General features: G+C 45.5%; 3 protein-coding genes across 3 annotated transcripts; 2 read left to right on the forward strand and 1 right to left on the reverse strand.

Annotated features, from left to right (window-relative positions):
• Positions 1-3,851: 3,851 nt before the first annotated feature.
• On the forward strand, positions 3,852-45,353 carry GGCX (gamma-glutamyl carboxylase). Its single transcript, XM_077262857.1, has 15 exons — positions 3,852-4,004; positions 7,427-7,651; positions 16,826-16,984; positions 20,390-20,555; positions 21,019-21,097; positions 22,373-22,479; positions 25,284-25,447; positions 26,198-26,457; positions 29,434-29,565; positions 29,767-29,918; positions 30,002-30,171; positions 31,860-31,990; positions 33,018-33,165; positions 33,653-33,848; positions 45,050-45,353. The coding sequence occupies exons 1-15, from the start codon at positions 3,983-3,985 to the stop codon at positions 45,216-45,218; spliced, it is 2,280 nt and encodes a 759-aa protein (XP_077118972.1). The 5' UTR covers positions 3,852-3,982; the 3' UTR covers positions 45,219-45,353.
• LOC143775036 (lamina-associated polypeptide 2, isoforms alpha/zeta-like) lies at positions 11,445-12,490 on the forward strand. Its single transcript, XM_077262859.1, has 2 exons — positions 11,445-11,600; positions 11,676-12,490. The coding sequence occupies exons 1-2, from the start codon at positions 11,497-11,499 to the stop codon at positions 12,448-12,450; spliced, it is 879 nt and encodes a 292-aa protein (XP_077118974.1). The 5' UTR covers positions 11,445-11,496; the 3' UTR covers positions 12,451-12,490.
• A 488-nt stretch (positions 45,354-45,841) lies between the features above and the next one.
• MAT2A (methionine adenosyltransferase 2A) lies at positions 45,842-51,837 on the reverse strand. The gene is made up of 9 exons (XM_077262858.1): positions 51,591-51,837; positions 49,772-49,849; positions 49,568-49,690; positions 49,375-49,487; positions 49,156-49,299; positions 48,856-49,074; positions 48,427-48,609; positions 48,175-48,308; positions 45,842-47,858 (listed from the first exon to the last, which is right to left on the reverse strand). The coding sequence occupies exons 1-9, from the start codon at positions 51,682-51,684 to the stop codon at positions 47,756-47,758; spliced, it is 1,191 nt and encodes a 396-aa protein (XP_077118973.1). The 5' UTR covers positions 51,685-51,837; the 3' UTR covers positions 45,842-47,755.
• Between the last annotated feature and the right edge of the window lie 20,252 nt (positions 51,838-72,089).

Below are 72,089 nucleotides of genomic sequence, written 5' to 3' on the forward strand. Positions count from 1 at the left end.
TCTCATCCCATTCAAATAAATGGGGCAAAAGCAGCCGTGTGATGCGACACTGGATTATACACAAATTCTAGTAGAGTCAGATGCTACCAATCAACAAGTGATAGCAGTGGTCCGGCATGCGAGCCCTGAGGCAGCTGCTGGGGTCACTTGTAGCCACAGCACTTCATTGTAGTTAAGCAGGGGACTGACGGACCCCCGCCTCTAAAGTTAGCTTTGTAGTCTAAGCCCATGTACATTTTTTAAGTGTATTTGTAAAACCCATTCATGAAGTACATTATGCTAAGTGATATAATTCACATTTTGCCTCCCCCTCTTCATTGTCTAACACTAAAATAAAAGAACCTCAGGGTGGGTGATGCAAGTCACTCTATGTGACTGCAGAATTGTGAATTCTTCCAGCGTGCAGCATGAGCGCTAGAAAGATTCTCCGATGCCGGGTGCGTGACTGCGAGTATGCGATTTGCATACATGCGGTCACATGCCGACTAGACGTGCACAGCCTCTCTCTAATACAACTGTACTGAGCGAGGCCGGACAAGTCTAGTCGGAATGTGGACGGAAGTATGCAAATTGCATACTTGCGGTCACATGATCACCTGGCGCCAACAAATCCTGACAGTGTGCACTGTCAGGATTAAAAAGTCTGCAGTCACATAGACTGAATGCAGATTTGAGCTCCATGCCTGGACAACCCCTTTAAGAAGTACTCTTTGGTACTATAGGACTATGTGAACGCTATATGAAGTGGTCAAAAACTACAAGTTTTCTAATGGAAACTGCTTTAGGAAACTCCCCTATTTAGGAGATTTTGTAGAGAAGTTTCTTGTTTCCTGAAGCGCATTTGACGAGTTTTTAAGCATTTTTTGTGAGTTTTTATATTCCCTGAGGAAGCCTTTTGATTGGGATAGTGCCTAGTTTGGAGCTTTTTCCATCAGTGAAGTAACCTGCGCTCTCTTTTCTTTCACCATGCGTTTTTCAAAACCTAAAGCAGAAGAAAAACCCTCAAAAAGGTGGAACACAAGACCAATAAAGTGGTGCAACAGAATTTAATAGAAGGAGTCAAGCATTTTTTTGAGCGCTTTTTCATGTCTCTTTTTCAGCGGTCCCACTCCTATAGGCTCTTCAAAAAAGTACCCTTAAGTCCCTTTCCACATGCCACATCTGCTGTGGATCGTCTGCAGAAAAACCCACAATGGTAAATATTGCTGCGATTTTCATTTCAGAGAAGGTGGAAGAGCAAGAACACGAAATCAGCGCTATAAACTGACACTGCGAGTTACAAATCTGCAGAGCAGGGCACTTTACGGTGCAGATTTTCTCTGCAAAGAGTGAGATTCCTTAAAATCCCAATCAGATTATGTGCACCTGGAGGCTTTTCGCTTAGTTTTCGGAGCAGAAACTCCGAATTTTGGGAAGTTTTGAGATTTGGAGCAGGATTTGTGGCGTTTTTGCTCGGTAGCTATGCCCACACAATGTCTTTTTCATGCAAATTTTGCAGCAGGAAACTCCTGAAAAAAATAAAACAAATATTCAAAACAATAAACATAAGCATTCCTCTGTAAAAATGACTTACTGTGCAGATGTTCAGGCTTTTGAACATGGTTTAACCACTTAAAGTTTCTACAAACGCCAAACAGACAGAAGAAGTGACGTCCGTCCTCTCGGAACACGCACTGCACTTTACAATAAAAAAGATGCTTAATAAAAAATGCTAGTGGAAAGCGACAGTAAAAAAAAAGACGTTACAAAAACCATGGGAAATCCATGCATAAAAAAGCAGGATTGAAAAAAAAAAACATTCTAAAATCGCTCAGTAAACAACGGAAAAAAAAGACACAAAAGACGGCTTCTGGAAAATTTTTGGGAGTTTCTGACTCATTGATTTGAATAGACGATTTTATTCCGTGCCTTGGGTCAAAAATGGGCCTGTGAGCTGTCCTGTAGACTGTAAGCGCTACATTCAATCCATGAAAAACACAGAACTTGTAGGAGAAAAACGGACGTCTGAATGAGCGCGAAGGCTGTGTTCACACAGGCACGACAGACCGCACACAAACCAGTGCAAGTCAATGCTGCGATTTGGACGGTTTTCTCACAGTGACTCGATCTATGTGACGGAAATTTCAGCGTGGACTAATGACGTCCTATTTGTGGTCACAAAGTCCCGAATTTGCTGCAGCAGTTCCTAGTTTTGGGAAACAAATTCAGCTACTACGGCGCTGTCCCTGGCTGAGAAGGGGGAGAAGTCCCGCTCAGTATAGGGGTGTCACCGAGCAGTTTGGACCGTCCCCATGTATGACCCTAGCCCCTAGTCTGCCAGCACACTGCATTCAGGGCTCCCGTCTGTGCGGATCCGCAGCAATAATCCCAAAGATATCCTCTGATGTCAGCCAGGGATCCATGGGCAACGGGTCTGAAGGCTGGCAATATACCAGGCTGCTAGAGATTCCGTATGGCAACATAATACTAATAATACACTAATAGGCTGGTACTATGGGGGCAATCTGGTATTATCTGTGCAGGACACTCTGTCTGTTACCGTCTATGATGGGCACTTTTAGGCTGGTACTGACTATGGGGGCAATCTCTGTCTTGTACGGTCTATGAAGTGCACTTTCAGGTTGTTACTTTCTATGGGGCGCATTCAGGATGGTACTGTCTATAGGGAGCAATGTTTGGCTGCTACTGTCTATGGGGGGCAATCTCTACCTGGTACTGTCTATAGGGGGCAATCACTGGCTGGTACTGTCTATGGGGGCAATCTCTACCGGATACTGTCTATAGGGGGCAATCTCTGGCTTGTATGGTCTATGGGGGCAATCTCTGGCAGGTACTGTCTATAGGGGGCAATCTCTGGCAGGTACTGTCTATAGGGGGCAATCTCTGGCAGGTACTGTCTATAGGGGGCAATCTCTGGCAGGTACTGTCTATGGGGGCAATCTCTGGCTGGTACTGTCTATAGGGGCAATCTCTGGCTGGTACTGTGTATGGGGGCAATCACTGGCTGGTACTGTCTATGGGGGCAATCACTGGCCGGTACTGTCTATAGGGGCAATCACTATCTTGTACTGTCTATAGAGGCAGTTTCAGGCTGTTACTATCTATGGAGGGCAATCTCCGGGTGGTACTGTCTATGGATAGCAATCTGTCTGATACTATCTATGGGGGGCAATCTCTGGTTAGTAATGTCTATGGGGGGGGGCAATCTCTGGTCTGGCTAGTACTGTCTATAGTGGTAATCTCTGGCTAGTACTATCTATAGGGGCACTTTCAGGCTGTTACTGTCTATGGGGGGCTCTCAAGCTGGCACTGGCTATGAGGCAATCTTTGGCTGGTACTGTCTATAGGGGCAATCTCTGGCTGGTACTGTCTATAGGGGGCACACTGGCTGATACTGTCTATAGGGGCAATCTCTGGCTGGTACTGTCTATGGGGGGCAGTCTGGCTAGTACTGTCTATGGGGGGCCCACTGGCTCTTACTGTTTATAGGGGCAGTCTCTGGCTGGTACTGTCTGTGGGGCCATTTCTGGCTGTTACCGGCTATGGGGGTCAATATTTGGCAGCCACTCTTACTGGGGGTCAGAATGTCATCGTGAGGACAGTTGTGAGGTTGCAGACTAGTGCCTATATCTCTCTGGTATCAGTCCCCCCCTGTGTCGGGCTCACATCCCCCTCCTCCCTGCTCCCTCTCCTCCCTGCTCCCTCTCCTCCCTGCTGCACTGACTGACACTAGTTGTCAGGTAAACACGTGTTGCACAACCACATACTTGCTAAGTACCAGCCAGTGCTTCGTGTTGGTCACGCCCTTGTCAGATCACCAACCAATCAGAGAACTTGTAAATTCTAATCTCTAGCGAGGCTTGGAACGCTGCCGGAAAGATTCGGCCAGGATGCGCATGCGCGTCAAGTGGGACACGGTTGTGCCTTAGTGGCACTTTTTTTTTTTTTCTTGGAGGGGAAAAGAAGTTACAACCTGGCAGGAATGGAGCGAGGAAGAGGAGCAGGTAAGGGGGTCTGCACATGGTGAGGCGGGGGCGGCCCTGGCACTGGGCACCGGGATACAGGATGTGGCTGCAAGAGGTGGTGAGGGGGGAACATGACTTTCTCTGGGGTGCACTCATCTATGGAGGAGTCATCAGCAGCTGATAATAAGTGACATCCTTGCATTAGATTGCATCTGTGGAAACAGAATGATCGAGAATTGAATTTTTTTTGATTGTTGTAAAAATGTTCTTTTTTTAGATTTTCTAAATGTTCTTGATTGTAATAGAAATGAGATGTGAGGAGGATTCAGGGCACGGAACCGGGGGGTCTCAGGGCTAAGGGAGGATATCTATCTATCTATCTATCTATCTATCTATCTATCTATATATATATATATATATATATATATATATATCTCTACATATATATCTCTACCTGTGTGTGTGTGTGTGTGTGTGTGTGTATATATATATATATATATATATATATATATATATATATATATATATATATATATATATATATATATATATATATATATATATATATAACATCCCGAATTATCTACCTGGTGGTAAGATGAAGGCCGCGCCCAATGCTCCGCGTGCCGACTCCGCCTGAGGTTCACATATTCTTGATCCCAGTTTTCTGCATGGACACTACTGACCTCACATCACTCGGACCAATGTTAGTCAGTTGGGCTGTTCAGATGATGGTTTTTTCTTCTTGCACGTGGACCAAATCTGTACGTGAAAAAGAAAAAAAAATCCCAGCATGTGCCATTTTCTTCCATATGTCAGATGGGACTCGCCTATTTAAAGGGGTGGTCCAGATTTACCCTAATATCTGCTGTCACTGTGACTGCAGACTTGCGAATCCTAACATCACGTGCTGCACACTGTCAGGATTCTCCAGTGTTGGTAGCTGGCTGTCATGTGACCACAACTATGCGATGTGCACATTCCGACTAGACGTGCGCGACTTCACTCTGCAAGGCCGCGAACGTCTGTGGCCGAGCGTAAGCAAATCACATAGTTGCAGTCACCGGTCTCGCCGTCGGCAGCGGAGAATCCTAACCGCGCTGTGAGGATTCACAAGTCTGCAGTCACATAGAGGGGCCGCAGACTTTAGTGAAAACCCGGACAATCCCTTTAAGTTTATGGGTGCACTGAAAAAAAAAAAAATTGTGTCCCATATGGCTCATCCGTATAGCATCTGATTTGTACAAATACACACTGCAATTCTGTTCTTGCTCTTGTATAAATCTTATTTACTGCTGATGAAAACTGGACAATTTTTATTTTTTTATCCACTTGTGTGAACTTAATTGTGTAAGTGTTTATATCTAATTCTGGGACTAGCAAAGTGACAACCAATATGGCGTCATTACGCCTCCGGCAGCATGCCTTCCGCCCTGAACGGTAAGTTCTCATTCACACGTCCAATATTTGTGTATACAGTGCGCTCTGTGTTTTTCACGGACAGCACTAGTACCTTCGATAGTCTAGGGTTCTGTTCACATATCCGTGGAAAATCGTGGAGAAATGTCTGATTTTGATCTGAGGGTTGGATCAAAATCTGCAGTTCAAGTCAATGGGTGTGTGAAAAAAAACGGACTGCACTCAAATGACATTAGAGTGCAGTCCGATGTTCACGGATTGTCAGAAAAGAGATGAAAATTTTAATTTTTTTATATACTTTTTTTTTCTCATTTCTGCACATACAAGAAAATTGGATGACACTCTGATCTGAATAATTGGTCCGTTTTTCTCTGAATGAGGCTTAATAGAGAACTTGGGGGTCTATCCCTGTATAACGAGGCAGAGTGAGGAGTCCGGGAACACGGCGTGATGGCAATTATGGGAGTTATGGTGGTTAGATTCAGTGCCACATCATCACAGGGATTTTGCTTCTCGTCTCCGCTAGCGACCCTTCAAAATTGTGCATTTTTTGTGTGATTTTTTTCGTGTGCTCATGTATTTTTAGCAGTTTTAAAAGTGCGTTTTGTATTTTTTTTTTTTTTTTTTTTTTTTTTTTTTTTAAGCTCTTGGTCATTTTGCTTATTTTTACAGTTGACTTATGTATAAGTAAAAAAAAAAAAATGGCTGAAAATAGACGCCCCTTTGAGTGTGTGCGACTAATAGAATGCCCAAAAAAATTCTCGTAGATTTTAGTTTTTTTAATTAAATTTACGCCAAAAATAAGAACCACACGAAAAGTACGTAAAGGCAGCTGAAAAGAAACCTTTTTACAGCGATTTCCTTCTAATTCCTGAAATTCTGCTTCCTCCGCCCCCATGTAGCAGTGAGGTGGGTGCGGGGACACTGGGGGCATTATTGAGTCCATGTGTCAGGTTGTTACATGTGTTTGCTCAAGCATCAGGATTAATAAAGAGGCTTCTGTATCCGGACGATGCTGAACCATATCGGCCTCCGCAGGGAAAGTGCTACATCTGGCTCAAAAGTTAGGGTTTTATTTATATGTTCACTGAAATTCCTTAGATCTGCCATTTGATATCCAAAAACTTCTATAATCCAGAAATATGCGGAGCTTCATTTAATTAAAAAAAAAAAAAAAAAAGCTTGTTATTGGTGCTGCAACCCAACTTTTTTTTTTTTTTTAATTAAAAACTGACCAGCTGAAACCTTCTAAGCTCTATGTAGAAACAGGAGGTCAATTTTCCCTCCAGGAGTCATCAATCACTGCAAAAGTCTATGGCGGAAGGGAGCAACTGGGTCAGGAGTTGTAGAGGGGAATGATTTCTGCAGGGACAAGAGACTTTGTTTCCACATGGAGCAGAGAAAAGAGAAGAATTAACGGGGTAGAAAGGCAAAATTAGCAATTGTCCCATTTTTGTTGATCTCTTTAACACCTCTAGGTCCACACGTTGCATATTAGGTGCAAGTTTTAGGTGCAGATTTTCCTTAAAATTCACAGCTTTTTATAGTAAAATGGATGAGTTTTAACACAATCTCCACCACATTATGTGTTTTTTTGGGGGAGCGATGTGCACAGAAATTTGCTTTTGTTCTTTATTTTTTTTTCACTCTGTTGTGGAAATGTTCCCTTTTTTGGTGCAGATTTTACTTGTTCATTTTGATTGAGACCCCAAATCTGCAGCTTACACAGCTGGCCTGACTTTGGTTGCATTTTTAGTCAATCTCTGCATCAAAAAGCGTAAAAAAAACCCTGCATGAAAGAGCGCGGGAAATATGTTCAGATTTTTAATACCACAACGCTGCGGATTTCAGTTTAGAAATTTTGGAGGAAAATTGGCAACAAATCAGCTGTTATAATGCTGAGCCCCCACGTCGCTGCGTATCACCCAGCTTTCCCTGAGACTGACGTAGCTGATGGAGAAGACCGAGTCCTTTATGTGATGTATTTTGTGACCTTCTCGTCAATATTGAATTGTGAAATTTTTTCTTTTCTTGTCTTCCAGCCAGCTTGCGATCCGAGGCTTCTCAACTGAGACAACGTAAAAGTCACAATGCTCCCACCTCTGCAGCAGCGCAGCCCCGGCCACCAGCACGCCAGGAGAAGGGCGGTTTCATGCGACGAGTCTTTGGTTTTGATGGGTCAGATCTATCTAGCTGGCAGCGGTTTGTGAGTCTCATGAACCGCCCAACTGACCCTGCCGGCCTTGGGGTCTTCCGCTTCCTCTTTGGTGAGTTTGCGTGCAGTCCTGCACCACTCAGGAGTTTTCTCATTCCTGTGCATGTTTTCCACAGCACATCCTACAGAAATCCTCCTCCTGCCGTTCCTCTACTGCTTCCCGTCTCTACTGTCCACAGCACATCCTACAGAAATCCTCCTCCTGCCGTTCCTCTCCTGCTTCCCATCTCTACCCTCCACAGCACATCCTACAGAAATCCTCCTCCTGCCGTTCCTCTACTGCTTCCCATCTCTACCGTCTACAGCACATCCTACAGAAATCCTCCTCCTGCCGTTCCTGTCCTGCTTCCCATCTCTACCGTCCACAGCACATCCTACAGAAATCCTCCTCCTGCCGTTCCTGTCCTGCTTCCCATCTCTACCGTCTACAGCACATCCTACAGAAATCCTCCTCCTGCCGTTCCTCTGCTGCTTCCCCTCTCTACCATCTACCGCACATCCTATAGAAATCCTCCTCCTGCCGTTCCTCTGCTGCTTCCCGTCTCCACCCTCCAGAGCACATGAGCCATTTATCATGGTGAATCTACCTGGTTGTGCTGCAGACGTCCATGATGATCATACGCTGCATTGTTTGGCCCCCAGTAGTCCCCGGACTTGCTCTGGTTCTGCTGGCTTGGCCCATAGTTGCATACTCAGAAGTTTAATATTTTCAGATATCTGTCTAATAGAAAATGTTTTCATTTCTGGAAAATCTCTTTAAATATTCACATTTCTTAAACTTGTAGGTGAGCATTGGATCACTTTCCTAAATGTTTAATTCCAAGAATAGCAAAAAAAAATGGTGTTGTTTATTTCCAATCTGTATGTGAAGAACCATTGTAATGATTTCTTGTTGGTGCTTTTTCATCCTTTCTTTTTATTTTTGGGTGGGGGGAGGGTCATTGAAGGGATTGTCTAATTTGGCCAGTTATCACAGGATACATTTCTGGGGCCCACCACTGAGCCCCTACCGATCCTTAGAGTCGGCCTCTGACATTCAGCATTAGATTGGAGGAATAGTGGCCATACTTGAGTGTCGCAGGCCAATTCATTGCCTATGAGATTGCCGGAGATTGGTGAGTGCAACACTCCTATAGACAGTAGGTGCAGTGGTGGCATGCACACGTCTCAGAATTGGGATCGGTGCGGGTCCTGGTGGCTGAACTCCCCTGATATCCTTATTCCCTTTAAGGTTGCTTTGCGGTATTTCTGTGACTTTGTGGAGATAAGGACATTTTATTTTTTTTTACTGCTAATTTGTCCTCACGTTAAAGGGGTTACCTCTTTAGAAACTTTCGGCGAGCCTTGCAGCTATCTGCACCTTAACGGTGTGTATTGTTCACACCACTAGGATTCAGCTAAGGTTGCCTGTTCCAGTGGTCGCCACGTGCGGTCACATGCCGACTAGAGTCTCAGCCACTTTTCTCGAGAAGTGAATGAGACGCTAGCGTATGACGGCAACCCTGAACATTGCTTACTTGCTCTGACCGGCTGGTGGGTCAGAATCCTTGCGGTGCGTACATTACACACCGTTAGGATTCAGCAAGCTCCAGTGCTTGCTGAATATTTCCTTGTGTACAACCCCGTTAATCTGGATCAGCAGACTTCACCATATTTAGTATGCGGAGAATTGTTTCTGATATAATGTAAATCTCCTTTTGAGAGCCATAGTGTATATACGACAGACTAGACTTGAAGAATCCGGACCTTACACCCACGGCTAACTTTACTAAATATTTCCTGTGTGCAGTATGAGCTTTTATTAATTTGCCTGCACACAGTAGTACACTGTCTACACAGTTGATCAGGGGTCATCCTCCTCCTGCGCCCTGCGTGCGGTGGGGTCACTCGCTTGTTTACCTAGAGTGGGCAGCGATAACCCGACCTTCCATCCGTTTACACAGCATGACCTCATGTATGCGTTCTGCCAACCTCAGATGTCACTGATGAGAAATCACCCACTGTTTGCCCTCCGGTGTCTGGGCGACTTCTCTATGTCCTCACCAGTGGACCTGAACCCACAGCAGATTTATCATGAATACCTTTATTTCATGGTGTATAGAAGCACACAGTTCTGAGGTTTTATTATTTTATTTACTGTTCTATGACACAGCAATGCTACATATTTTTGTTTTTTAAAGATTATTATTTAAAGTGGAGACAAAGGGGTGTGATTCAAATTTTTATATATATATCGAATTTTTTTTAACTATATGTTTTAGTCCGCATTGGGGATTTGAAACTTATGGCAGCATTTAACAGGTCAGCAGCCGTGAGTGGAGCTCCACTCATTCACATTTGTTCGTGGCAGATGATGGCTGAATAACACAACAATCATCTGCCAGGAATTAAATGAGCTCAGCACAACTAGTGCTGTACTTGTACTGTGATCGTCATTGAGGGGCTAAGCCGTCTATAGACATGCGTGATTTATCTGCAAACTTATTTTTATAGAGTTTTTGGTCAATCCTAAAGTGGTTTTCTGGGTACAATCTGGTTAATAAGTCTTCAAACTCCCCTGTTATTTTTTTAACTTCATTATCTCCCCTTCAGGCCCCTGCAGCTATCCTCATTGTCTGTTATTATTTACATCTTATTCCTCCTGCCATCTCTACTTTTTTGCTTGATGACTATAATTCCCAATAGGCAGCGCTCTATCTGTCCCACAGCTAACTCCCTGCTACTCACAATGCCACCCATTCCACCTAAGCAGCACCATCCTGAGACTCCTATATAGTCTCAGGATACTGTAAAGGAGCAGAGTTATAATATGTTAATTTATTCTAATGTAACCTAGGATTTAGGAATCTCTAGCTTCACCCTTTCTGGTCAAAGTCACTAGGTGATAAGATTGCTCTTCTTCTCTGTGGGGCCTTCACTGTTACTGATGCTTTTCCTCTCCCTCCCTTCCTGTACACATCCTCAGTCACTCACAACTTGTGAGGATCTGTCGGTGATTTTTTTTTTTTGTTTTGTTTTTATGGTATCAGAGCTTGGTCCGTGTGTCTGTTTTTACCATCACTGTTTCATCAGTGATTTTCACGTATAATAAATTACGGTACTATCCTTTACAATGTTAATCACGGACAGTACGCCCACTGTGCACTGATACCATTTTTGATTTTCCTATAGACTTGCACAAGTGATTTTTCACCTGTGATGCCAATAAAAGACGGACTTGTCGAAGTGATTTTTTTTTTCCAGGTCACCACCTGACAGCACCATGGAGGACGTCCTTCTTATCCATAGTGGGACAGGAAACCACGAGAGTTTAAAAGGACCCTCCCCACTCCACCCTTCAGTGTTTTTCCTGTCCCACTGTGGATGGGAACGACGAGAGATTCGCTGTCCCAGACAGAGAGTGTGGATCGGGGGGGCTCGGCCTCTCCCTTCCCACTGCGTGTCCTCTGTATTGCTGACACCCAATTAATCGGGTCCCTCAGCAGCACCAGTGCAGCGCTGCTCCTGGTGGATGGGTCGCTTCCCCCTGGGGGGGGCTCTCGACCCGGGATGAAGCCCCCTGATGTACCTGCATATTCGTCCTGCAAGGACGCTCCCTCCGCAGGCGGATCTATCGGTATCAGGCATCTGAGAAAGCTGAAGCAGCCGGGGACGCCGGCGGCGACTCACTTCCGGTTCACTGCTGCGGCGCGCGTCACTTCCGGGTCGCGGCCAGCAGCAGGGGCGATCATCCTCTTCACTCCTTGGTGAGGAGATCCAGGACATGAAAGCATGGATAAAAGAGGTATGTGCACGTGCATTAGGGCAGCAGCAGCAGGAGAAACTCCTCATAAGGGGAAGAAGTACCTATTTTCTTCTACTGATACTGATGAGCTCCTGGGGGCAGTAAGACAGACTATGCAGGTGGAAGAGCCTTCAACCACCCAGTCTATCCAGGACGAGATGTTCGGGGGCCTACGATCTCAGACATCAATGGTCTTCCCGGTTAATGCTCACATTCGGTAAGCCTCAGCCTCCGGTCACTCACGGGGCTCTCAGTTGATAACCGTTAACCTCTCCTTCACCTCTTCCCACAGCTCAATGATATTGGAGGAATGGGAAGAGGCAGAGAGAAGGATTTCTATCCCAAGAGACTTTAGACTTCGCCTCCCTTTTGACCATGAGGAGGTCAAGGACTGGGAGGATATACCGAAGATCGACATCCCCTTAGCAAAGGTGTCCAAAAGAACTGCTATTCCGTTCGAGGACTCCTCAAATTTAAAGGAGCCTATGGACAGGAAAGCCGATGGTCTCCTAAAGAGAGCATGGGAAAGTTCGGCTGCAGTGATCCGCACAAATATAGCAGCAACTTCTGTGGCGAGATCTATGCATCTGTGGCTGGACGATCTAAAAGAACAATTGTTAGCCAAGACTCCTAGGGAATCTCTCGTAAATGCTATCCCTTTATTAAAACTAGCAACGGGGTTTCTGGCAGATGCTACTGCAGAGTCTGTAAGATTCACTGCTAGGGGTCAGTCATTGTCAAATGCAGCTCGAAGGGCCATATGGTTAAAAAGTTGGTCCGGGGATGTCCACTCAAAGAACAAGTTATGTTCCATTCCCTTCTCAGGAGGCAGAGTCTTTGGGCCTATATTAGATGACATTCTGGAAAAGGCTTCTGATGAAAAGAAGGGGTTTCCAGAAGAGAAAAAGAAAAAATTCCAGCCCTTTCGCAGGCCCTATTACAGTCAGAGATCTGACTATAGGGGCAAAGGTAAACAAGGTAGATGGAGCTACCAGAAAGGGGGTGATAGAAACAAAAGTAGAGATCAGGGTTCCTCAAATCCTAGATCAGAGTACCGTAAAAAATGACGCCACCAGGATAGGGGGGCGGTTACTGAACTACCTGAGGGAGTGGGAACAGATTACCAGAAGTCCATGGGTCCTGCAGGTTATATCTCAGGGATACAGGATAGAATTCGAATCCATTCCCCCAGAGAGATATTTCGTGTCCAACGTCCATCTCTCTTCAGTCTCCCCAATGTGGCTGGATGTTCAGGATCTCCTCCGGATGGGGGCGATATGTCCTGTTCCTCCTCATCAAATAGGGACGGGTCACTATTCGGGTCTTTTCTCTATAAAAAAACCATCAGGAGAATCCCGAACCATCATAAACCTCAAGCCTCTAAACAGATGGCTACAGTACAAGAGGTTCAAGATGGAATCCATCCGCTCCACAATTCCCCTACTAGGAAAGAACGTGGTAATGTGCACTTTAGACTTAAAAAGTGCATATTACCACGTTCCAATATTTCCACATCATCAAAGATATCTAAGGTTTGCGGTGGAAAAGGATGGGTCAATCTTCCACTATCAGTTCCGTTGCCTCCCATTTGGTTTAGCGTCGGCTCCAAGAGTTTTTACAAAACTCGTCATAGAAATCGTGGCTTATCTCAGACAACGGGATATCACGATAATCCCATATCTCGACGATTTCCTTTTAGTAGCAGACTCAGTGGCGCAACTCAATGTCGATTCCCAGTTGGTAATCTCCACACTGCAGAAACTAGGTTGGGTGTTGAACTGGGAAAAGTCACATCTAACTCCAAAATCAAGAAGACAGTTTCTGGGTGTAATACTAGATTCAAAGATCAGAAAGTCATTTCTTCCAGAGGGAAAGCAATCCGGCCTAATAGACAAGATTCGACGGTTCACAAGAAGTCTCGTGACAATAAGAGATGCAATGAAGATCCTTGGCATCATGACAGCCTGTATCCCATGTGTCAGCTGGAGTCAGTTCCATTCCCGTCAGTTACAAAAGTCGGTTCTGACATCATGGGACAGAAGACAGTCTTCGTTGGACAAGGAGTTCCTACTATCCCACCAGGTCAGACGGTCCCTACAGTGGTGGATGGTGTCGGAAAACCTCCAGCAGTCCAGACTCCAGCAGTCACGGTGACAACGGACGCAAGCCAACAAGGTTGGGGTGGCCAGGTACTCGGAAGATACTTCCAGGGACAATGGAGCCTAGAAGACAGCAACAATTCATCAAACCACAGAGAGCTTCATGCGGTTTGGAAGGTCTTACGTTCAGCCCAGACCTTGTTAAAAAACAGACACCTAAAGGTCTTTTCGGACAACGTTACAACGGTAGCTTTCCTTCGTCATCAGGGGGGTCCAAGGCATCCGAAACTACAGCTCCTGGCGGATCAGATTTTCGCCTGGGCAGAGAGATCGGTTCTCTCAATTTCAGCGGTCCACTTAGAAGGCTCAAGAAACCAGATCGCGGACTTCCTGAGCAGGAAAAAATTATCACCCACAGAATGGGAATTAAACAGCAGGGTTTTCGATACCCTGTGTCGACGCTGGGGAACGCCGGTTGTCGACCTATTCGCAACCAGAAGAAATGCAAAGGTAACAACATTTTATTCCCTGAATCCCCAGGAGAATCCGGCAGGGATAGATGCCCTCTCTCAGTCATGGAGCAGGGGTCTGTTGTATGCCTTTCCCCCTCTGGCCTTAGTACCAAGGGTCCTCAGGAAGATATGCGAGGACAGAGCTCAGGTGATCTTGGTGGTTCCCTTCTGGCCCGGAAGAAGCTGGTTTCCTCTCCTAAGGAAACTAGCAGTAGACGACCCGTACCATCTTCCAGAGTTAAGGGACCTACTCTCCCAGGGTCCAGTCCTCCATCAGAACCCAGAAAATCTTCAATTAACTGCATGGATCCTGAACGGCAGATCCTAAAGGCAAAGGGCTTATCAGAAGATGTAATTTCTATCCTACTAGCAAGTAGAAAACCAGTCACCTCAAGGATATACCTTAAAATCTGGAGGACATTCTGCAGCTTTTGTGGAGATACAACAATCGACATTGATTGTCCTAACATACCCAAAATCCTTGACTTCCTACAACAGGGATTTAGGAAGGGGCTTAGTCCAAGTACCCTAAGGGTTCAAATTTCAGCCCTTAGTGTATTTTATGATACCTCCCTGGCTGCTCACCCATGGATCGCTCGATTCTCTAAGGCAGTTATGAGGTTAAAACCCGTAATTAGGAAAGTTACCCCTCCCTGGGACCTTAACTTAGTCCTTAATGAATTATGTAAAGAGCACTTCGATATAAAAAAAGATATAAGCGTCACCAATCTTACCCTAAAGGCAGTTTTCTTGGTAGCCATCACTTCGGCCAAAAGGTTGGGGGAACTTCAGGCTCTGTCCATTCAGAACCCCTATCTACAGGTATTTGACGATAGGCTGGTATTAAGGCTTGACCCGGGATTCCTTCCCAAGGTAGCTTCAGTCTCTAATATAAACCAGGAAGTCATACTTCCATCCTTTTGCCAATTCCCTAGAAATCACAAAGAATCTTTTTTTCATAATTTAGATGTTAGGGAAACGGTACTAAAATATTTGGATATGACTAGCGCTTGGAGGCGAGATAGCAATCTCTTCGTCCTTTACGGGGGTCCTAATAGGGGGAAAAAAGCCTCTAAGTCCACCATTGCTAGATGGATTAGATCCACTATCGGCATAGCTTATCAAGCACAGGGAAAGGATCCTCCAGAAGGCCTTAAAGCTCACTCATCCAGGGCTATGTCCGCATCCTGGGCAGAGAAAGGGGGGGCCTCGGTAGACCAAATTTGCAGGGCAGCATCTTGGTCTAATATTAGCACCTTTTCAAAACATTACAAACTTGACGTAGTCTCTTCCCAAGTGGCTTTCGGCAGAAAGGTGCTTCAGGCAGTAGTCCCACCCTAGAACAGGAAGTTTCCTTTGGTACTTCTCCATGGTGCTGTCAGGTGGTGACCTGGAAAACGGTAATTAGTCTTACCGATAATTGTATTTCCAGGAATCCATCCTGACAGCACAGTTAGTTCCCTCCCTAATGTAAATATGTGATATACTTATGTGGAGTAACATTTGTATTTAACTTGTTATGTTCGGAATAAATTTTCTGTTTGCATCCATCCAGATGTGTTACTTTGGAAGATCACTGAAGGGTGGAGTGGGGAGGGTCCTTTTAAACTCTCGTGGTTTCCTGTCCCACTATGGATAAGAAGGACGTCCTCCATGGTGCTGTCAGGATGGATTCCTGGAAATACAATTATCGGTAAGACTAATTACCGTTTTTTTGCAGACACAATCTGTAAGGGGAAAAAAAATGACTGACATGTGAACAGAGCCTTAGATTATAATGAATGTGTGCCGTACTTGTAAACTAAATACAACAGGGACGTCTGAATGAGGCCACCTATGGGAAGAAGTAACTCAAGGTTGCCTATGTTGATTACACTTGTCTCCTCACCACCACCAAGTAATTGCCCGTTTTCCCCAGTTTACAGTCTCCAGTGTGCCTAGTCCTGGCTATTGGCAGGCAACAATCCATTGAGCTGATTTCTTGCCACAGAGAAGCAATGGGGAGAATTGCTATACTAGATTAACCTGAATTCTAGATCCGGTTGGCTACTCAAAAGCTTTGTTGTGTTTTTTTTTTTATTTCCTACTGTGGTTTCTATTGACATGAATACGATTTTTGCGAATCCTATTTCCACATTGCAGTAAATAATTATTCATTTCGGTGTGCTATCGATTATTAAGAAAATGATAAAAATTAGACTAAAGTTGTCCGAACCTGCCGATATGTTCATCGTCTGATCCAGCCTGAAGAGATTCCTTTGGTTCTCTCTGGAGATAAGTTCTTGGCAGGGGCTGTCTTGTAGAGGACACAGGAGCGTTCCTGTCAGAGAGTCAGGAGAGATGGATGTCAGCCGAACCTTCACCCAACTGACAGCCAATCTAATGTGTATGGGGGCCTTAAATCTATTTATTTCCAATTTTGACTGCTATAAGGGTATGTGCAGACGACCCGGAAGTGGCAGTGCTTTGGATGCGGCGTTTATTTTCTGTGCTGCCGTCTATTCAACGCAGGTGAATCCGCAAGTGTTCACTGAATCGTGCGGATTCAACGCGTCCAATACATTCTATGGGTGAAATTTCTCTTGTGGAAACTGGTGTTTCAGCAAGAGAAATTGACATGCTGCATTCTGGAGAGACGCACCGCATGTCCGTCTCCGCTGGGGGTTATCCGCGGGCGTCTCTGGACGCATAGTTTGGCATGGGATTTTTTTAAATCCCATCCCCTGTGCTGTAACATCTGGACGCTGCAGAAGTACGCAGCATCCATCCCACAGTGTTTACTGATCGTCTGCACGGACACTAAATGATTGACCTCTCCATGTCTCTCCTAGGGCTTCTCATGGTTTTGGACATCCCCCAGGAGCGTGGCCTCAGCTATCTGGACCACAAGTATCTGGATGGACTGGATGTTTGCAGATTCCCCCTCTTCAACTCCTTAAAACCTCTTCCTCTGGACTGGATGTATCTGACCTATGTGATCATGTTTCTGGGTGAGTGTCCAAATCTGGAATTAAAGCTGTCGGTTCATAGATTCTGATTTTGGCTTACAGATACTGAGGTAAAAAACTCACCAAATACTGAACGTGTGAACGTGGCCTTTGTCTTGCCATCACTCGGAGGTAGTTGTGCTGTATGGAGCAGTTTAACCCTTTAAGTGCCACTACTGTCAATTGGGACACAGTCTATGCTCCAGGAGCCTTCTGGAGACCACCGCGTCCACCATGTTTGTAAACCCATCGCCGGCCATCGTAGACCATTAATTTTACAACGCATTGCAATATAACACTATTATAGTGTATTGTACAAGAGATCACCAATAAAAAACAAAACCATGAAATATATATAAAAAAATATTATCTGTAGACTTATACAGTGGGGCAAAAAAGTATTTAGTCATTCAGCAATAGCGCAAGTTCCACCACTTAAAAAGATGAGAGGCGTCTGTAATTTACATCATAGGTAGACCTCAACTATGGGAGACAAACTGAGAACAAAAAATCCAGAAAATCACATTGTCTGTTTTTTTATCATTTTATTTGCATATTATGGTGGAAAATAAGTATTTGGTCAGAAACAAACAATCAAGATTTCTGGCTCTCACAGACCTGTAACTTCTTCTTTAAGAGTCTCCTCTTTTCTCCACTCATTACCTGTAGTAATGGCACCTGTTTAAACTTGTTATCAGTATAAAAAGACACCTGTGCACACCCTCAAACAGTCTGACTCCAAACTCCACTATGGTGAAGACCAAAGAGCTGTCAAAGGACACCAGAAACAAAATTGTAGCCCTGCACCAGGCTGGGAAGACTGAATCTGCAATAGCCAACCAGCTTGGAGTGAAGAAATCAACAGTGGGAGCAATAATTAGAAAATGGAAGACATTCAAGACCACTGATAATCTCCCTCGATCTGGGGCTCCACGCAAAATCCCACCCCGTGGGGTCAGAATGATCACAAGAACGGTGAGCAAAAATCCCAGAACCACGCGGGGGGACCTAGTGAATGAACTGCAGAGAGCTGGGACCAATGTAACAAGGCCTACCATAAGTAACACACTACGCCACCATGGACTCAGATCCTGCAGTGCCAGACGTGTCCCACTGCTTAAGCCAGTACATGTCCGGGCCCGTCTGAAGTTTGCTAGAGAGCATTTGGAAGATCCAGAGGAGTTTTGGGAGAATGTCCTATGGTCTGATGAAACCAAACTGGAACTGTTTGGTAGAAACACAACTTGTCGTGTTTGGAGGAAAAAGAATACTGAGTTGCATCCATCAAACACCATACCTACTGTAAAGCATGGTGGTGGAAACATCATGCTTTGGGGCTGTTTCTCTGCAAAGGGGCCAGGACGACTGATCCGGGTACATGAAAGAATGAATGGGGCCATGTATCGTGAGATTTTGAGTGCAAACCTCCTTCCATCAGCAAGGGCATTGAAGATGAAACGTGGCTGGGTCTTTCAACATGACAATGACCCAAAGCACACCGCCAGGGCAACGAAGGAGAAGCTTCGTAAGAAGCATTTCAGGTTCCTGGAGTGGCCTAGCCAGTCTCCAGATCTCAACCCTATAGAAAACCTTTGGAGGGAGTTGAAAGTCCGTGTTGCCAAGCGAAAAGCCAAAAACATCACTGCTCTAGAGGAGATCTGCATGGAGGAATGGGCCAACATACCAACAACAGTGTGTGGCAACCTTGTGAAGACTTACAGAAAACGTTTGACCTCTGTCATTGCCAACAAAGGATATATTACAAAGTATTGAGATGAAATTTTGTTTCTGACCAAATACTTATTTTCCACCATAATATGCAAATAAAATGATAAAAAAACAGACAATGTGATTTTCTGGATTTCTTTTTCTCAGTTTGTCTCCCATAGTTGAGGTCTACCTATGATGTAAATTACAGACGCCTCTCATCTTTTTAAGTGGTGGAACTTGCACTATTGCTGAATGACTAAATACTTTTTTGCCCCACTGTATGTGCGTGTGTAGATAAAATCTACAAAAATAAATATGGGGGTAAGTGTAAAATAATCCGCACTGTGGCTGTAAGGCTATGTGCATATGTATAATGGTCCTCTGCGGATTTTTCCGCAGCAGAATTGATAAATCTGCAGGGCAAAACTCTGCGTTTTTGCTACAGATTTATCGTGGATTTACCGCGGATTTCACTGCGTTTCCGCGCGTTATTTCCGCAGCATGGGCACAGCGTTTTCTGTTTCCCATAAGTTTACATTGTAATGTAAACTCATGGGAAACTGCTGCGGACCCGCAGCAAAATCCGCAGCGTGTGCACATACCCGAAAAATTTATTGTAATCAACTTTCAGAAAAGACAAGCACATCGTTTTTTGACGTAATACCCCCGATTTACAATACACTTTGTCCATCGGGCAACAAGATTTCGCATTTTGGGCTGAGCTGTGAACCACTTATGCACCGCTGTCATCACCTCTTCATCAGACGTTAATGTTCATCCTCGGAGGGCTGGTTTCAGGGGGGATAATCTACGGTCACTCATCTATCCAGCAAAATTGGTCTACGTCAAATGTTGACGGGCTTCATATAGTAAGAAGTACGGCACTCCTGAATACACGGGTACTCGGATAGGGTCCAATCCCAGAATATTTATCAAGAAGAATCCAAAACTGAAGGATATCAAGATTTATTGTGTACAGCCCAATAAAGTGCAAAAAAATTGACATTTTGGTCAAGGAAACCTTTCTTAAACCTACACTCCAAAAGTGACATAAGGTAAAAATATATATATACATACATAATCTTTCTTCATGGCTTGTGCCACCTTCTTTGAACGCCTCTATCCATTCATAGACATTTTCCCCATACTGTGCACAAAGTCTGCCCTAAATACCAGCACCAGACGCAGCCTCCGACCGCAAAACGAATCGCTGCCAATCACTAGCGGGGAACTGGAGTGCGGATTATTTTTGACTCGCCCTTATGTATTATATTTGGTATCACCATCTGCATACCTGTCCAAACTATAAGACATCTTAATATCGATCCCATACAGTAATTTCCAAAACTATGAAAAACAAAAAATGCCAGAATCGTTTCTCTTTTGTTCATTCCCAATACAAGATCATTTACGATCCGAGACAAGTGTGGACTCCAATATGGCAGTGATAAAAACTACAGCTCATAATAGTAATCATTAGAACTCTTGGTAGGTGAAAAAGGAAAAATCCAAAGTAAGGAGGGGCCCATAAACCCGGAGCCGGCCCTGATAGTCGTCGCTCTTCTGTGCCCCCACATTGGTAATCATTAGTTGGGATACTACAAGGTCTCACCACCAAAATTGCTGCGTGGACCTGGCCTGTATGGTGGTAACATTTTTGCATCCTGCCCCCTCTTACTGCCGCCATCTCTCCTCCAGGTGCTCTGGGTATAACTCTCGGGCTCTTTTACCGCCTCAGCTGTCTGTGCTTCCTCCTACCATATTGGTACGTCTTCTTCCTGGATAAGACCACCTGGAATAACCACTCTTATCTGTACGGACTGATCGGCTTCCAGCTCACCTTGATGAATGCCAATCGTTACTGGTAAGCACGAAGACTGGCCACGCTCTGGGCTGTATCTTATACTTCTGCCTGATTATTACTTATGGTTTAGTTGTAGGATTGTGATAAATATCTCTTAAAGGGGTTGGCCGGAACTAAACAGTTGATGGCCTATGGGGGCACGACACCCAGCATCTCCACCAGTCATCTGAAATCTGCAGCAATTTGTGGAGGAAAATGATAACTTCATACATTTCTTTGTGGCCGCTGCTAATTAGTGCAGATCGGCTCCTATTCATTTAACTGGGAGCTAAACTGCAGTACCAGCAGTGGCCACTAGGCAGTGTATGAGGCTGCTGTGTCCTCTATAAATTGGCTGCTGTAGCAGCTATCTGATGATCAGTGGAGGTGCGGGGTGTTGGACCCCCAACACCCTTTAAATGAAAAATGAATATGATATGATAAATATCTGTTGTTTTGTGTCTACTATGCATCCCAATCTCAGGTCTATTGATGGGCTATTTAGTCCTCGCAAGCGCAATGCACATGTCCCGCTTTGGAATTACACTCTTCTTCGATTTCAGGTAAGTTTTTGTATCGGTGAATCGCATTGCTATAGAAAGCATTGACCAACAATATATTGTAAGAAAGCAGGAGAGAAAGTCCTGCATGGCAGGTATGTGTCACCGACATGGTTGGCCTCGGTGATTTAAATCCCAGGAGAAAGTGCACCATTAACAATAGGTTACTGAGATGGTTTTATTTTTGACTAAATTTTGGGTCCAGGATTTAGGAGCGACCAAAAGAGCCTGGGTGGGAAAGGTCGCTCCCATACTCAAGTTTAGGTCTTAGAGATATGATAACAGGCAGCTGGGTTAACGTAGCAGAGTGGAGGGTGCTGTGGCTGGAGAAAGACAGAGCTGGCAAATACTGTGTTTATAGACAAGAGGCTCGTGTAACACCAAGTTTGGGAGACTGTTTGATTAATTGTGCGTTACCCAGAGAAAAGGACTGTGTTTTTTTTGTGCTGAAGAAAGGACTTTGTTATTCCTATGAGCTGAAGAAAGGAGTGTTTTTGTTTTGGAGCTGTGAAGTTTATGAAGGACAATCAACTTTATTCTGTTTTGATATAAAAACCCTGTGGAGGCAGACGATGTATGGATCCAACCAGCTGCAGTGCTGCACTCCTTCCCTAGGAAACCGGCCACCACTGATAGACTGCAGAGGTGGCCGCTAACGTAGGCAAAGAGCAGTAAACTGTAGAATTTTAAAAACAAATCCCTCTTAATAATGGAGGAATATTTTTGTTTTGCCAATGGGACAACTCAATGAGAAGCTGCTTGCTTTTACAGACACTTTGCAATTTTTACCATTTGTCATGTTGAGACGGCTCCTTTAAGTTCTTGTTAGAAGGGGGCTGGCCGGGGTACCAGGTACAGGGAAAATAGAAATTTAAAGTTAAACGGCATCTTATTAAAAAAACCTAACAAACAACCAACCTTTTGTCTGCTTATAGAGACATGTCAGAAGTTTTAATTGGTGGGGGCTCAGGTGCTAAGACACCCAACGATTGATTAGAGGAGAAAAAAAAATCATCTTAAATGGCAGAACCTTTAGCCCCACCGATTAAACCTGCAGGTATATGTTAGTCGTAGGTGATTTAAATACTATGCAGAATGGCTCTGAGAGAGACAACGGTCTCCCACGGGACGCCTGACCTGGAGGGAAGGACCTTCTCTATGAAGATTTCCGTCCGATATCTTGTAGTGCGTACTCCTTTAACGACCAGTAACCAGAACATGATGAAAAATAATCAAATGCTAATCATCTAACATTCAGACTTGTCATCAATCTCCCAGATCTTCATTGTGTATTTCATCGCTGGTATCAAGAAGCTGGACGCGGACTGGGTGGAGGGGTACTCCATGGGCTCGCTGTCTCGCCATTGGCTGTTTGATCCATTCAAGTAAGGATATGCTGTTTGACTATGGCTGGATTCACACCTCCGCGTCTTATGTATGGACTGGCCACCGGTCTCCTGACCTGAGATCCACCACCTCCTATATGCCTATAAGTTGTCAAGTTCGGGTCAGGAGACCTGCTTCCGGTCCGTGCATCACTGTCCGTATGCAAAACGCGGAGTTTTGAATCTGACCTCATCATATAGTCATGTATATAGTGTCTACAATTCCTGGCTGCTGTTAAATTTCCGCCACTTAGTTGTTGGGTCTTGCAAAATAACGTCACGAGATTAAAGCTTCTGCTCCAGCAATCTAGAAGGAGCAGGTTGGGTCTCCGGTGATCAGACTAAGTCGAGGACCTTGAGAAGACAGAATCTGTTTATTACCACATCTGTCTTCTCATTTGCTGGCACCATAGCGCTCAATGTGTACTGAATAGCAGCATAGGTGACCGCATGATCGCCAGGTGTCTGCCCAACATGGCAAATCTGCCGGATCCCGGCAGAACCAGATCAGCTCTGCCAGTGACTAGGGTGACTAGACTGTAGTGCACCGTTTTCCCCTGTAACTGGGGCCAACTAAGTGTTTTTGAATTCTTGTTTAAGGGATTTTTATCCATTCTTCCTTGGATAATTCTTCCGGCTCTGTGAGATTCCTGGGTCGTCTTGCATGCACTGCTATTTTGAGGTCTAACCACAGATTTTCAAGTCAGGGGGCTGTGAGGGCTATTGTAAAACCTTCAGTTTGTGCCTTTTTGAGGTCGTATTGTGGATTTTGTGTTTAGGATCATTATCCATTTGTAGAAGCCATCCTCCTTTCAACTTCTTTACAGATGGTCTTATGTTTGCATCAAGAATTTGTTTAAATTTCATTGAATCCATTCTTCCCTCTACTTGTGAAATGTTCCCTGTGCCATTGGCTGCAACACAACCCCAAAGCATGATTGATCCAACCTCATGCTTAATGGTTTGCCAGATGTTCTTTTCCTGAAATTCTGTTCCCTTTTTTCTCCACACGTACCTCTGATCATTGTGGCCAAAGAGTTCTATTTTCACCTCATCGGTCCACAGTACTTGTTTCCAAAATGCATCAGGCTTGTTTGGAAGGGTTTTTTTTTTTTGCATACTTCTGACACTGAATTTTATGGTGAGGACGCAGGAGAGGTTTTCTTCTGATGACTCTTCCATGAAGGTCATATTTGTGTAGGTGTCTCTGAACACTAGAACAATGTACCACAACTCCAGAGTCTGCTGAATCTTTCTGTAGGTCTTTTGCCGGCAAGCGGGGGTTCTGATTTGCCTCTCTAGCAATCCTACAAGCAGCTCTCACTGAAATGTTGCTTATTCTTCCAGTTAACTGCCTTCCTGTTAGCTGCCATTTCTTAATTACATTTCGAACTGAGGAAAGGGCAACTTGAAAACGCTTTGCCGTCTTCTTATAGCCTTCTCCTGCTTTGTGGGCCTCCACCATTTTCAGAGTGCTAGGCAGCTGCTTAGAATAACCCATGGCTGCTGTTTTTTGGCACAAGATTAGGGGAGGCTGAGTTTTTATAAAGCTGGGAAATTTTCATCACCTGGCCTTTCCTAACAATGATGGTGAACAAGCCATAACCCTACAGGCACGTGGAGGCCACACACACTACTGAGCATCATTTCCTTGTCATGAGGCATTTCCACTGAAGTTGGATCAGTCTGTAATTTGATTTTCCACTTTTGAGTATCATTCTAAATCCAGACCTCCATGAGATATTCATTTTGAGTTATATTGATCATTTTTATGTTTAATTGTTCTCAGTACATTATTTATTAGATTTTTTATTTTACATTGAATATATTTAATTTCATGGTAGTAATAGTAGGTATCAAAACAAATTGTAACCTGAATAATTCATTCAACTTTTTTTTGTTCAAGCTAAAACAGGAATAGTAAAAAAAATGTAAAAAAGGAACAAGTTGCATTTTTTTTCTATTGTTGTGTGTGTGTGTGTATAAGCAACTATATAAAAGAGAAAACACACACACACACACACACACACACACACACACACACACACACACACACACACACACACACACACACACACACACACTCTCTTACTTTACGATGTTCCCCCATGAGGTGTCTTATCACGTGATAGCATGTGTGCGATTCGTATAGTTGTGGTCACATGCAGACTAGACTGTTCTCTCCTATTGAGAGAAGTCGGGTGAGACTAGTCTGCAAGTCACATACATACGGTCACGTGACCGCTCACCTTCATGGGGGAACACCTGGAAATTGTGACATTGTGCCTATCACACGCTGTTACGATTTGGCAGTCAGATCTTTCTTCTGAGACCTGTCAACCCCTTTAAGGCCCCTTAAGGCCTGGTCATGAAAGGGATAGTCAAGGAACACAATACTCTATTTACCATTTCTTGTCATGCACTTGTTTGTCACTAGATGGTGCTATTTACTTGCCTTTTACTTGTGATAACCCCATTTTAAAGGGTTTGTCCACTAATGCAATACTTTCCTATCGGACAGGCGCTGATTTTCTGATGTGGGGGCTGTGTCCTCCGACACTCTCACACCGTTGTGTCACGTGACCGCTGTAGCCTTCACTATTCCGTCAGAGTGGACATCCACTGTAACCACACCGGCTGCAGCGGTCACGTCACAGGACACAGCGCCAGTGCAGGAAGGAAGTAGAAGGTGCAGTTGCGGACAACCCCTTTAATATATGAAAGTCCCCTTCTCCATCCGCCGCGCCCATGGCCCGCAGCAGAAGGTCTGCGACGTCACCGCTTATGTTCTGTTGTTCTTTCAGGCTCCTTCTGTCGGAGGAGATGACGAGTCTGATCGTTGTGCACTGGGGAGGACTGATCCTCGACCTGACGGCTGGATACCTTCTCTTCTTTGATGTCACACGACCCATCGCTATGTTTTTCGTCTCTTACTTCCATTGCATGAACTCTCAACTTTTTAGCATAGGTACAAAGGGGGATAAATGTTGGTTTCCCCCACATTGCTGGCTATTGAATGAGGTAACTGAGCATCCGTCAGCGAGCTTTTTCCAATGGGGAGTTTGTATCTGTTTTTCCTAACCATATGAGAGTTGAGCTGAACTTTGTGATCGTATATCAGCAGCTCAGGAAAAATCTAAGTGTTACACCTTCCCTATTGGAACCAGTTCACTGGCCGATTATTAGGTAACTCATTCAGCAGCCAGCATTGAACATGGACACAAAGACCGTAAAAGAGAAAAATGGTGCAAAAAAAAAAATGAAATCTTATTGCACACATGATTTGTTTATTATAATAAAATATAAAAGTTTAGTTCCTGTTTTTAAGCTTGGGTGGTCTCCCTATTAGTAGTCACCGGGGGCATAGAAAATGCAGCGGGCACCATCCAGTCTCCGCACAGGGGTGTGATAACATGCTGAGTGGGACGACTAGTCTGGGGAAACAAACGCCTCATCGACTAGTCAAAGGGGTATTTGCATATTAAAAACGGACTGTAAAATCCTGTTAGTGTGTCATCCAGGCGCAAGGGCTTGTTAGGGTGGGTATTTAGGAAGGAACATACAGATGTTGGGGGTTCGGAGGGCATGGGGGGCCTGCCATGTTCCCTTTAAGCAGTTGGTCTTGTTGTTACCCTCTCCTCCATCTTTTAGAACTTCTGCCCATTATTTGACATGATCTTGTTTCTTAAAAAACTAATGACTTGTGTCCTTCTCCCAGGCATGTTCTCCTACACTATGCTGGCCACCAGCCCGCTGTTCTGTTATCCTGATTGGCCCCGTCGGCTGGTGTCCAAGTTTCCCCGCTGTTTACACTGGGGTCTTCCTCACACCCAGCCCCCACAAAAGAACTCAGAATGTGTGTACCCCGGACAGAAGGGCAAGGCCTCTACGGGACTACGACACAAGCTGGGAGCCATCTTTACGGTTATCTACGTAGTCGAGCAGCTGTTCCTGCCCTACTCACATTTTATTACCCAGGTGAGAGCTCGCAGACGTGTTCCTGTGTCTCCGGTGGCGGAAGCTATCTCTGCTGACTCATACACAGGAGCAATCGGTCGGCCGAGCGCTTCTGTGTTGTGTAATAATAATAATAATAATAATCTTTTATTTTTATATAGCGCTAACATATTCCGCAGCGCTTTACAGTTTGCACACATTATCATCGCTGTCCCCAATGGGGCTCACAATCTAAATTCCCTATCAGTATGTCTTTGGAATGTGGGAGGAAACCGGAGTGCCCGGAGGAAACCCACGCAAACACGGAGAGAACATACAAACTCTTTGCAGATGTTGTCCAAGGTGGGATTAGAACCCAGGACTCCAGCGCTGCAAGGCTGCTGTGCTAACCACTGCGCCACCGTGCTGCTTGTGTACAAGAAAGCTGCTGACTGACACCGGCCGGCAGCTTATATTTGGGAGAACATTGTCCGAAGCCAATCACATCCGATCGACATCTCCCACGACCACCTGTCGGCCGGCGCCCCATACACGTTAGGCCGTGTTGCTATCAGCAAATCCAGCCGACTTAAGTCTAATGTGTATGGTGGCCTTTACTGTAGGTCATGGAAGAGTCTTCCTGTCAATATTATGGTTATCATTAGGGGTCCGGCCTCTGAGACCCCCACAGGGCAGGGAACCGCAATACAGGTGTGAGTGAGCGGAGTGGTGTTGCAGTGCCCTGCACAGCAGATGGGGGGCACCATTGCAATTGTGGTGGGTGAAAGGCAGCCTTATCCCCAACCATCAGGAAGGGATAGCGCATCCTACGTCATCGCTTACTATAGTGGGAAAACTCTCCTCAAAGAGGACCTGGCGCCACTCCGGAAGTTACTTCCAGAAAACCATCATTCTGGAGCTTGTTTTTTTTGCAGAAGTCTGCTGTTCCCTTCCATTGGTTATTCCTCCTGGAAATATAAGAATAAATTAACAACTAGGCATTATTATTCCCTATTATCAAGGGGGTGCATTCCTACCCCGCCAGCTCTGATCAGACAGTGTCTACATACCGTTCCTCACACCCCACACTTTCTTAATTTGTTCATGATGTACAATGAAAAAAAATTATATTGTGGTACCCAGAAAAATCATTGCCCCAAAATGACAAATGTATTCTGAGTGATACCTTTATTGGCTAGCCAGAAAAAATATATGTTTGTAAGCTTTCAGGCTCATGGACTCCTTCTTCAGGCTTATTTACAAATTACCGTAATTAATAAGATGAGCACAACAGCTAACAGATAATACAACAGGACATTTGTTCATGAGGTGGGTGGGGTGCTGCCTCCTAAAGATAAGCCAAGGAAATCAAGTTAGGGTTTTTAGTTACAAAAGGAATCCAAGGGGTAACGTTTCTCCTGGCAGAGAGTGACATGCCAAGGTGAGGAGACTTTTAGGCCTTGCAATGCTCCTTTGGGAAATTAAATATGCAAATTGTCAGTTCAGAGAGTAAGAGGACTAGAACTCTAGTGGCGGTGGGAACTTAAGGAATCAACTTGTCAGAAGTGTCCTCTCATCACCATCAGTAACGGGCACATTCCCATGTAACAATAAAAATTGATGGGCACAAAAGTATTGGCATGAATTTGTTCACAAATTTCTTTGAGGAACGGCACTCTGTAAAGCTGGAAGAAAAGCTTTTCTTTTAGGCTATGTTCACATGCAGCCGTTCTTTTCCTGCTTTTTATGCAAATTTAAAGCTGTATTTTACAGTAGCAGCAAAATCTGAGCTCTCAGAAATCTCATGCACTTGATTGTTGTTTTTTTTGTTTTTTTTTAATTTGAGCACTTTCAGCATTTTTTTTCACCCATAGAAAGCAATGGGAAGGTGAATCGGACTAACTTTCTTAAACATGCTATAATCCGCACCCAAATAACGCTGCACAAAAAGGCAGTCAAAAATACTGCAAAATGTGTTTTGAATGCAGTGGGGTTTTTTTACTGCTGCATGTGAACATAGCCTTCATAAGGCTAGGTTCACATTGCGTTAGGGCAATCCGTTTAGCGCTAGCGGATTGCGCTAACGCAATGTTTATTTAGGGGCCGCGTTCAGGGGTCGCGTTAACGTCCCCGCTCTCGCAGATCCCCGATCTGCGAGAGCGGGGAACGGACCTCGGGCGCGCCGCGGACGCTGCAAGCAGCGTCCGAAGCGCGTCACAGAAGAACGGCACATCACTAGCGCGAGCCGAAAAAGGCACGCGCTAGTGATGCGCTGCAGGCGAAATTTACATTGCTGTCAATGGGTGCGCTAACGGACCCGTTGCACAGCGTTAATTGCGACATTTTCGCCGTGCAACGCTGTCCGTTAGCGATCACCCACTAACGCAATGTGAACCTAGCCTAAGTATTAGATTTATAATTGGAGAATCACAAGGCTTTATTCTGACTTTATTTTTTTTTTTCATTTACAAGAAAAATGGATTGTCTTTCATCAGTTTGCCACTTCCAATTTTTCATCCCTTTGTGGTCCATTTGTGCCAGTTTTTACCATCATTGTGGCCTCTGTTTTTCTTGTCTGAGAACATTTTTAACCTTTTAAATATTAAAAAACGGACATACTTCTGTTGACAGATGGCACGGGTGTGCTAGTTCATTCTTCACTGTTCACCGAGCGACTTCGTCGTGCTCGATAAATATGGTCGAGTCCCCGCGGCTGCATGTCTCGCGGCTGTTCGACAGCAGCAACACATGCAGGGATGACATAACAAACAGGTAATCCCTGCACATGTTGTAGTTGTCAAACAGCCATGAGACATGCAGGCGCGGGGACTCAACCATATTTTTCGAACACGCCAAAGACACTGGGTTAGCACACAAGCATGCTCAGATAACACCTTATCCCAGCACGTTTGCTCATCACTAGTAATAAACTTACATCTGACTGAGGCCTAACTGTGATCTCAAGAGATTTGATAAATGGAGATTCCGTCCTAACCAAAGTCTTCATTCTGTCTGAAGGGCTACAATAACTGGACGAATGGCCTTTATGGCTACTCCTGGGATATGATGGTGCATTCACGCTCTCACCAGCATGTGAAAATTACCTACAGAGATGGGGTCACTGGTGATGTTGGATATCTGAACCCAGGGGTAAGTGTCAGATTTTAAGGAGTTGTCCAGATCTAAAATGTTTTGGGGAAAATTGGCTTAGAATCATATAAACTGATTGGTAAGATTAATCTCCTGGTGCTTTAGTCCGGTGCTTTCTCCTTCCTTGCCAGTTTCCCAACATATGGACATTTGGCGGAGTCAAAATTCTCAACATATAAGGCATAAGCTTCCCTTTCTTAGGTTTTCACACAGACCCGGCGCTGGAAAGATCACGCTGACATGCTGAAGCAATATGCCACCTGCCTACAAGGCCTCCTGGGGGCTTATAACATCTCTGAGCCAGAAATCTACTTTGATGTATGGGTGTCAATCAATGACCGCTTCCAGCAGAGGTATGTGCATTGCGTATTCTGCTGTCCTACGACAGTCCCGCTCGATCGCGGGGAACATGCACCTTGACTGTATTCTCTATCAGGTTATACGACCCAACAGTGAACATCGTAAAAGCCGACTGGTCTCCCTTCCATAAAACGCCCTGGGTTCAGCCCTTGTTGGTAGATCTCTCACCATGGAGAGCGAAATTCCAGGAGGTGGAGGACAGTTTGGATAATCAGACTGATGTGGTCTTCATTGCAGATTTCCCAGGTAATGTAGCAGAGAGTGGCACATTGTTATCGTCCATCCAGGAGATTGCGTCCTGGTATGATATGGGCATCTGATCGTAAAACTACATTTTTTTTTTTAGTTCTTCTCCATAATTCTTGCATATGGAGGTCTCCCAAGACGACAATCCCCAGGAACAACATTGCTAAATTATAGTAACTTGTATGGATTCGCATTGATGTCCTAAATTCTTGTATTCCTGATGAAATAATTCTGGAGCACCTTCTCATAACATCATCTAATTGTTCCATTCCTCTGTTATTCCTCCTGGACAAAGTGACAACTGGGCATTACTATTTCCCTTATCGATAGGGCTTGTTCCCCACACAGCCCGACCTTGGCCAAGGACACTTCCCAATAGTGACTTTATGCAGACATTTCCAGGAGGAATAGCACAATGAGGAGTTACAATAAAAGCTACAGCGTTGTTATTTAGTGGAGAATTGGGGGTTTTACTAAAACAATTCGCGGTTTAGGTTTACTATTTTTTAAATCAGATCATTTTTATTGATTCATTTCATTTTATAAACAATTACATACATTATACAATATAGTACAAACACAATAAACAAGTTTCACCCTTAAAGTTTATATAGTCCTATACCTGCCAAGGTATTTCATGCCAAACAGAATTATCAATTTTGTCCAAATGAAGATTTTCCCAAAGACTGGTGACACGTTAAATACAGGGATTATACTAAAAACTAGTATTGGTGGTATGTTCACTAACGACATGTTTACGAACAGAAAATAATTGGTATCTGTATGTCCTCAACACACAATATTTAAAAAGCCATAATAGCCAACCGGTGTAGTACAGTTATTGTGAGTAGGTCCACAGATGCCCCCCCCAGGGATGACCAGCCACCGTTCCCATATATTTATAAACTTTCTTATTGAGTTCCTTTAATGTAAGTACCTCTCTCCAGGTGTATGGTATTATTAATTTTAGCTTTCAATTCCTCCAATGTTGGGGGATTACGGTCTAACCAGTGCAATGTCTAACCTGACAGTATTCTCAGAATGGCGGTGGTCAGAGGGAAACTTAAATCTACCCCCACCCCCAGAAGGCCCAGTATGCACACCCTAGGATCAAGTTGTATGTGTATTCCGAGTACTAGTTTAATCAGAGAGGTCACTCCCAGTCCCAGTAATGGCCTATATCAACACATTCCCATAACATATGCATCAGATGGGCCCCATTCGTGCCACATCACGGACACGAGTCTTCAGTCCAAGCCCCAATTTTATACACTATATTAGGTGTCTTATATACCCTGTGGATAAGGAAAATCTGGGACTCCGATAAAGATAGTATAGGTGTTGTTTCTAGTATTTCATTCCATTCTTCAGATATGGGACTGACATCCTCTTCCCACTTTCATCTGACCATCATGGGATGCCTTTGGTGATAAAAGGGTAATAATTAGGTTTACTATTGATTGATTTATGCCTCACTGGTTAGCTGTTTGAAAAGGTCGGGGCACTGAAAAGGTGAAGAATCCTATCCCCTGATCATTTCTACCACACAATGAATTGCTTAAATGCAAAACTCAAAAAACAAAGGGTAGACTGCATTGTTTCCACCATTTTACCCCACTTTCATTTTTCTTCCCTGTAGTTTAACTGCCCTGTGTTTTTTCATCATTTCTTTTTACCCTGGATGATAGGTCTTCACTTGGAGAATTTTGTGAGTGACGATCTGGGTAACACCAGTATACAAGTGCTGCAAGGAGAAGTCAGTGTGGAGATTGTGAAGGACACCAAGAACTTCACCCTGAGAGAGGGCGACCGCATGCAGGTGAGTGTGGATTCTGTGTCCTGGATTGTAGGGTTTTATGGGACATGAGCCCCGTGACACTGCACACTGAGCAGGCCAAACCACGAGCACCGTGACACTGCACACTGAGCAGGCCAAACCACGAGCACCGTGACACTGCACACTGAGGAGGCCGAGCCACGAGCACCGTGACACTGCACACTGAGGAGGCCGAGCCACGAGCACTGTGACACTGCACACTGAGCAGGCCAAACCACGAGCACCGTGACACTGCACACTGAGCAGGCCAAACCACGAGCACCGTGACACTGCACACTGAGGAGGCCGAGCCACGAGCACCGTGACACTGCACACTGAGGAGGCCGAGCCACGAGCACTGTGACAGTGCACACTGAGCAAACCGAGCCATGAGCTCTGTGACACTGCACGCTGTACAGGCCGAGCCATGAGCTCCATGACACTGCGCTCTGAGCAGGCCGAGCCACGAGCACCGTAACACTGCACACTGTACAGGCCGAGCAGTGAGCACCGTGACACTGCACACTGTACAGGCCGAGCCGCAAACACCGTGACACTGCACACTGTACAGGCCGAGATATGAGCTGCTCTTCCCTGTAAGGTGAATCCACATTTATGGTGAAGATATCTGCACATAACAAGCCTATTGCCCCTTGTTTTAAAGGCTTTTTTTTGCACAGGATGATGCAAATTATGGGGACACTCGATTACTCAGTTCTCATATGGTTTGCATATTGTCAGCAGCACGTCCCCTGTTTACCCTGAGAAATTTCCTGCCTACATCACTGCCATGTTTCCTTTGGCCAATTATCAGGAAAGTGCGTTCTTATGCGTTCAGGCATTTATTGGCCTGTGCACTTCTCTTCTGAAATTGGCATAGATTAAAAAAAAAAAAAAAGCAGAATTTGGACGCCTATATTTCAGGGGTTTTGCCCAAAATTATTTACCAACGGCCCCTACTGTAACACCAGCGGCAGCATCAATACCACGTGCCTCTGTCCATTTCTGTTTATTTTTGTTTTTATCCCAGTTGCCAGCGGGGGAATACCACAAAGTGTTCACCGTGTCCCCGGGACCCTCATGTTACATGTACCTGTATGTGAATACCACAGCAGTGACCCTGGAACAGAACCTGACCCGCCTGCAGGAGCTGAAGGAGAAGGTGGAGAATGGCAGCGGTGAGTGATGGCGGATGTTACGGTGCATGTGCACTGCGCGCTGATCGAGAGCGAGCCGTCCGCGGACCTCCTGATTATCATACAGGCTACCAAAGAAGAAGCAGAACGCTCGTTCATCAGCTATGGTACTTTTTTTTTTTTTTTTTTTTTGCGGCACAAAAAAAAAAATCGTTCTCGGCAGCACATGGTCCTGTGTAAACTGGATTTGTGTTTCTGAGAACAATGTCAGTCTATGCGCACTGAACGATATATTACTATTGGCTCAGTGGGAGTCTGAGATGGGGTCCGTCTGTATAAACGTCACGGACCGGTAGGGTAAATTCAGGTATGTGGATTATGATTCCCCGCGACTTCATCCTGTACAAGGTTATAATCTGTGGCGAAAATCTGCATCACGACCATGTGCATGCTGCGGAGTGTGCCTGTACGGTCAGCCGGCCACCTCTGAGCATGGCCGCAGCATTACTGTCCTGTTTTTGTTTCTTAGAAACTTCTCCTCTGCCACCCGAGTTACAGCCCCTCATCTCCGGAGAAGTAGAAGACCCCAATGTGTCAGATCCCCTGGTGGTTGCCTACCTGCGCCGACAGAGGCGGATAGAGGAGGCAGAACGCAGGCGAAACGCTACAGTGACAGAGCGATTTCAGAGGTTTTTCAATAAGAAGTATTATCTCCTGCGACGAAGGTAAGTGTCCGTGCTTCATGAACTCGGCCCACCCACCGTATAGAATAACCCTAATGACATGTACCAGGCCTGGGGTTGTCACCTGTGGATTTTCTTCTGATTAGCGTGGTCCTGGACGGCCACGTCACCAAGGCATTGACGGCATAATAGCCAATGTTTAGCGGAAACATCAGGAGCTACCATTATGCCGTATGTTTGTGTCTGACCTTTCCAACACAGGTTTAGGCTAGGCTCGCACATCCGTATGTTACAGACCGTGACGCACGGATCCGGCCACAGGACAGGCCTCCCGACCAGTACTCGACAGATAGATAGATGTGAGGCTGACGACTTTGGAGACCCGTGGCCGGTCTGTGCATCACAATCCACACCCAGACCGCGACACACAATGTGTAAGTCCAGGCACGATCTATAGCGGACAGTTCCTGGTGACCGTGGGTTTCCTGACCCCAACCTTCCGGCATTATGCCTACCTCATATCAGGAGACCCGGGGTCTGGCTGCGAGTTGCAACCATAGGGTGGTCCGTAAAGTCCGGCTGCTGGGCTGACATGTGAATCTGGCCTTAGGCTCCCTATTTTATAGTTGGGTTTATGCGCCTAAAGGTGGCTGTTGGCAGCAGATCTCATGGGGGGACGTGCTGCGAACAGTAGAGGACCTAACAATAGTATTTATAGTCCCCATGTAATGTGCATGGACCAGGGTAAAAGGCCCTACAATCGGTGCTCCTTATGGGAAGAAATCTGCAAGTGTAAACTCAGCCTAAAGCTACAGCACATTGGTGTCATCCCAGGAAAAACTGGGTTTGGAATTTGCCCTCAAATAAAACTCTTTAAGGGGGTGGTCCGGGGCATATCTTCTGTGCATCACTGACATCCAGCCGCTGCTGATTGTTGGCGGTGCTGTGGGTCGTCGGACCCCCACCAGTTACAGTTGATGATCAATATGAAAGTCCTGGACAAAGCTTTAACAGGAGAGCTGCCTGTACAGTTCCCTCTGTCCGTTTCTCTTATACCTCTTTTCCTGCAGCTGCTAGATGTATGACATGGCGGCCATTCAGATGAGCAGCGCTCCACCAGGGAGAGAACCACTTCTTGATATCGTGCCACTCTGCACAGACGCTGAGCCCCCGGGGACCCCCGTATGACATTCATATACCCTAACTGGGCACATATATCAGTGTGGAATAAAGCTGTACGGAGTGGCTGATAACAGAGAACACCAGAATGCAGAATGGTGATAACACTGGCTTGTTCAGAGTCCTGCGTTGAATCTGATGTATGTAGAGGGGTGTGAATACCGGACGTGGAGCGCGCCCTTATCTCTGCCGGTTCTGGCTCTGTAAATAACATTCCTCTGGGCCTGGGAATCGGACGTAGTTTAGTCTTTCCTGGCCGGTTCCCACCCACAGAATATAGAGGAGAACTGTGCTCACTGCTGACCGAGCAGACAGGACGCTTCTTAACAAAGTATCGGACAAAAGGGAAGCAGGAGGCGTCCTCATTCAGCTGCGCGTGTGCGGAGAATCCTATTAATGCCACTGCAAATTCACGTCTGCTGTCACTCCTGGTGTAGTAAAACCGCGCCCAGTAGTGGACGGGCAGCAGACACAAAGCAAGAGAGTGGTGGTGACCACATCAGACATTGGTGGCATCGCTCTAGGGTACAGCGCCAATGTCCGAGCGCAAAAACTGAACTATTCGGAATAAGCGCAGGAGGCGAACGTGCATGGCTGATTGCCTTGTGCCTCTGCTCCTGGGTTCTAGCAGAGCGCAGGGGCCACAACATCGGTGGTGTATACAAGCCGTATCCCAGCATAGTGTGATGACACAACCTCTTTAAAGGGACTCTGGTTTGAACAGTCAGTCTGTGCTGACAAACGTATTTGCGTGGGTTTCCTCCGGGTTCGACGGTTTCTTCCCACTCTCCAAAGACTGATAGGACAATTAGATTGTGAGCCCTAATGGGGACAGGGATGATGATGACGTCTGTAAAGCGCTGCCGAATAAATGGCGCTATATAAGTGAGCATAATAATAAAGCACTATTCTGTTGCTTCCGCTCTGAGACGTCAGACCCTTGTGGATTCGCTCCGTAGGACCTCGTTGTTTCCCGTTATACAGACATCTTGGGTAAAATGCAGAAAGTCGCTCGTGTCTGGACGATTTTTGTTTAAGGCTCCGTTCACATGTTGTCATCCGTTACCAGTGCAGCTAAATCTGATCTAGACGTTGGTTGCCGTTTTTTCCGTATGTAACAGACCCGTCAGTATTAGCGGTGTCTCTGTTAGTGGATGTTATAATCCATTTTCCTATGGAATTCAATGTTAAAAAATGGATCCTGTTTTACAGAGCAGTTGTACAGACTGTGTTTATCGATCCACCTAAAAAAAACTGCAGTAAAACGGAAGATCATTTTGGACATTTCTGTCCTCATTTAAATGAATGCATTTTTTTTTAATGAATGGTTTTATTTATTTATTTTTTGTTCTCCCAAAAAGGATCCAGAAAGAGCCATGACTGCTGGATGTGTGAGCATAGCCTAATGTGTATAGGGACGCTTTCATGGGCTAGTGGTGGGGATCGATGATCTCTACACGACCTCTGAAAGGCTAGATGATCTCAGCATGCTGCTGTTACCTACAGGCTAGTGTGCTCTGTTATCAGCCATACGAAACACGGGAAACCGCTGAGAGTAGGTCAGAAAACTCCCTGCCTAATGGTCATTAACATCTAATGGTCTAATAAACTGTAATTACTTGTACATACTGATAGGGGGCGCTTTACACTCTGCAGAGAGCAAAAGGATCAGCCGCTAAAATCCTTTTGTGCGTACCCCATCATCATCTGCTATGGAGGCGTCCAATACACATTAGACAGCCAATCCCGGCAGGTTCGGGTAACTTTCGTCTATGTAAAGGGGTATTCCCATCTCCAAAATCCTATCCCGATATGTAGTAGGTGTAATAATATGAATTATATTAGTAAATACCTCCAATTAGACATGTAGTATAGTTCTCCAGATTTGCTATGCCTCTGACCCCATGTGCAGGGCATTGCAGTAGCTTAGGTATCCATGGTTATGATCACTCACATTGTGACTATGGATAAATAAGCTACTGCAATGCCCTGCACATGGGGTAAGTGACATAGCGAGAATGAAAAACGATACTACATGTCTGATTGGAGGCATTTGTTAATATTATTATGCCTATTACTTATTGGGATAGGATCTTGGAGACAAGAATACCCCCTTTAATTGCTGATTGACACAACCATATAACACTCATTTTATCGTGTTTCTTGTGTCCAAAATGAACAGCATGTCACTGGCATATCAGACAGTCATGTGCTACTACCCTGAAGTTGTAGGTTACCAGCAGACTATTAGGGTATGTGTCCACGGTCAGGTTTGCTTCAGGCTTTGGTCAGGATTTTATGCAGGTAAAATCCTGACCAAAAATGCACCTGAGGTCACTGGCAGGTCACCTGCGGTGTTCCTGCGTGTTTTGCTCATTGTAGCAACATGCTGCGTTCTGAAAAAACGTACCGCATGTGCGTTTTTGCGGGAATTCTGCATGCGGTTTTTAATGCACAGTGGAGATGGGATTTCATTAAATCCCCTCCACTATGCTGTAACATCTGGACGCTGCGTTTTTGACGCTGCGTCAAAAACGCAGCGTTTCCTGAACGTGCACACATACCCTAACCTGGGGCCACTGTCAGGAATGTGGACCCGTCATTAGGAGACATTCCTACTAGTGATGAGCGAACGTGCTGGGGGGCTATCTGCTTGGCTAGTATGTTCTAGTCCCTGCGGCTGCATGATTTGTGGCTATTAGACGGCTGTAACACATGCGGGGATTGTCTGTTTGTTGGGCAATGCCTACCTGTCATGCAACTGTCGAACAGCTGCGAGGACTAGGACATATTATTGGAGCACCCGAGCATGCTGAGATAACATCTCATCCGAGCACCTTCGCTTATCCCTAGTTCCTGCCTGTGTTACTCAATGACTCCTGCTTGGTAATCCTTGTCCTTGCTCGGCCTTGGAAAACCATCGCTAGAATTGTAAAGGTCTATTTAGGCGTCGTCAGAAAAAAATAAATCATGGGTGTCGCCCCCAGCTACTGTGTGGCAATTACCTGTAGTCACTGGCTCCTATGGGAGAAAGCCCGGGCCAGCGGGCGATGATGGGCAGCGGTGTACCGGTCTCTGTAGGGATGACCGCATGTAGGACGGCCGTAGTTCAAAGGAAAATTTAGACTAATTTCCTCCAGCAACTGATCATTCCTGGGAGAGATTGCTATGGCAAACTGTGCACCACATATCCTAGCCTGGGAAAATGGACATGATGCCAATGTTAGCAATTTTTCTTCTAAGCATGTCCCAGTGAGCTGCACCGACTTTTAAAAAAGTTGGCGGTGTCACTACGATCGACGGTCTGAAATCAGACATGCCGGTTCAATTTTTTTATTTTTACATCCCCCGCCATGTCAAATTGAACGGGCTTCCATACACATTACTGTCAGATGAGCCCGGTGAGATCGGCAGGTTTGGCCTGCCCTACTTTAATGTGTATGATGGACATTTTCAGACTCTTTGGAATACGCATTTAGGAAGCCGATCGGTGCCATCCTTGTCTTCTAGGTTTATGTTGACAATGCTGTAACAAAATTAAGTTTAATTTCCTACCCAACCATTTTGAAGTGACAGTTACCAATAACCACCACTAGGGGGTGACTTAAGGAAGAAAGACACTTGTAGAATAGACCGCTATGCACCTTGTGTCTACTATGGGGTGAGGGGTAACACCGGTCATAGCATGTCTGCAGAGAACGAGTCCTGAGCTAAAGAGCCGTAAAGGCTGAACGTAGAGAACCAGTTCTGGATTGTCCTTCTCGCTCTTATGTCCACATTGGTTACTTGTGTGCACATACAAGCAGTACTAAGCATATAGAACACTAAATCTAAAAATCCAACATACCAGCTGCATATGGTGACCAATTAAAATGGCAATCCTCAGGACTAGTGGTGGGTGAACCCGACCAGTAAAGTTTGGGGTCTGTACCGAACATCTACTGTTCGGCCACGGACCCCAAACATGGACTTCTTCAGGAAGTCCGTGCTACTGTTTGTGTTAGGCACCCCAAACTTCGGGTTTTCCCATGCTGTCATCTACATGACAGCGTGAGAAATGCCAACAGCTCCAATTGGCGGTAAGATCATTACCGCCGGTCAGAGAGCTGCGTTTTCCACGCTGTCAGATGGCCGCGTAAACACTGATGGGAGCATTCATCAGCCGGTGCCTGCTCTTATAAATGAATGACATGGGGTCACTTCTGTTTTTTTGTAACCAGCATGGTAAAACTGACATCTGCGGGCTGCAACCCTTTCAGCTTTATCATGACTGGTTATCAAGAATAGAGGGGTACCTGACTCGTGTTTTTTTTTTTTTTTTAATTATTTTAAAAAACGTTCTAAAAGCAGACATCGGGGGGCTGGTATGGGGCCATAACCCACAACAGGAGGAAAAAACCTCCACAACAAAAACAGGCAAAGGTGCTAAGTCTCAAATCAAATGCACTATCATGGTGCAGCGGGCCCAAGTAAAGATGGCGACTGCACAGGTGCAGTAATACCGATGAGACAGTCAAATCAACATATGTCCAATAATACCTAGGGCACTTCATCAAATTATGACCACATATCCCACATCAATCCATGTCTGGGACAAAGAAGAGATCCCAATCACATACTGAAAAATTCAGCAATTTTTATTAATCAAGCCATAAAGACAATACACAACCATAAAAAACAACAATAAAAAAGCAAAAGGCTTTCAGAGTTCACAACACCCAACCTCTCTTGCTGGCATCTGTTGTAACTATAGCCAATGGGACTTGGGTCCAACTGACTCCATTTTGTAGATTTTTCGGGTTTACCCACCATGCCAGGGAGGCTTTGACACGGCCCGGCGTGTATAATCTTTTGTTCAAAGAACTGGGATGACCGTTACAATTCTGCAGGATATGTGCCTGGAGAATTCTGGAGTGGGCCTGGGCCCAGGGTACCGATTGGATGCAAGCTGTCATGGATCCTAGAAGTGACATGCCTTCTCTGATTGTAGGGGATCTGGTATCTCTGAACGTCTTGACCTTCGATAGCAGGGTTAGACGATGGTCCACTGGAAGGAAGGACATTTGTCTTGCAGAGTCCAGAAGAACTCCCAGGAATTTTCTGGATTTGGAGGGTCGTAGCTGTGATTTTCCCAGATTCGGGACCCATCCAAGAGATTTCAGGATATTGAGGGTCTTTGAGATATGAGACTCCAAGGCCACTTTGGTGGAAGCTATTATCAAAAGGTCGTCCAGATAAGGGACTATACAGACGCCTTGCCTCCGGATAAAGGAGACTACTTCCCCCATTATTTTGGAAAATACCCTTGGTGCAGAGGAGATTCCAAACGGGAGGACGTTGAATTGATAGTGCTCTCTCAGACGTCCCCTCTGTACCGCGAATTTGAGATACTGTCGATGTTTTGGGTGAATTGGGATGTGAAAGTATGCATCTTTCAGATCGATGGTAGCCATGAAGGAATGAGGACTTATCAAAGGAATGGCAGTTTTTACTGATTCCATCTTGAATCTTCGGTATTTCACATGTCGGTTGAGACTCTTCAGATTTATGATAATACGGGACTCGCCCGAAGGTTTGGGTACCAGAAAAAGATAAGACTAATGCCCCCGATCTCTCTGATTCTGAAACCTGTGATATCACATTTGATATTTTTAGGGCCCCGAGACCCGCTTCCAATATCGATTGGTCTCTTAAGGAGGGAAGGGAGGTAATCCTTAGACCCCGTGGGGGGGAGGAAATAAACTCTATTAGAAGGCCCTCCTTGATGACGTTGAGGACCCAGGGGCAATTGGTGATGGTTTGCCACTGAAGTTAAAAATTTGAGTCTCCCCCCCGGGTCGGAGTCACCGCTTCTCCTGCTGAGACTGTTGCTGTTGTTGATGTTGAGGGATAAGGATATTTTTCCCCCCTCCCTTCGGGTAACTCCATCTTCCAGACTTGCCGTTTCCTCTTTGAGAGGTCTGGGTCTGAAAGGGACGAAAAAACTTTTTCTTAGGAGTTTTTTGTTCTGGGAGAGCTTTCTTTTTATCGGTTGCCTTTTCCAAGATGTCATCAAGGGAAGGCCCAAAAACATAGCTACCCTTAAATGGTATGGCACATAATTTGGCCTTGGAGGTGATATCACCAGACCACATTTTGAGCCAAAGAGCTCTTCTAACCGAATTAGTTTGCACTAATGATCTAGCAGCAACTCTGACAGTTTCCATAGAGGCGTCCGCCAGGAAACCAGTAGCTCTAAGAAGACTGGGTAGAGAATCTAGCAATTCACCCCTAGACATGCCCTGGGATATATGGGACTCCAGGTCCCCTAACCAGCGGAAAAGGGCTCTAGCCACACAAGTTGAGGCAATATTGGCTTTGAGAGCTACCTTGGAAGTCTCCCAAGATTTTTTCAACAGACTTTCTATTTTTCTGTCCATTGGATCTTTTAACTGTGAAGAGTCTTCGAATGGAGGGGCCGTTCTTTTAGCCACTCTCGCTACTTGTGAATCGACCTTGGGGACTTCCCAGTTGGCCGAATCTCCTTCTAATAGGAATCTATGCTTCATCTCAGATGGAATACTGAGACGTTTTTCTGGTAGTTCCCACTCTTGGTCAATCATATCAGATATGTTAAGAGTGTACCGGGAAACCTATACGTTTTCCCTTAGTTATTCCACCAAAAATCTGGTCCTGTATGGACTGTGGTTCTGACTCCTCCTCCAGCCCCATAGTACTGCGTACGGCAGATACTAAATCCTCAATCCATTCTGAAGAAAACAGATATTTTCCCGAAGACCTGAGGATGAGGCATAGGAGAGGTCTGATTCAGAATCCTCATCCTGAATTTTCCTTTTCTTTGCCGGAGAAGGTGGTGGTGGGGGTGGAGGGGTTAAGGCCGCTAGGGAAGATTGCACCTCTTGTTTGACTGGGGAGCGGATTTTTTCCAATAGGGAAGGTTGTTCTGCTCTGACAACCTTATCAGTACAGGATCTGCAGAGTTTTTTCTCCCATAATGGGGGCAACTTAATATTGCAGATGGCACATTTCTTTTTACTAGTAGTTTTAGGGGTGGGCTTGTCTCCCTGCAACGAAAGGGGAGAGCGTCAGAATAATAATTCTATCCCCCTAGGTCACTAGCTAAGGACCCCTGTCCCTGCAGCACTTACTGTGGCAGGGGCAGCGCTGGGCTCTGCAGGCGCAGGACAGGTACTGCTCTCCATGACAGGAAGTCTTACCTGCGACGTTTTCCGGCAGGTTTTATGCTATACAGCAGGCCCCTGCCCCCAGCGATTACGGAAATTCTCCTCCCCTCCATGGTCCCGGGTGGAGGACGGCATCCTGCATGTGGCGCCGCCGGTGGAAGTGCCCTTCAGAGCGGCAGAAAAGACCGGAAGTGACACGCGCGATCACTTCCGGGTCGCATGGCTGCGTGTAGGGGAGAGGAGATCGGAGAGCTCAGGGAGAACTCCGGTCGGATTACTGGCCTGCTTTGCCCTCAAGGGGGGCGGGAAGGCCAGGGAACGGTCCCGAGGACACCGCGGCGCGACGGGAGCAGCATCAGAGGGAGGTGAGACACGACCCATGCTGCCCGGTCTAAAAAGGCAGAGCCTTTACCATCCTGTAGTCACCGGCCACTACAGCACACGGTACCTCTCTCTGTCCCATGGGGAACAGGAAAGACACTGGTGAGGGGGAGGTGGGCCTATTAACCTCTCTGTATTTCCTGTTCCCCATTAGGGCAAAGAGGCAACCTCCGTATGCCGTCATGGAAGGTGACTAGAGAAATCCACGTTTTATACATTTATTTTAAAATAAGTTATACTCACCTGATGCCCATTCCATTGAAGCCCATGTCACCTGTAAAAAAAATATTAAATAATGAACAACATATCCCTCACTTGTCTGAAGTGAAGGTATCGCACGCTGTAATCCATGTCTGCGAAATGTGGTTTACACACATAATAAGACTGTCCAATAATAAGACTGTCCAAGCTCAAAACCACGGGCGAATGAGGTGCTGCTTCAGTGACACCCTCAAGGTTACCGCAAGGTCACTGAGGCTGCGTTCTCACACTTCACTGTGAGCCTGGATGATGAACTGCGGTGACCTCAATGAGATCACAGCAAGCTGTGGCTCACGGTGAAGTGTAGGAACGCAGACTCAGGGACCTGCGGTAACCTTTATTACGTCACTAAGGCTGTGCTCGCAGCACCTCATTCTTCTGTGGTTTTCAGCCTGGATGGTCACACAATGGCACTGTCCACATTGGCACATCTTTACTGTTGACTAGTTGAGCGAATTTGTTTGGGTCCCCGCTTATTCAGCAAGCTATAACGCTTACCGAATAAGCTGCAACGGGAACCCGGATACATGGATCACTCCTGCCGATCAGCTGTCCAGCGCCGCAGCTTCATGTGTCGCGGCTGTCAGTCACAGCACATGCATGGAGAACCCAACAAATAGGCTGTCCATGCATGTGTTGTGACTGTGACACATGCAACTGCGGAGCCGAACAGCTGGCACGCTCCATGTGTCTGGGGTTCCCTCTGTAAGCGCTATAACTTGCCAGATAAGCAAGGACTTGAACAAATTCCCTGGGACAGGATATGGTTATTTTACAGGGGACATGGGCTTCAATGGAATGGGCATAATGTGCTTATAACTCCATTTTTAAATAAATTTGTAAAATGGTGTGGATATTTATTACAAAAAAACTTTTCTGGGTGTTTTTTTAATTTACAATACAAGTATGGAGTTAGTAATGGAGAAGCATCTATATAAGTCTACGTTCACATTTGCGGTCTGCGCCGCCGCATGCGTCATGCGCCCCTATATTTAACATGGGGGCGCATGGACATGCGTTGTACTTGCGTTTTGCGGCGCACGCGTCCGGGTGCAGAGGACGCAGCAAGTTGCATTTTTGCTGCGTCCAAAATCAACCAAAAAAAGGACGCATGCGTCGCAAAACGCAGCGTTGTGCATGCGTTTTTGTTTGCGTTGCCGACGCGGCGCACAACGCAAATGTGAACATAGCCCAACACGCTTCTCCATTACTAACAGCTGGGCTTGATGTTACCTGATAATACGAAGGTGACATCAAACTCACAGATCTAACCCCACTTGCCCCACAAGGCGAATGGGAAGAGCCAGGTAATGTGCCAGAATTGGCGCACCTGATAGATGTGTCTTCGTTGGGGTCAATATCCATGGCACCCCACCGTTCTGCTTTAGCTTGGCTGGTTGTCAAAAAGTGGGGGAATGTTTTTTTTTTTCTTTTATTATTGTAGGGGGTCGCAGCCGTCAGTCTTGCTATTCTTATCAAAAATAGAGCAGACCCCACATTTTTTTAATGTATTTATTTATAGCTCAGACACCAGCTGATGAACCATCAGCGGCACCTGCTCTTGCGGTTATGAGTGAGACCAGGCATAGGTTAAAGGGAGTAATACACCCATCAGCCTGACTGGAGGTAAACTTTTTACCTCTGGTCACAGCTGCTGACTCGGGCAAGCTTGGGAGCCACCACTCTAACCAGCAGTAATTCTTACCGTCAATCAGATGCACTGTTTGTCATGCAGAAGCAAACGGATGTAGGGCGTCTGTTACCCAAACTAATTTTTTTATTTTTATAAATGTTCAGCTGGCCCCAAACATCCAGGGGTTTGCCGATCACCACTCAGGACTAACTATAAAAAGGCTTTTGCCCCATCAGACCTGCTTATTATCAAGAACTCTCAAACATGATTCTATTTCTGGACAGGCACTGTCTTTTATTACAGGACCCCTACAGTAATTTGGGGGTCCTATCTGTACCTGACCTTTCTGGCATCTCCTATGGAGACTAGAATGGTTTTATAGGGCACGGTTGTCCCTGACGCAGTAGCTTTTTAGTTCTGTATACACTTATGGATGATGTTGAGGTGTCCTATTAGCCCTTCATGCTCTTACGAATGAGGAATCTGAGCATTGCATACATCAGTCTCTGGATTTCTTTACATGTGCGATCAGTCATGTTTTCTGCTTTGCATTGTACAGCCACCGTTGTGAATGAGGTCATCTTACACATTGTTTTCCTGTGCAGTTTCCTTATGACGGCCATCTCTCTGCGGAATATCCTCATCGGTAAACCGCCCCTGGAGCAGCTGGCAGCAGAAGTGGCATTTGCCAATATTAAGTATGAAGATCCAAGACAACCGGAAACCAAGCACCAAGACCACCCTGTACCAGAGCCAGAATATACAGATGTGTGACCCTACATAATGTGTTATTAATTGATGAACTATTTTCTAATATCTTTTTGTACAGAGCAAACAATACTTTTTATACAAGTGATCTCACACTACATGAGTTTCAAAAAAATAAAGAAGTTTTTCTTTAACATCTTACCAGGATGAAAAGTTGTTATTTTTTTACCCACTTTCTTAAAGTGATTGTTCACTAGGGACCTCATAAGAAAAACTATATTCCCCTCCAATGCCAGTCTAGGACTGTCAACGCTGCTATTCCTGGCCGGTCACTAAGCATTACTGCATTGTTTGGCCTTCGACTTAAAGGGAACATGGAGCCTATACAGTTATGGCATAAGCCTCATTCAGCGCAGCCATGTGCACTTTAATTCCAAAATCTAGTAACTAAAATTAACTCTGGGAAAATCCTTTACGACAAGTACTATAGTATCAGAGGACCAGGCCCGAGAGCCTTGATCGGTTTGATCTACTTTGGCCTCTGAGAAGACGTGCAGGACCATGCTCTGCAGTAGGATGGAGATGGCGAGAAGCATAACACCAGGCCTTTCTGTACAGGGAACCTAACCACCAGTGTTCAGATCCTCCATGCTTACCACCATTACCAGAGACAAATCACACGACACAGGTTGTAAAGGGAGCACCTAATACTTTATTTCATGAAATCTTGCCGTGATTGATTTGCTTTTACCAGAACCAGACACATGGAATAGTAAAAAAAATAAAAAGAGCTGAAGGTTAGTGTACCCTATAGCAGTCAGAGAACCCCCTACATTATGAGCATGTAAACAACCAGCTTCTCTGTAAAACACTGGTATAAGTGCCTATTCCTGCAGGGGGCGCTCCATCTGAATGAGATACACATGAACACAAGCCAGGACCTCTGCAGGGCAGCGCCATGGTTTTTCTGTACTACACCATAGCATGCCAGAGGTCCTGGAGAGGTGGTGTATCAAAACCGATAAACAGCATAAAGTGTAAAAAATAAAAACTTTAAAATAAGATGTCACCTGCAGCATGGGCTACTCTGTACTTACACCCATGCCTGGCAACAATAAATAAAGCAGTTCAGGAGCATTCCCATCTCAGACATTTATGGCATATGTGCCTATGCTAAAAGTGTCGAGATTGAAATACTGATTTTACACACATCAAATTTCAAGTAAGATCCTTTACTCTCTCCCTGCCAGCTGCTAATCCTGTGCCTCAACTCCGCACTGGGCTGGTTTCTCTGTAGCCACACCAGCCAGCTGCAGAGAGGAAGGTATACTACCCGTGGCACAGGCTCGCAGAAGATTAGACACTGAACAGGGAGAGCTTTGTGCAGCGTGGCTTAGTGAAAGAGGAGGAGCGAGTACAGGCACCGAAAAAGAACTGCCTAAGAGGCCACTTCACTTTTTTTGGGGTGGGACAAGTTGTGCACTGCTTAAGAGCCGTTGAGAATCATGAGTATGGTTTTGGCAAAGTGCTGCATTGTATGCATAGGGAATTAAATGCACACTAGGACATGAATGGGGATGGGTCACCTGAAGAGTCATAGTAAGGGAACAATGTAGGACCCAACAAGATACAAGAGAATATAAACAGTGGCACCTATGGCAGTCTACAAAGCCTAGGGACAATATACTTGGTCATAAGGACACCTAAGAGGTCAGCTATTCATTCTCAGATGTACTGGAACCCACCCACCCATTAGAGAAGCAGCAGCGCCTTGATTTGTATAACACCATTTGCTTGTCCCAACACCATGACTGATCACACACCTGGTCTGATGCCACTCCAGCATCCTCTAAAGATCATTGCTCTCAGCAAGGAAAATGTGGGCATGTCAAGAGCTGTGATTGTGTAGGCCCTTCTACCGGTAGCAGGCTCTGTACAGTCAGTGACTGGGGACCAGTAGTGATGAGGGAGTGCACTCGTTGCTCAGGTTTTCCCGAGCATGCTCGGGTGACCTCTGAGTATTTGTTATTGCTCGGAGATGTAGTTTATCGCCTCAGTTGCATGATTTACGGCTTCCAGATACGCTGAATACATATGAGGAATGCCTGTTTGTTAGGGAATTCCCACATGTATTCAGCGTATCTGGCAGCTGTAAATCATGCAACTGAGGTGATGAAAACTACATCTCCGAGCAATAACAAATACCTGGAGGTCACCCGAGCGTGCTCAGGAAAACCAGAGCAACCAGTATACTCGCTCATCACTAGACCAGTGTTCTACAAATTAAGACATTGCGCAGGTCTTTTAACATTGGAGAGGGTTCCAATATATTTGAGGAAAATGGTCAACCTCTTTAAGGCTATTGGGGAAAAAAATAAATAAAAATGCCTTCTGCTAGAAGCACCAATAGGTTAACAGCAAAGATGCAGGGGTAGTAACTAGCTCATACATGGTACTGTCTCCACAAGCAGGACATGGCACTGGAGACCACAGTGAACCCACAGAATAACAGGAAAGGTTAATATGGGGCCTTTTCCTCCCTAAGAGTCTGCAGGCTTCTCTGTATATAACGCCAGCAGGTCAGAGGGGGAAAAGCCTAACAATCAATACTCCAGCTTTTTGGGCACTTCCCATGGGAAGCACTCCCTACCAAAGTGACCATAGGTTGCAGTCCTCTGATAAATTGGCTTCTTCAGATCCAGATCCCTGGAATATACAAGTTTGCTTGTTAATGTACAGTGTAAAAGAGAACATGTGTTTAGCAATCATCAGCTATGGCAGAATCCTGCCTCATGGCTCCTATACAGGGCACTTACCCTGGGGGGGACATCATGGACACTACTCACCACAGACTGCCTACAGCAGGGATCACCAGTGGCCTGAAACCCCTTGCAATCTTCTCATCGGGCCTATGGTGCTCAGCACATTGTAGGACATACCCCTTACCAGGTTTTTACTATCTATCAAGACATCTCCCACCCACCTCCTTGGTTAACAAAGCAATGCTCGCTGCTGACTTTACCTGACGACAACACCGGGACGAAGGTCAAAGTTCTTCTTCACTATATCCAGCAGTTCCCGCTCACTCTTTTGTGATGTCCCATAGTGGAAGATTGAAATAGACAGAGGATGGGCAACACCAATTGCATAGGAGACCTGGTTAAGAGATTGAGATCTACAGTGTGTGAACATCACAGGCAAAGGGCATATTAAAGACCCCTACTGGCCAGCCTCAAGTGTAAGAAAAATAACCCTTACAGGAGGATTTACCTACCTGAACAAGCACACGGCGGCAAAGGCCAGCCTTAATTAAGGATTTGGCCACCCAACGGGCAGCATAAGCAGCAGATCTGTCCACCTTAGTATAGTCCTTGCCAGAGAAGGCTCCACCACCATGGGCACCCCATCCACCGTAAGTATCCACAATGATCTTGCGTCCAGTCAAGCCAGCATCTCCCTAGAAATACACGAGATTAAGACTGAATGACAGGTCAAGCTCCATCCTGCTGCCAAGATCCCCAGTAATAGGGATGCTCAAGCACTGCTCTCCAGTAGGCTGGCTGCCTATAGACCTGAGTCTTTTACCAACCCTCCCTCAGACTCTGCCCTTTCAGATCAGCAGCGGTCTTGAGGTTTAAGTAGTTCATAAATTCATTGCGAGTAACACTATAGAACCAATACCCATCCCACCATATCTGCTGACCTGTGGGCCACCGATCACAAATCGACCGCTGGGCTGCAGGTGGTAGATGGTATCATCGTCAAGGTAGTTGGCAGGAACCACAACCTTGACAACTTTCTCCTTCAGTGCATCACGCATCTCATCCAGGCAGATTCCCTCATCGTGCTGTACAGAGACTACAACGGTGTGCACTCTAACAGGGATCACTGCTCCACGGTCCTGCATGTACTGGACGGTGACCTGAAATGACATGGGCTATTATAATGTGCTCCTTCATGGGATCCTAGCAGAGAACCTGCATGTGCAGCAAGTCTTACTCACCTGGGTCTTAGAGTCAGGACGAAGCCAGGGCAAGGTACCATTGCGACGCAGCTCTGCCATCCTAGCATTCAGTCTGTGCGCCAGGACAATAGTCAGAGGCATGCACTCTTCTGTCTCATCTGTAGCGTAGCCAAACATGAGGCCCTGCAACAAGGGGAAATTTAGTATGCCATGTTTTACAAGCGTGAGCGGCTCTAATCACCTTCAATTAGTTCTCACCTGGTCCCCAGCACCAACATCCTCCTCATTCCTATCCAAGTGCACTCCCTGGGCAATGTCGGGAGACTGCTGTTCAAGGGCAACCAACACATTGCAGGTCTTGTAGTCAAAACCTAATGCAGATCAGAACATTTCGTTGCCAGATCTAGCCTTGTAGAAAGCGAATCAACTCAAGCCAAGCAATATTACTCACCTTTGGAGGAATCATCATAGCCGATGTGTTTGATTGTGTCCCGCACAACCTTCTGGTAGTCTACAGATGCCCTTGAGGTGATCTCACCAGCGAGGAGAATCATGCCAGTCTTTGCAACAGTTTCTGCAGGCAAACAGAACCGTCAAATTCCATCCTCAAAGTTACTGAGAAGTATTGCAATAAGCGTAGGGCACCAAAACTCACCACAAGCAATTTTAGCATCAGGGTCCTGCTTGAGATGGGCATCCAGGACTGCATCGCTGATTTGGTCACAGATTTTGTCTGTAATGACAAACCAACACAAGTCATGAGAAATCAGGATGCCGCAGATTACCAGAACAAACCTGGTCATTCACGTTCGATCGTTACCCAGGCCAACAATCCGATAGACATCATGGAGAGGAATGGGCCGATAAATTTCAGAACGACCAACCCTTTGTTCCCAGGGCAGCACAGTTTCCACAGCCATGTTTGGCAGCAGCTTATTCCTCTTAATTTAAGTGGATTCCCCTTTAAGCTTCATAGAACTTGAGCCGGTCTGCACAGCATTGTATAATTCAGAACAAGATGAGCAAGTGTCTTCCATATAAGGCTGCTTCACCCAACACCTGCTGCCCTCCTACAGGGCCAGGCATCATGTTACCAGCCTGTAATGCTACGCCGACATGCAAACCCTACGTGATCTGTTCTAGTCAGTCCATTAATGAGACACTAAACCTAAAGTCCACCTAACCCAAAGACATTTCCACGTTCTCCCCATGCTTTCCTCCCAAAGGCCAGAGACCTACTGATTAAGGCACAATCTAAATCCCCCTTTGGAGACAGCAATAGAGCGCTATGGAATATGGCAATAGATACAGCAAAATACCTACTTTGAAGTGAAATAGTACATTGTTCTCCATTATCTGCCAGAGCAACTGACTAATAATCATCATGGGAAATATAAATAAGGATTTAGGCATTGAGCGCCAAGAATCCTCACTTACCATCAACAACCCATCCCTTTATTCCTGGAAGCGAGATCATAACTCCATCACTGAAGTAGGAGTCATCTACCCTGATAAACATTGCGTAAGACCCCCGAGAGAGCCCATACGCCACCTCTGTATATTTACTTTCCAAGGAAACTACGGCCGCCAAACAAAGCCAGGAACAGATCCAAGTAGTGGTAATGCGGCACTCTAGTACGGCCCATCCTGAAAGCCTAGACAGAACCTGGCGGCAATCCAACGCCACTGACAATTATAGATCACGTAAGCAAATGTGCAACGCGGTGGCCCCCATCCTGCAGCTGTCCAGGGGGCGACCTGAAACCTGATGCAACGTGCAGCCATTGGACCATCCCCTCCCACACCCACAGGAGGGGACACAGAATACATGACTGCCTCGTGATGCCATCATGGCCGCTGTACATTCGTACCTGCAGGCAATATTAATGCAGCAAACTAACCTACCACTTAAAGGGGAGGTAGAGATCGGTCTGACACCCGAGCCCTGCCTAATATTCTTACCGCCATCAGATTTCCGGTGCAGTCACATGGCGCCTCGCCAATTATCTACTAATCTGGAGCCATTTTAGTCTTTGTTACACAATAAAATTAATTAGCAGGCAGTGACACCAGATCAAGAGTAATGGCTCCTACCAGGAAAGGGTGGACTAGCATAATGTATGCATTTTACATGTTCGTGGCAAGGATCCCTTACATAATAGTATAGGTCAGGGATCAGGACATGTGCCCACCTGCAGTACAGGGGCACAGGCAGACAATGCAGCAGGGAGAGCAGTCACCCAGGCAGTCAGGACAGGAGGGGCCGCCCAGGACCACGTGTTCTCACTGCATTGCGGAGCCTCGAACACCGAGAACGTCAGAAGGACAACACAAAACGCCATCCGCATAATTTAGACCCTTCCGACGTTCCATAGGGTTTCAGACAACTTTATAAACAAAAAGCGCCGCTGAACATGCGATGACGTCACCCCCCCGACCAACGGTTACAACACGCGGCTACCTCCAATACTCACCGGGGTGCCCCTCCCCAACGGATTCTGAGGTAAATAGAAAGCTGCCCTCATCGATGAGGGAGTCATGGAAACCGTTCAGCATCTGTCCGTTCATAATGGCGGCAGTGTGGGCCGTTTCGTAGCGATACAGAAAATGCTTGTGCTTGGTCCTCGCCGGCTGGAATGCAGGAATGGCGCCAGGTATGGAGCTTTTATAGCTTCCTAGTAGTGACGTCAAGGATCCCGCGCGAGGCCTCTCGGCCAGTCCTCAGCCCCCGCCTAGGCTGACGTCTCTCTGATGAGGGTGGGACAAGCCCAATGGAACGTACCAAATATACGGGGGGGGGGGTCGGTGGTAGCGAGAAGAGCCTCGCAACTAAAAGAAAGCTTGGAAATAATATTGAATCGTGTCAAGGCTCTGTATATGCGGAGGCACTTTATTATGTAGCATGATTTATTATACTGCACTGGTAAACGTATTAGCTGGCATTTTGGTACAGTCCAAGATTCATAGTGTTTACAGCGAGTGGGAGGAGCCAAGTTAATCTGGCTGGGTCGTGAGAGGGAGAGGGCGGTCGGGGTGACCGCGTCCTGTCATGTGCGGCCGCTCAGCGTGAGCCAAGTGTGCTGACAAGTCATATGTGAGAGATAAATAGCTAAAGGCCCATTTTATCCAATGTTAACCTCATTACAACGCAGCAACCTGGATAATGTAAAGAGGTGAAATTACAGGAGGCCACTGAGCGAGGGAATATTGTATTTTACAGGCCACGTGCGGGGTCCGGCTCCACGTTTCTTCGCTGTCGATTTTATCTCCTCTCCTTCAAAGAGCGAGACTTTTTTTGAATCGTAGAGTCGTTTTTTTTTGTGGTACGAGCTGTAGTTTTTCTCGTTACCGTCCATACGACTTTCTGATCTTCTTCCACTTTTTTTTGGGGGGGGAAGCGAAATGACCATAGAGCAGCGATTCTGCCATTTTGATGCTTTTTTCATCGTGTGAGATAAATGTTACTTCGGACAGTCACCAATGCCGAAATGCCAAATATGTTTTGATATATTCTGTATTTTTGTATTTTTTTTAAATCCGTATTTTTTGTTAGTATTTTTATCGGTCTCCCACTGTAATATTGCATTAAAATGGAAATTGACCTACTTCCTATGTTCTGTCAGCCGGCACCTTACCTCTCCTGAAAACAAAAGGATCAAAGGTTGGAATTTCAACAGCCCCATCCTTCTTTTCCCCCTACATCATCCGTGGAGGCAGATTCAGGAGGCTCTCACACATACTAGTAGATCAGCCGATTCCTCACATAACTGGTGTATTTGCTGACTTTTATCATATGTATACAGGGGTCAAACAAATCAATTTTGGAACAAATCTAGCAAGACATGTCACTAGAAGAAAAGGGAGAGGCCTGGATGTCTTCCTGGAGCGTAACGATATTGTATCTTACAGTGATTAGGTTCTTTAGAAGGACATAAATCTGGGGATTTATTCTGATGGAATATAGGCTGGACTGGATGGACAAATGTCTTTTTTCGGCCTTGCTGATTATGTTACTATGTAAAAGCTCACCAATCTTTGACTTGCCTACTTTGGGCACATCATACGAAGAGAGCAATCACTGAGGAACGACATCATGGTCGGAAGAATAGAAGGAACAAGGTGAAGAAGAAGACGAGCAACCCAATGGCTTGATACTATCATGATAATGGCAGAGAAGACCCTGGTGGGCCTATCTAGACTTGCACAAGATCGATCTTCCTCCAGAGTGTTCATCCATCAAGCTGCCATTGCTCGAAATCCAGCCTAAGGGTACTGTCACACAGTGCAATTTTGATCGCTACGACGGCACGATTCGTGACGTTCTAGCGATATCGTTACGATATCGCTGTGTCTGACACGCTACTGCAATCAGACATCACGCTGAGAATCGTACGTCGTAGCAGATCGTTTGGAACTTTCTTTCGTCGCTTGATCACCCGCTGACATCGCTGGATCGTTGTGTGTGACAGCGATCCAGCGATGTGTTCGCTTGTAACCAGGGTAAACATCGGGTAACTAAGCGCAGGGCCGCGCTTAGTAACCCGATGTTTACCCTGGTTACCAGCGTAAACGTTAAAAAAACAAACAGTTCATACTTACATTCCGGTGTCAGTCCTCCGGCGTCTCAGCTTCTCTGCACTGTGTGAGCGCCTGCCGGCCGGAAAGCGAGCACAGCGGTGACGTCACCGCTCTGCTTTCCGGCTATGGTGCTTACACAGTGCAGAGAAGCTGAGATGCCGGGGGACAGACACCGGAATGTGAGTATGTACTGTTTGTTTTTTTAACGTTTACGCTGGTAACCAGGGTAAACATCGGGTTACTAAGCGCGGCCCTGCGCTGTTTACCCTGGTTACCCGGGGACTTCGGCATCGCTCCAGCGCCGTGATTGCAAAGTGTGACCGCAGTCTACGACGCTGGAGCGATAATCATACGACGCTGCAACGTCATGGATCGTGCCGTCGTAGCGACGAAAATTGCACTGTGTGACAGTACCCTAAGGCTGTTAAAAAATACAGGGGCCTTTAGTCTACATTCCCTACTCCCCCCCACCTCAAAAAAAGAATGTCTGTTAGATACAAACAGTTGTAAAGAAATGTGCTGTAAAGCATTGACTAATCGAATAAAGGTGATTTATCTGGCCATTATCCTCCCAGATCTATAAACATGCACATTTCACTCAGGATGTGCATGTTATATTAATGGATGGAGGAGGAGGAGGAGAGCTGCGGCTGAAAATCTGCTCATGTAAAGGGAAAATCAGCTTTGGATGAAAATAAATACGGTACATAAATGGTCTAAAGTCCAATCCTCTCAGAAAAAAAGCAGGATGTCCTATGGGTATAGACTTTACATAACTAGCCAAAATTTACTAAAAATCAGGTATCGACAGCTATCGCCTCTTCCTGACCAATGAAAGTCTAGGTCACACGACCGTATGTTCTGAGAAAATTGGTCTGATAAAGCTAATCAGACTGTGATCGGGGTATGATCAGAATGTGAACCAATATGGAGAATTAACTGAAAAAAAGATTCTCCGTCCTATCAGTCCGTGAAGATCGGACCGCACTCGGATGTCATTTGAGAGCAGTCTGATGTTTTCCACAGACCCATAGACATACTGTAAATGGGCGAGTGTCGTCCGGTTATCTGAGGCAAATCGTGCATGCAAGTAAAATAAATAGAGTGAGGTTTAGCCCAAAAGTAATCGCCAGCTCAAGGCTAGCCCTTCCTTTTTAACTCATCTCCCCCAAGGTGGTTCAAGAGAACCCCAGGGTATTTGCCACCTTTCTCACCCTTGTTATAGGGATGATTGTACAGATCTGACTTGGTGGGCTCTGTTTTGGCTAATAGCTCAGCTTATGCTCAGGAACAGCGGAGTTGCCAAGAGTGATCCACATGCCCACCATGCAGATGATATCATTTCAGTTTAGTTATATTTAGTGCAAGATCTTTTCGGCAACTTGAAGCCACATCCTGACACTGCACATTGAAAAATATGTCTGCTTTGTAATTTCGGTAATTTGTTATCTATTTATTATGGTTGCGCGGCCTTTGTTCCGTCAATCTGTGCTCAGTCCTAGAGTCTTTTTGTTCCTGATCTAGATTGTGGAAGCAGGGTACTGGCTCTTATACAGCTGCACGGTGACTTTGGTCGTAACACCTTTCAATACAAATGTGGTGCAACCTCGTTGGATTTTTTTGCAGTTTGCTTGGCTCAGTACCCTCAAGGTTGCAATGTAACCGCATTCGCTTGTATTGTGCTGTGATGTAGAAGCGGAACAGAGCAAATCTTGGTTGTGCCACAGGTGTCGCCTTGTTGCCTCGTGGTGTATGGTGTCGTATCGGCAATGCACCAGGCGAGTTAATTTGCATACTCCGCGGGTCATCTAAGTATTAGATTTGCCCTGCAGGATCACAGACATGTCCTGTACTTCTATAAAGATTCTAGTAAGATTACTGTTGTGTTTCCAAGAGTAGTAGAGTCTAGGAACATGATCAGCCTAGGAGGATTACCCCGGATTATGCCGGGAAGTGTCATTGACCTGGGAGAATAACGCTATGCGCTGCGGGTCTATGATGGAGGGGCGAAACACTTGCACACGCTAAAGCTATCCTGACTAATTATGCTTCATGTAGCACATTTTTATTCTGCTACATGGATGGCGTGTAGATCCTTGCCCGGCCTGGCTGTGCACTGCAGAGCTCGCAGTAGGTTACACCATGCTCTGCAGTAGGCCTGTGTCGTAAAAAATATACGATGGCTCCCTCCTCCCTTCTCTGCAGATTTTTCCTTCCGCAGAATCATTGCTGATGAAACAAAGAGCTGGCACGTGGAACCTGAGCTACCGAGGGAGAAGAGAGCCATGACACTGCACATATTGTACAGCTCCGCATGGCTGCACGCTAGCAGTACTGTATGTGGTAATGGTGAGTATGTAAGGGCTCGTTCTCATATCAGTCATTATGGTTTCCAAAAATTATGCCATAAAAATAATTACATAAGGAACAATAAAATTATTTTTTGTTTTTCAGTTTTTCCTGTTTTTGCAGTCCGTTCTGATCTATGGCTATATAAGTGTATGTCTCAAACGCTGCCCCAAATTGCGATGCTGTTCACAATAATGTGTCTGTTAATCTGTAATATTAATATACTCGATCCTTCTACAATCACTTTCTATGTATCTGTGTATGTATAATGTACGGTAAACTATATAAAACCATAAAAATATAATCTAAAAAGTAATATTCAGATCATTGACCCAGAGCAGGAGGAGGAGAACATTTTCCTGCTGCACTTCCCAATACCGGCTTTTCTTCATTTAAATCTAGAAATGCTGACATTTCCCAGCACATACACACCTTGTAAATGCCTGCTCTCTTGGCGTAGCCAGTCAGGTGGATTTTAATAGACATTTCTGAAGCAGTGCTTTGCCATACTATACAGAGTCAGACTGGGGTGACAAGGGCCCACCAGTAACCAATTCCAGGGCCCCACTTTTCAACTACATATAAATGTGACATTATCCTCAATCACAAATTTATATAACAGTGAACTGGGTAGATCGTTAAATGAATAAGATTCCGCCTTTGTCTATACATATTGATTAGTGATAAGTATATTGTGCCAAGTATTACTCTTATAAGAGGGTGGTGGCCCACCGGAGGATTCTCCTGTTTTCCTGTGGGCCAGTCCAAACCCAATACTTGGCCGCCGTAGGCAATCTCTGATGGTATACAGTATGTCACAAGCCATAGATACTGCAATCCCATCCACAGCCATGAATTAGTTGCACCAGTCACGTGCCAGTATGGCACATCATTCCTTCAGCTATGTCAACAAGGACCTGTGGGGGACCATAGGGTGGTCTGCATTGGAACGACGGGAAATTGGAAAGGTGTTTAATGTGCATTTGTGTTACTTTACACCATTAACTCTTTTCAGAAACATTTTGAAAGCCCCCTTAAGTGTCTTATACACAGCTCTGATATCGTTAGTCAGTGCACTTTGTTAGCATATCTGCTTATTTATACACTGGATATTCTTAATTGTAAAGGGCTGTGGAATATGTTGGCGCTATATAAATACAATTTTCATTATTATTAATCCATAGAGCATCAATACTTTATACCTGCTCAAGTGATCTCCTATATGTCCTTCTTAACATTCCTCTTCCCTCAAGATATCCAGAGATGACCAACTTCGATTAAAAAAAAGTCATTCTGTTGGGCGTTATTTGTGCTACATAAGTCCACATTATGAAATTTTGGCAGAAAGGTAAGTTTGGACACGTGCATAGAAACATAAAAATGGGCTAAAATAAAACAAATCCAGCTTATCTTGCAGAAGTGACCATCACCACAGTGGTAAAGGTTAAAACAATTTAAAAGTTCATAAAGGATAGACAAAGTTCAGTTTATGAGATGGAGAACAAGCCTGGCCAGTTATGTTAGGGAGTGAAAGGTCAGCGGCAAACTATCAAGAAAGATCAGAAGAGCCAAGTAAAGCTGGCTGTACATTTTATAGAGTCATCGGCAAATATTTATTTTGCCTACAGCCAGGGCCGTATTTGCCACTAGGCACGTGAGGGCACGTGCCTAGGGCGGGGCAATGCGGGGGGGCGGCACCTGAGCAGTTTTTTTTTTTTTTTTTTTTTATATCACTTTGTCCGGTCCGACCGCCGCCACACCCCCCCCTTCCAGGCCCCCCCGGTGCCACCGCCGCCGCTGATGCCTCCTTGCTGGCACAGCCCCCATTGACTGTCTGTCTCATACTCACCTCACCTGCTCCAGCGGTGCCGGCTGGTCTGCTCTCAGCGACTGCACGACTGCAGCTCGCCCTGTGTGAGCGGTCACATGGTGCCGCCTCATTAAGCGGTACCACCTGACCGCGGCGCTCACACAGGACGAGGCGAGGAGGACGGTGCTGCGCAGGGACAGAGCCTGGCGGAGGATTCCGACTCCGAGGATTCCGTCCTTCTGCGCGGTGTGTGTGAGGTGAGTATGAATGATGATTGATAGTGTCAGCCAGGGAGGAGGAGGGGGGGCCAGGGAGGATGTAGGAGGCCCGCGGTGGACGGGGAGCCGAGCCACACAGGATGGGAGCGTCGGTGAGCCGATGAGCCTCGGCGCCACGCATACAGCCAGAGCCAGGCCCAGGGGGGGAGATGAGCCACGCATACGGCGGGGGGGGGTGGTTCAGGGGGGGTGAATATGAGCCATGCATACAGGGGGGGGGGTGTGAATATGAGCCATGCATACGGGGGGGGGGTGAATATGAGCCATGCATACAGGGGGGGGAGGTTAATATGAGCCATGCATACGGGGGGGGGGGGGAATATGAGCCATGCATACAGGGGGGGGTGAATATGAGCCATGCATACAGGGGGGGGTGAATATGAGCCATGCATACAGGGGGGGGAGGTTAATATGAGCCATGCATACGGGGGGGTGAATATGAGCCATGCATACAGGGGGGGAGGTTAATATGAGCCATGCATACAGGGGGGGGGTGAATATGAGCCATGCATACAGAAGGGGGGGTTAATATGAGCCATGCATACAGGGGGGGAATATGAGCCATGCATACAGAAGGGGGGTTAATATGAGCCATGCATACAGAAGGGGGGTTAATATGAGCCATGCATACAGAAGGGGGGTTAATATGAGCCATGCATACAGAAGGGGGGGTTAATATGAGCCATGCATACAGAAGGGGGGTTAATATGAGCCATGCATACAGAAGGGGGGTTAATATGAGCCATGCATACAGAAGGGGGGTTAATATGAGCCATGCATACAGAAGGGGGGGTTAATATGAGCCATGCATACAGAAGGGGGGTTAATATGAGCCATGCATACAGAAGGGGGGTTAATATGAGCCATGTATACAGAAGGGGGGGTTAATATGAGCCATGCATACAGAAGGGGGGGTTAATATGAGCTATGCATACAGAAGGGGGGTTAATATGAGCCATGCATACAGAAGACGGGTTAATATGAGCCATGCATACAGAAGGGGGGTTAATATGAGCCATGCATAGGGGGGGGTGAATATGAGCCATGCATACAGGGAGGTGAATATGAGCCATGCATACAGGAGGGGGGGGTGTCAATATACAGTATGGAGAACTGTGCGTGGCCATAATACAGTATTGAGCATCATGTGTGGCCGTTATACAGGATGGAGCATCATGTGTGGCCGTTATACAGGATGGAGCATCATGTGTGGCCGTTATACAGGATGGAGCATCATGTGTGGCCATTATACAGTATTGAGCATCATGTGGCCGTTATACAGTATGGAGCATCATGTGTGGCCAATGGCCATTATACAGTATGGAGCATCATGTGCGGTCATTATACAGGATGGAGCATCATGTGTGGCCATTATACAGTATTGAGCATCATGTGGCCGTTATACAGTATGGAGCATCATGTGTGGCCAATGGCCATTATACAGTATGGAGCATCATGTGTGGCCATTATACAGTATTGAGCATCATGTGTGGCCATTATACAGTATGGAGCATCATGTGTGGCCATTATACAGTATTGAGCATCATGTGTGGCCATTATACAGTATGGAGCATCATGTGTGGCCATTATACAGTATGGAGCATCATGTCTGGCCATTATACAGTATGGAGCACTGTGGCCATATTTTTTTGTTTAAAATTATTGTATATAAAACAGTGTGATCAGCAGTGCTAAATGGCTGTGGTTGGAACGTGGATATGGGTGTGACTAGTTGTGAAATGGGTGTGGTCAGAGGCGTGGCCTAAAATTTGCCGCGGCGCACTACGTGCGCCGCAAACTTTATACCTCCTTCCCTTCTTTAAAAGTTGGGAGGTATGGTACCGCATTTTCCAGATCATGGCAAGTGCCACAAATCCCATAGGGAATTAATGAGGCCGAACGCAGTGTTGCTGTAAGTGATCCGTTACGCGGCTCATGCAGAAAAACTGCCCGATCTGCTGCAAAAGGCGACTTTCACATCAGCGATTATTGCCAAAAGTCACTGCCGATAGTGTCATACTCACCAAAGGGGGAGGCAAAGCTAAAAGTGCCTAGGGCAGCAGAAACTCTAAATACAGCCCTGCCTACAGCTATTACTCATGATCCCGCCATACACTTGCATGCTCAGCCAATGGTGCAGGTGATCTCAATACATCCTATGGCAGTGGCATATGTCCTGTGGGAACAAAAGATCAGGCATGTTGAAATCCAACATGCCCATTCCTTCTTTCCCCTGTTGGGGAAAATCTGGAGTCCTACCAATATCCACAGGTACATCTGACAGTCGTCCAATGTGTATGACCAACTAAATGAAACATGTCATTAGATTCAGGCTGCCCAAACCACCAGCAGCATGTATCAGAGCCGGGCCGCCCGATTGCAGTCAGGTATGTTTTACTCTGCTGTAGTGTTTCAGGGTGTTATGACTGAACCCTAACACACAGGGATGAACAAATCAGGGGAGATGTTAAACCTGAACACCACAGGTTAATATACAGACTAGGCAAATCCCTAACCTGACCCTGATTTGCCATGCCTGACAAAGGAGGTTGTACCCTAAAATTGCGGCCCCACAAAACGTCATCTCACCCAGAGTGTTAAGTGCATCCTCAACTATACACAGAGTGTAACCCAAAACAACAGAATGTAGTGCACACAGAGGGTGAGACACAGGACTGAAGACGTGTTCACACAGTCATACATGAAAGACGGAAGAAAAAGAAAAGAACCCAAAAAGACCTTCTGTAAATGCGAAAAACCCCAGATCCTGAATGTAATAAAATTGGAAAAGTGCTGAGAAGGGGAATATGCAAACAAACCACAGGAGTAGCAATAGAGAAAACCTCAGCAAGATAATCCTTCAGTGGGGAACTGGGACTTCAAACATCCATGTAACTTAGAATATAGTCAGCAAAAACTGCATGTGTCAGGAGAGTATATATGGTCCCTCCCAAGATGTGATAGGACTAACCAAAACGAGGAAGGGAAAACACCTGCATAGAAGCAATACAGCAAAGCAAAGACAAGAGCATTATCAGCAGTGGGACTGATGCAACATGGTGTGGTCAAACAAAGAGGGAAACTGACCCACAGCTAGAGGTCAACAGATCGAGCCCTGGATTTGAGCCATGAAGCAGTGAAAACATACAGTAGCTTGAAAAGACGGCTGCGGACTAGTCTGGTGTGATCTGCTGGCTTCACTGATACCGTTCCAGTTGATTGACAGGCTCCTAGGTGTGTACATAGAGAGAAACTTGTCAAGCAACTGAAGCGGGGTGCGGAAAACCTGGCTGGGGACTGTATCAAACTAGTCAGGTCGCTCTCTTTAGTCCGAGGCCAGATTTTCAAACTATGTATCCTAAAAATATGAAGTCACAAATCCGTCAGTTAGAACAAACGATTTAGTTTATTGAATATAAAAAAATACGCATTATATGTAGAATGTAAGCCCGCAAGGGCAGGGTCCTCGCCCCTCTATATCAGTCTGTCATTGTTAGTTTGCTTACTGTAAGTCATATCTGTAATTTGTGTGTAACCCCTCCTCATGTACAGCACCATGGAATCAATGGTGCTATATAAATAAATATAATAATAATAATAATTATGTTACAAATTATGATAAAAATAAAGGCCAAGGGTGAAAGCTCAAGATTGAGCAGGGGCACAGTTTTGACACATACACGGAGGGGCTGCATAGCTGGGATTACCGTACATATTCAACAGTAGTAGTGACTGAGAGTGATATATCTGAAACTCACCATATGTAGGGACTCAATACAGGTATAAGTAAACATGTCGTACACAAATATGGAAATCAGTGGTAACCCAAAGATATAGTAAAATGACAAGTATCATAGAAATTCCAAATCAACATCAATATCCCCGATGTCAGCGCATACCCATTGCTTTGTGTGCCAGATCTTTTGCCTGCAACCCTGACATGAATTTCGCATGGTCTTCCTCAGGCGATTGTCATGGACTTTGTGGAGGCTCTTATTCTTACCTCTTCCTGGGATTCTGAGAGGAGCATATTCCACGGTGGCTTGCATGTCATGTTTCACGTGCAAGGTTGGTACTAATACATTGATGACCACTTGATTATATGGCAGGGCACAGACAATGAGCTACATGCCTTCATGTCAGGATTGACTCTTAATGACTTAAGCATCCAACTCACATACAAGCATCATCAACAGCAGATTTAATTTCTGGACATTAAATTATTGGTTCAGAGTTATGGTCTTATCCAAACAGATGTGTTCCCTAAAGAAACCTCTGTAAATGCTTTATTGCATGCCACTTCATCTCACGTGGGATCCAATATGTGAGCCGTCCCAGTGGACCACCTTGTATGGATGAGGCATATTTGTTCCTATGATGTATATTTTGAAAATCAGGCAATCAGCACAGTGTGGTAAGACTAAGTGCAACATGAAGGGATGAGGGGAAGGGAGCCCAACACTAGGGAATGGGGGAGTGGGCACCCCTAGGCAGATCTAAAGTCACCCTATCTGCCCTAAACATCCCTATATTGGTTCTGCACCTATCGCCGAGCAGGAATGTAATCCCTTCCTGACCCTCGCAGTAAGCCCTGATTAGGAAAGGACGGGGTGAGCACTAGTCAATCCGCACTACACCTAAAGACAGCTGGGATAGACAAACAGGGGAACACTTATCTTGACTAGACTCAGAGAGGTAAAACAGCACTAAAAAGGAAGATAGCCGACTGCTATAGCTCCAAGCCTCAACAGGGGACAATGGAATTATCACCGGCAATTCCCAGAAGCACACAGGAAGTCTATAAACGCCCAGTCCATGTGTGTCAATTAGAGCCAAGGGGAGGTTGCCACTGGGTCCAAGAGTCAGAAGGACTAGGATGGCATCTGCAAAACCCAACCGCAGAGACTTTCTGAAGCCAGATGCTGTGCGACTGTCTGCAGCCTCTGACGCACCCATGACAGATTCCTTGCAAGAGGGTATAGCAATAGAATTATTAAAAATGGCTATCATCATCCTAGCCATTGACTGCCACTCAAAACAAATGGTATAGGAATTAAGCAATAAACTTCATCTCTATGTATAGTCACTAATGGGAAACCATGCGGATCATCCTTAAAAAAATCATTGGTCTATTTTAAAGCCTGAACCCACACGATCTAAAATGCTCCCTGATATCCCATTGGTCAGTGCTAAGAGAAGCAAGAACTTGAAGGACATTCTGGTTAGATGCCACCATGTGGCTAACCTCCCTAGTTTGTTTAATGGTGGTAGACACAAGTGGGGTTGATACCCATGTGGAGATTGTTTAGCCTGCAAAAAATATAAATATTCTACGTGTCACATCACTTATGTCAGCTGATGGGTTGAAGGAATTCAAAATGACTGATTATATCTGTAGTAGCACCACTTTAGTCATTTACTATGTCACACATGTAAGTGTAAGATGATCTATGTGGGTCTCACATCCCGGGAACTACATACACGTACTTGTGAACGCGACAGACAGCACATGTGATATATATAACAAGCTTATGAGAATATGTTCTACTATGCATGATTTGTTTTATTTGCGATTGAGCACAGTGGTATTCTTGTTTTCTTGTTTTTCCATTATATCTTATTACATTGTTTCATCTCCCCTTTTTTCATTGTCCCTCTTTCTCTTCACCTTTTTTTTATTAAATATTATTTTTTCTTATCATTATTGATGATATTTGCTTCATGATTATTTGTATTTATTTATATATTTATCTGCCTTGGGCATTGCTGACAGCATCCTTGGGAGACTTGCACTGATCAATAACGTCAGGGGGAATTTACCTTTGACCCGCCGTGTGTCCTGGATGGCCGGTAGAGACGCATGCACTTTGTAAATGCTGACGCCCATGTGCCACCAGCACACTGGCTAAATTATCTACACCTGAGGGGATAGTACTTAATAAGAGCAGCTCATGACAAACCCCTGAGAAAGCCCAAGCGAAACGCGTGTCGCTGCAGGCATAAGAACTGGTACACAGAGCAATGGGTATGCACTGACATTGGGGATAGCTAAAAAAAGGAAAGAAAGGACCACTCCAAAATACCGCATACCGCTGTTAAGTATAAACATCAAAAGGCAAACTTTTATTGATACAACAATTTAAAAACATCTAAAAAATTCCCACAAACCCCAAGATGATCCCGCCAAAATGACAGAGGTCAACAAAGACTTAGTACATATGACAAACAAATGTTATATAATATGACAAAATCCTTGGCATTAATACACATTGCATATGTCTTTAATCCCGGGGGGTTTATTGGTAATCTACAGAATTACATGAGGTCATGTGACACATGGTTATCGTATATTATATTTTGTCATATTATATAACATTTGTTTGACATATGTACTAAGTCTTTGTTGACCTCTGTCATTTTGGTGGGATCATCTTGGGGTTTGTGGGAATTTTTTAGATGTTTTTAAATTGTTGTATCAATAAAAGTTTGCCTTTTTTATATTTATACCTAACAGTGGTGTGTGGTATTTTGGAGTGGTCCTTTCTTTCCTTTCTTTTGCATTACCATGTTGTATTACCACTCTTCTGCACCCCTCCAGTTTGGACTTGTGTAATAGTAGTGCGCCAGTGTCTTTTTCATTATACTGTTGTTGTTTTTTGGGCACCTTTGTTGCCCTTCTAACTGGTGGCACACAGCTTATTATAGCTTATATTTATCAGTTTTTTACCTATATATATATTCTTGGAATTCTGGGTCAGGGACGTTGCGAGGTTGATAGGGTTCATGGATTGGGACACACGTGAGGCTGCCTGGAGGGCTTCGTCATCCATTGCCTTCTTAGAGAGCAATGATGTCCAGGTTGACACAAACTTTTCAGGTCTCACCACGGAGTTGATTGCTTCACAGAAACATGGCATTAGGTTACTTTGGAATATTCGGTGTTTGGAGGAGTGCTTGAAACTTAATATTGTACCCAGGGGGCTCAGGTTTTCCATTTTCCCAGCGTGGGAGCGATCCCCCACTTTTCGTAACACATGGGAGCAGGGCCTAATATGCTGCTCTAATATCTTGATCAATCTGCTTATTACCCATGATAGGGAACTTTTGACCACTGTCAAAACTGAGATCAAAAATTTGGAGACTAAATTAAGTAATTTTGACGAGGTTTCGCAGGTCCAGCCCTTTAGAGCAAAACTCAAAGATTTACTTGACAAATATGACAAGGAAATTATGTCCAAAAAACGTTTTTAAGGGACAAGACAGCGTTTTCCTGGACACACCAGGGGAATAGACGTCGGGGTCCTAACTATAAACAAAGAGCAACCGGTACCGAGAGACGAGCACCACCCACAGATGCACACACCTCAAGTGATTTTTTGTCCTCGGCAGAAAGCGAAATCGACCCAGGACCAGGCGAGGACACAGGAAGCAGAGGGTCATTTGTTTGGATTACCAGGAGCCACAGCTACAGACCACCTCGCCGCAATCCACGGAGACAATTCCACAAGTGATCTCTCCAATCTCTGATCATGTCCGTGAGTATAATCAGGTGGATGCTCTCCAGATCATTAATCTATCTAAATATGTTCTTTCATCACATGAGACTTCTGTTCTCTCTAAAGGCCTTACCTTTTCACCAGAAATCCCTGCGTCCTATACATTGCAGGGGTGAGATTTCTCTTGCGGAGACTCGCGTCTACGCCATATAAATTGACATGCTGCAGCCTGGACAGACGCGCCCCATATCCGTCTCTGCGGGTGAGGTGCGGGTGTCGGTGCACGCATAGTAGAGATGGAATTTCTTGAAATCCCATCCACTACACTGTAACATCTGGCCGCTGCGGGTTGGACGCTGCACAAGTAGACAGCAGCTGCCCCGCAGCGTTTACTGACTGTGTGCACACACCCTTAGAGCTTTTGCTGTTTGTTTTTTACAGTGTGCATTTTGTCTACAGTACATGTTTAATAAAGTTAGTGTTAGTCACAAAAAACGCAGCGAAAAACAACGTTGCAACATTTGCAGCATTTTTTAAACTTTTTCATTGCTTTCTACGGGTGAAAAAAATTGCTGAAAGAAGCTACTGAAAAAAAATGCTGCATGTGAACATAGTCTTACTCTGAAACGCTATGTCTATCTGTGGTGTTACATAGGACTGGATGTGATGTATACTAAATTATCTGTACTCAGAATTATCACTGCTATCTCTGCTGTTACATAGGACTGCAGGTGACATCTACGACATTATCGGTTCTCAGAGAGTTAGCACTGTTTTATCTGAAGAGTTAAAAAAAAAAAATTAAGAGGGGGTTGGGGGAAATTCTTTGTCTTGGGCCCCCAATCTTTTTTGACCCTAGCAACGCCCCTGCATACAGCTAATAGTGGCAGACCTGTTGGCCTATATAAGGCCCCTAAATATGGGGGCCACAGTGCAATGTTATCATTTGGGGCCCCCACTTTAAATTTTTGCCTAGGGCCCCACTTTGTCTAAAACCGGCCCTGGCCTTAGGTTTTATTAGGATCTACATTTGAGTTAATTACTAGCCAGGTCCATCCCTGAATGACTTATACTTTTTGATAGGGTAGTATTCACTCTAAATGTTCCTTTTCTACCTTGGAGACTAGCCTAACTTTGAACATGTTTATGCCTTTTCTGCAGGTTGCTCCTCTCCGTGGGCGGTCTTCCAGGCCAATTGGCCTGTATTGTGGCTATGGACATCCCTTTGGGTTCCTTTTACTTATTCACTCTAGATATCTTGACTACGTGGGCTTTTACATTCTCCCCTTGATGGTCACATTCCCCTGTTCACCCTGGCATTCGCCATATGCCACATGGGCTTTTTTTAGTGATTTAATACGGAATTTTGTGTCTCTTTATGCATATATTTCCATTGGCTCTGTTATTGTCATTTATGTGTCCTTCATCATTTATCTAATAAATGCGGTATATGATATGAAAAGGACATTGACTTATTTAATTCTTGCCTATTGGATTTCTTTTTACACGCTATATCTCTGTATAAGGGCAGATAAAATAATATAAAAAAAATAATAACAAATTACTATGTCGTTTGCCACATCTTTTTCCACCCCTTTCTTTTGCTCTTATTTTGTTTCTTCTTCAAATTCCCATTTGTGTGCCCTCTTGTGTGTGTTTATTGTTTTGTCCATATATGGTTTTTTTTTTATCTGGATCCAATCTTTCATCGTGCATAGCTATGCTACATTTTCTTTTTTGTTTTGCAAATTTTATTGGGCCCTTCCTTCCTGTAGCCTTAATGGATCCCCGCTCTATTCACAAGTTCATGGTGCGCCGCGCCGATTATATCTAGCGCGTGCGCATTGTGCACTATTGGCAGAGACGTCTGCCTGCATTTCTTTACCCCTCACGCGTCACTTCCGGTTCCGGCCCCTTGCATGCCCCGCGCGCTGAACTGACCATACTAAAGGGTATTTAAACTGGCATTGATCGCTTCCTCAAGCACTCTCCCCTGACGAAGCTGTCCTTGTAACGGCGACACGTGTAGGGTTCGTCCCCACGCTGATCCCTGCCTTCCCTCTTCTCCCCCGGTGGCAGCTTTTCGTTGGCTCGGGTTTGCCACATAGCTGAGCCTAGGTTTTCTTTGTTACAGTGCTGATGTAATGTTTGCGTTGCAGATTATGGTGTAACGCTTTTTTTTTGCACATGATTGGGCTCAGAACCTCGGTTGACACCGCTGTGGCATGGTGATTTTGTTCACTATCTGTGGCATAACGCTTGTTTGCACCATTTTTTCTATTCCATATGCATATTAATATTTCTCTGCCATACAGGTACAGACTGTTGTGAACTCCGTTTTCAGGCTCCCTCTTGTGGTCACAGATGGTATTGTGTGACTTTGGTTTTTTGGCTCCCCCTGGTGGTTTGGTTTATTATCCTGCGGGTCTGGCTGGATCAGCTGCCTCGTTATTCACCAGGGAGGCTCCTATTTAGCTCTGCTTCACTTCCACTTGTTGCCGGCTGTCAATGTATTCAGTGCTATTCTGATTACTCCTGATTATCTCGTTTTCTGCCTCTTCAGGATAAGCTAAGTTCTGTTTGAATATTTTTTGCTCATCTGCCTGCAATATGATTTCTGTGTATGATGAGTCAAGTCCAGCTTGCTAACATGTGATTTCTTTTTGCTGGTAAGCTCTGGGGTACGGAGTTGCTTCCCCCGCACCGTTAGTTGGTGCGGGGGCTCGAGCAATCTCTGCGTGGATATTTTGAATAGGGTTTTTTATTGACCGCACAGTTTCCTTCCTATTTTCTGCTATCTAGTATTAGCGGGCCTCATTTGCTAAATCTGATTTCATCTCTGCGTTTGTGCTTTCCCCTTAACTCACCGTTAATATTTGTGGGGGGCTATTCTATATCTTTAGGGTCTTCCACTGAGGCAAGTGAGGACTTACTTTCCCTCCAGGAATAGTCAGTTTCTCAGGCCGTGACGAGACGTCTAGGATTTTTAGGTAACGTTCCACGGCTGCCTATAGTTGTTTGCGGATAGGATCAGGTTGCGGTCAATCTAGTTACCACTTCCCCAGAGCTAGTAGTCTGTTCAGTTACTTAGCTAGTCCGACCTGCGATCCTTGCCACTAGGATCATAACAGTACAGCCGGCCTATAAAGTGTTAATTGCATGGCAGAAGCAGGAGAAAAGAAGCTTGGAGATATATATTATTTTTTTTTTGCCGTGTGTCTAGCTGCTGTGTGTCTGGCTTCTCTCCTCCTCTTAATCTTGGTGTGGCTCTGAGTTCAGCTGCTGATATGGATATCCAGAGTTTAGCCTCCAGTGTAGATCATCTTGCTGCAAGGGTACAAAGTATTCAGGATTTTGTTGTGCACAGTCCTATGTCAGAGCCTAGAATACCTATTCCGGAGTTGTTTTCTGGAGATAGATCTAGGTTCCTGAATTTTAAGAACAATTGCAAGTTGTTTCTTTCTTTGAAACCTCGTTCCTCTGAGGATTCTGTTCAGCAAGTTAAGATTATTATTTCATTCTTGCGTGGCGATCCTCAAGATTGGGCTTTCGCATTGGCTCCAGGGGATCCTGCATTGCTCAGTGTGGATGCGTTTTTTCTGGCCCTTGGATTGCTCTATGAGGAACCTAATCTGGAGAACCAGGCTGAAAAAGCGTTGTTGGCCCTCTCTCAGGGGCAAGATGATGCAGAGGTGTACTGCCAGAAATTTTGGAAATGGTCGGTGCTTACTCAATGGAATGAGTGTGCCCTGGCTGCAAATTTCAGAAAAGGTCTTTCTGAAGCCATTAAGAATGTCATGGTGGGGTTCCCTACGCCTGCAGGTCTGAATGAGTCAATGACTCTGGCCATTCAGATTGATCGGCGTTTGCGGGAGCGCAAACCTGCGCACCATTTGGCGGTGTCTTCTGAACAGACACCTGAGTCTATGCAATGTGATAGAATTCTGACCAGAAGTGAACGGCAAAATTATAGATGGCAAAATGGGTTGTGCTTTTACTGTGGTGACTCAGCTCATGTTATCTCAGCATGCTCTAAGCGCACAAAAAAGATTGATAAATCTGTCACCATCGGTACTTTACAGCCTAAGTTTATTTTGTCTGTTACCCTGATTTGTTCCCTGTCATCTTACCCGGTTATGGCTTTTGTGGATTCAGGTGCTGCCCTGAGTCTGATGGATTTGTCATTTGCCAGGCGCTGTGGTTTTGTTTTGGAGCCTTTAAAATTCCCTATTCCACTAAGGGGAATTGATGCTACACCATTGGCTACGAATAAACCTCAGTACTGGACACAAGTGACCATGTGCATGACTCCTGTTCATCAGGAGGTGATTCGCTTTCTTGTATTGCATAATTTGCATGATGTTGTCGTGTTGGGCCTGCCATGGTTGCAGACTCATAATCCAGTCCTGGATTGGAAAGCAATGTCTGTGTCAAGTTGGGGTTGTCAGGGAATTCATGGCGACGCTCCTGTGGTGTCAATTGCTTCATCCACTCCTGAGGTCCCTGCGTTTTTGTCAGATTACCAGGATGTATTTGATGAGCCCAAACTCAGTTCTCTACCTCCTCATAGGGATTGTGATTGTGCTATAAATTTGATTCCTGGTAGTAAGTTTCCTAAGGGACGACTTTTCAATTTGTCAGTGCTGGAGCATGCTGCTATGCGGAGTTATATAAAGGAGTCTTTGGAGAAAGGACTTATTCGCCCCTCCTCCTCCCCTCTTGGTGCGGGGTTCTTTTTTGTGGCTAAGAAGGATGGTTCCTTGAGACCTTGTATTGATTATCGCCTTCTAAACAAAATCACGGTCAAATTTCAGTATCCTTTGCCATTGTTATCTGATCTGTTTGCTCGCATTAGGGGGTCTAGTTGGTTCACCAAGATAGATCTTCGTGGTGCGTATAACCTTGTGCGTATTAAGCAGGGTGATGAATGGAAAACTGCATTTAATACGCCCGAAGGCCATTTTGAGTACTTGATGATGCCTTTTGGACTTTCTAACGCTCCTTTTGTCTTTCAGTCCTTTATGCACGACATCTTCCGCGAATATCTGGATAAATTTATGATTGTGTATCTGGATGATATTCTGGTTTTTTCGGATGATTGGGAGTCCCATGTTAAGCAGGTCAGGATGGTGTTTCAGGTCCTGCGTGCCAATGCTTTATTTGTGAAGGGCTCAAAATGTCTTTTTGGAGTCCAGAAGGTCTCTTTTTTGGGTTTCATTTTTTCTCCTTCTGCTATTGAGATGGACCCAGTCAAGGTTCAGGCTATTCATGACTGGACTCAGCCTACATCTGTTAAGAGTCTTCAGAAGTTCTTGGGTTTTGCTAATTTTTACCGTCGCTTCATCGCTAATTTTTCTGGTGTTAAGCCATTGACGGATTTGACCAAGAAGGGTTCTGATGTTACTAATTGGTCTCCTGCGGCTGTGGAGGCCTTTCGGGAGCTGAAGCGCCGGTTTTCTTCGGCTCCGGTCTTATGTCAGCCAGACGTCTCCCTTCCTTTCCAGGTCGAGGTTGATGCTTCTGAGATTGGAGCGGGGGCTGTTTTGTCGCAGAGAAGCTCTGAAGGCTCTGTGATGAAGCCATGTGCTTTCTTTTCAAGAAAGTTTTCGCCTGCCGAGCGGAATTATGATGTTGGTAATCGGGAGTTGTTGGCTATGAAGTGGGCATTTGAGGAGTGGCGACATTGGCTCGAGGGAGCTAAGCATCGTGTGGTGGTCTTGACTGATCACAAGAATTTGATTTATCTCGAGTCGGCCAAGCGGCTGAATCCTAGACAGGCTCGTTGGACGTTGTTTTTCTCTCGTTTTGATTTCGTGGTCTCATACCTGCCTGGTTCGAAGAATGTGAAGGCTGATGCTCTTTCTAGGAGTTTTGTACCTGACACTCCTGGTGATTCAGAGCCAGCTGGTATCCTCAGAGAAGGGGTGATTTTGCCTGCCATCTCCCCAGATTTGTGACGAGTGCTGCAGGAGTTTCAGGCGGATAGACCTGACCGTTGTCCACCGGAGAGACTGTTTGTCCCGGATAGATGGACCAGCAGAGTTATTTCCGAGGTTCATTCTTCGGTGTTGGCAGGCCATCCTGGGATTTTTGGTACCAGAGATTTGGTGGCTAGGTCCTTCTGGTGGCCTTCCTTGTCGCGGGATGTGCGTTCCTTTGTGCAGTCTTGTGGAATTTGTGCTCGGGCTAAGCCTTGCTGTTCTCGTGCCAGTGGCTTGTTGTTGCCTTTGCCTGTCCCGAAGAGGCCTTGGACGCACATTTCCATGGATTTTATTTCAGATCTCCCTGTCTCTCAGAGAATGTCAGTCATTTGGGTGGTGTGTGATCGTTTTTCTAAAATGGTCCATTTGGTGCCCTTGCCTAAGTTGCCTTCCTCCTCCGAGTTGGTTCCTCTGTTTTTTCAAAATGTGGTTCGTTTGCACGGGATCCCTGAAAATATTGTTTCCGACAGAGGATCCCAGT

The sequence above is a fragment of the Ranitomeya variabilis genome, chromosome 5 (genome assembly GCF_051348905.1).
Source record: "Ranitomeya variabilis isolate aRanVar5 chromosome 5, aRanVar5.hap1, whole genome shotgun sequence".
Classification (NCBI taxonomy): Eukaryota; Metazoa; Chordata; class Amphibia; order Anura; family Dendrobatidae; genus Ranitomeya; species Ranitomeya variabilis.

Excerpts from the sequence above, each read along its gene's own strand:
- GGCX (XM_077262857.1), top strand. The coding sequence starts at position 3,983 with ATGGAGCGAGGAAGAGGAGCAG. Across the intron at positions 29,919-30,001 it reads AATGACCGCTTCCAGCAGAG|GTTATACGACCCAACAGTGA; the intron begins GTATGTGCATTG and ends ATTCTCTATCAG. Across the intron at positions 33,849-45,049 it reads TATTATCTCCTGCGACGAAG|TTTCCTTATGACGGCCATCT; the intron begins GTAAGTGTCCGT and ends TTTCCTGTGCAG.
- LOC143775036 (XM_077262859.1), top strand. The coding sequence starts at position 11,497 with ATGCAGGTGGAAGAGCCTTCAACCACCCAGTCTATCCAGGACGAGATG. Across the intron at positions 11,601-11,675 it reads CCGGTTAATGCTCACATTCG|CTCAATGATATTGGAGGAAT; the intron begins GTAAGCCTCAGC and ends CTCTTCCCACAG.
- MAT2A (XM_077262858.1), bottom strand. The coding sequence starts at position 51,684 with ATGAACGGACAGATGCTGAACGGTTTCCATGACTCCCTCATCGATGAG. Across the intron at positions 49,691-49,771 it reads TGATGCTAAAATTGCTTGTG|AAACTGTTGCAAAGACTGGC; the intron begins GTGAGTTTTGGT and ends GTTTGCCTGCAG. Across the intron at positions 49,300-49,374 it reads ATGTTGGTGCTGGGGACCAG|GGCCTCATGTTTGGCTACGC; the intron begins GTGAGAACTAAT and ends CCCTTGTTGCAG.